The sequence below is a fragment of the Magnolia sinica genome, chromosome 7, assembly GCF_029962835.1.
Source record: "Magnolia sinica isolate HGM2019 chromosome 7, MsV1, whole genome shotgun sequence".
In the NCBI taxonomy this organism is placed as follows: Eukaryota; Viridiplantae; Streptophyta; class Magnoliopsida; order Magnoliales; family Magnoliaceae; genus Magnolia; species Magnolia sinica.
The window spans coordinates 75,898,110-75,970,198 of NC_080579.1; the positions used below are offsets into that span (position 1 = coordinate 75,898,110).

General features: G+C 40.7%; 1 protein-coding gene and 1 non-coding gene across 5 annotated transcripts; one reads left to right on the top strand and one right to left on the bottom strand.

Annotated features, from left to right (window-relative positions):
* Positions 1-27,783: 27,783 nt before the first annotated feature.
* LOC131251462 (phospholipase A2-alpha) lies at positions 27,784-32,635 on the bottom strand. 4 transcript variants are annotated; one of them, XM_058252172.1, is made up of 4 exons: positions 32,473-32,631; positions 32,349-32,391; positions 30,429-30,554; positions 27,784-28,145 (listed from the first exon to the last, which is right to left on the bottom strand). In XM_058252172.1, exons 1-4 carry the CDS (start codon positions 32,599-32,601, stop codon positions 27,970-27,972), a joined length of 474 nt encoding a protein of 157 aa, XP_058108155.1. In that variant the 5' UTR covers positions 32,602-32,631; the 3' UTR covers positions 27,784-27,969. The 4 variants fall into 4 exon arrangements, with proteins under 4 accessions (XP_058108155.1, XP_058108158.1, XP_058108156.1 ...); XM_058252175.1 differs by having other exon boundaries at positions 32,469-32,629; XM_058252173.1 differs by having other exon boundaries at positions 32,482-32,624.
* A 25,464-nt stretch (positions 32,636-58,099) lies between these two features.
* LOC131252255 (small nucleolar RNA R71) lies at positions 58,100-58,205 on the top strand. The gene has a single exon (XR_009174289.1). It is a non-coding gene; the product is annotated as a small nucleolar RNA R71 (small nucleolar RNA).
* The last annotated feature ends 13,884 nt before the right edge of the window (positions 58,206-72,089 follow it).

The following is a 72,089-nucleotide window of genomic DNA, read 5'->3' on the forward strand; positions in this document are numbered from 1 at the left end:
AGCATCATTATCCAGAGTTATGCCTACATTGTCTGTACAGTTGTACATTTAAAGGATGAGTGGTCAGCTCAGTGTGAATTTCCCTCGAGATTACAAACCACCACATTAGTGAAGCATAGTTTAACAAAAAAACGTACAAAACAATCCACGATACAATCTGATTTAAATAAATGGATGCGTGAATGCACATAACTTGGGGATACTCATCTAGTTGGCTTTTGGGTAAAACCCATGCATGTGGCCAACCACCAGTAAAAATATATGAAGTACATGCATAGTGACAAGCTCACCAAAAGTTGGCCGATTGTCGGTGTTCTGAGAGCTAGAGAAATGATACCACAACAAATGGCATATACAACAGCATCTAGAATTACCCACCCATCATCGTTCGTATGCTGTGAATGCATGATTAGCCCAACCAATATTATTCTAATTATAAATAGCCAACTTAAGAAAGCTCAAAGGTCATTATGAGGGGCTTATCACCCAGCATAGGCTGACAGCTTGGGCATAATATCCCATACCACTATCCCCGACTCATAAAACTCAAATATTAGGATGTTTAATGGTAACTTCCTCAATCAGTGGCTAATCATAATTTAACGAGTGGGACTTTCCATCGCATGGTTACACAAAAATAAACCATCAAGCCACTTAGGGTAAATATGCAATCGAAGACACATGGGGCAAATACCAAATCAAAGCCACGAAGGACAAATCATTAGTTAAGGAGTGCAATAAAAAGGGTTATCCCCAAAAGCCACATAGGCACAATAATCGGCAAGATGATAAGTCCACAACCAAATTCTATTTAATCTATTAGTCAAAATGGCCACTAGGTCGAGAGTCCATTACAATCACAATCAATCAAGTTACATCCCAGGTCTGGAAGTACATATATTAGTGGAATTTTCCACTAATGAATGTAGCAATGGAAGTTCCACAAACAATTACAAGCATGAAGAGATATTCATGTTTAATGTGTAAGTGTTCATACCAGATAAACGTAGAATATATGATTTAAGAGTCAATGACTAACACAATTGATCATGCAAGAGTGATATCAGTTATCAGTTAACATTGAAATAACAACTATCACTTAAGCTAACATGAAGGTTGAAAACTCAAGGGGAAAAGTCATCACCGCGTAAGAGAACACTTTTGGCTTCAATGTACTTAAGAATTTAGAATGACTCAAATACCTATTATTCAAGCAAGGTTAGGATTCATTAGACCTATGTCAAGCCTTGATTGCTTCTTAATGTACCATTAAAGGGCCACCTTACCTTTAACCAATTGTCTCTCAACAACTAACCCCCAATTTTAGTAATTCGGAGGTGATAAGATGTACAACCTCCTACACCAAGGTTTAGGTTGACCATTAGGTTTCTTCTTAAGTGATAAGGAGGATTCAGTTTTAAGGTTATAGTGTAGAAGTTACCTCGCTCGATTGCTTGTTATGCCTAGTGGTGATGCAATTCTAGTCACCAGTCGATGGCCTAGTCCTGAGTAAGATAATCATTCACAAGTGACTTCTTGCTTCATATATTCAATCAAAGGAACCTAACAACCAAACTAGAGCTAACTTAACTCAAAATGGGTCGAGTGTGGCTCTTTCTTCCATCTCACAATCTCCAAGGTTGAGATAAACCTAACCATGCTAGGTGCTATACCAGTGGAGCGTGCTAGGTGAATGAAGATGCATTCACACAGCTACTGACTCATTGAGTCTCTCTATGATCGAGCATGCTAGTGACGAGCCATGCTAACTTAACTCGACTCACCTCAGGCTTGATTGACTTGACATAGTCCAAGCTATTTGATCTCAGCCTAACCTTGGAAAGATCGATGGCTGTGAGTGATTCAAGAGCCAAGTTTGACCCCTGGAACTAGTCAGAACTCAGGGATGCACTCATATGAAGGATTAAGATCAAGGGAGGTGCCCTCGCACGGATTGCCAATAGGGCAATCGGAGAGAAGCCTTCATTTTCATACACCAGCTCGCGCACTCCCGCTTTCTGCTTGGCTTGTGCCATCAGACACGTGCAACCTGGTGTGGAGGCTAAAGGGGTTTGATTGGATTGACAGTCCGATCCAGATGAATAGTTTGGATCCGTTGTCTAGCTGCTAGAGGTGGGCCTTGATCACCAATGAGGGCACTCACCCGGTTCGAATAATTGCCTACAATGACTATGCACACTCACTGCTTCAAAAGTGGGGTCCATGGCAGCATACGCTATGATCTATGCTATCCATTTGCCATATTATCCCATATGGGACTTTAGTACCAAAGATTTAGCAAACCCATCTTGAACGTCTTAGTTGGTGTTCTTAGGCGATCTATCGATTGAATCTACTATTTTCCATCATGGTATTTCCCTTCATAAGTTAACCCCAGCAATCAAGTGGTCGTATGTGGGTTTAGTCGAGGTTAGATCCCTGAAATGGGTCGACTAGGTTTCACGATTTGAAGTGGAGTAGATGAACGTATACCGCAAGTTGGAGCCTACAGTAATGAATTTGATGAATCCACTCTGCTTGCCTGTTTTAACAGGACTACATGGTATCCCCCGAGTATTGAAAGGTGCGGGGTGTTACAATCTACTCCCCTAAAAAAAAAAAAAATCATCCTCCAAATTACTCGAGTTGTGTCATTAAATAGCTGAGGGTATTTCTCCTTCATTTCTGCTTCCTTCTCCCTAGTTGCCTCCTCTTCTCCATGATGTGACCAGATGACTTTGACTAGTAGGATTGTCTTTGTGTGCAAAATCTTCTCCTTGTGATCCAAAATATGTACATGTTCTTCAATATATGAAACGTCGTATGTTAGCTCAATCTATTCCCAACTGATGATATGAGATCATCCGGCTTGTACTTCTTTAACATAGAAACATGGAAAATGGGGTGTTAGCTTCCCTTTCTATCTGAATCTCATCATGCCCTTCATGGGTGACACCTCCAGTCCAGGTTGGATGCCTAAAATAGGGTCTCATGTTTAGATTTCATGGTTTTAAGTGGAATAGATGCATGTATACTGCATAGGATGGAGCCCATAGTAATGATTTTGATGAATCCACTCCGCCCATCTCTTTTAACAGGTCTACATGGTAACCTCCAGAGTACTAAAAGGTGTAGGGTGTTACAAGATGGATGGCCCACCAAATTACATACGTCAAGGTGGGTCCCACCTCCAAGTGGGGCCATGGCCAAGGAATGGGAAGCATGGATATACCCATGCCTGCACCAATGGCGGATGGATGGCCCAGATGAAACCCCCACTACGTGTGGGATGCCTGCTGGTCTCCTGGCTAACCTGTAAAGTGTACAAGAGGGTCTTACATCAATGGACCCCACAAACTCTTAAGCAGTAGAGAAAGGAAGAAGAAAGAAGAGAGAAGAAGAAAGGAAGGTAAAGAGGGCTAGTATGGATCATGCCACACATACATCAAGTGGGTCCATGGTCTGTGGTCCTCTCCAAAATCTACCCAAGGTATTTTTGGGGTGTGGCCCTCCCTCGGTAGAGTTTGGAGGGGTCCACAGACCGTGGACCCCACTTGATGTATGTGTAACATGATCCATGCTACCCTTCTTTTCCTTTATTTCTTCTTCTTTCTTCTTCCTTTATCTTTTGCTTAACAGTTTGTGGGGTCCACTGATGTGGGACCCCCTTGTAATTATGGCAGGCTGGCCAGGAGACTAGCAGGCGTCCCACACATAGTGGGGGTTTCATCCAGGCTGTCTGTCCCCCATTGGGGCAGGCGTGGGTATATCCACACTACCCATTCCTTGGCCATGGGCCCACCTGGAGGTGGGACCCACCTTGGGCAGGCGTGGGTATATATACACTACCCATTCCTTTGCAACGGCCCCAATTGGAGGTGGGACCCACCTTGACGCATGTAGTTTGGTGGGTTGTCCATCTTGACAGTGTGATCCACCTTATGTGCGGCTCGCCCGGTTTGTGTTTGTGTAATTTATGTCCAAATAGGGCAGGAGTGGTTGCATGGGCAACCCTAATTGGGGTGATTCTTGGGCCCTTGTTCCCTCTTGTGTAACCGAGCAAAGTGGGATCCACTCATGATATGTGTTAATGATTAGGTCATCCATTTGGACAGCCATAAGAGCCTGGATGTGTGAACTTTTGTGTGCCCAAAATGGGACAGCTAGAGGGCCTGTCCAGTGCAGCCCGCTCCATAGTACTTATAAGTTTATGGGCTGGTGGACTTTGATTATGCGGCCCAGCTGGATGGGACCTAACTTTGATGCATATGTTTTCATCCTTTAAATTGAGATTTCTATCTATTATCTTGCACAAATGATTTCCATGATTTACATGATCCTTATGCTTTTGCTGAAAATGTCCAAGTAGTGGGCTAGATATGTAATGACTCTCGTGTTTGGACTCCTTTACTTATGCATGAGAAGTATGGACTTATGTGGGGCCCACTGAAGTAGAGAAATATCTTAAATGATCTGGTTTGGCTGACCATTAAGGGCTGCCAAGTTAGATCAGACCCATTTCTGTAAAACTACAAGCCTGAATTTGGAATTTCTAGGCCTCCATATTGGGCCCCAGGTACAAGATATGTGGGTTTCACCACCTGGAACTTTTAACCTATACCAATGACTGGAGATATAGTTCTTTAATTGGGCCAAAGCAGACCCCACACGATTGAGAAGTGGATCTCAAAATGGGGCCAGGCATATTGTGCCGAAAATTCTGCGCAAAAAGTTAAAATGCCCACGTTTGGCCTCTTGCCAAAAATTGTATGTACACATTCAGTGGACCACACCTTTAGAGTTTTCAAGGCCATACATAACACTACCAAGGGCACCTAATGGCACACCGAAAGGTGGTCCCTTGTGATCGTGGGACATACTCAAAATCGAGCCAAAACTAATTCTGCACTATGTTTCCTGCACATTTTCTCTAAATACTGATGTTTGGGCCATCACTGTAAATACACAATGAAGCAATGATGCTCACCTTATGAGTATTAAAGCCAATACATAGAGGTACCAAATGACTCTTTATTTTGACCAAATATGGACCCCACATGTTCATGAAACTGACTCAAAAATGGCCTTGAACCACTTTGTCACCAAAAACTGTTTGACATCAAATTCATGTAGGGCCACATAAGTGGGGTCCACCACCTTTCCAAGGTATTTAATACAGCATCTAAAACCTGAAAAATGATCTCCCATGTGCTGGCGGGCCAAAACCTTAAGTGTGCCATCTAGTAGGGGGTTGTCTTCTATGGGCCTTACCCTTCATCTAATGAGGCACACCTGGCATATTTTGTAAATGTGTGTTATTTAACTTGTGAAATGTGTAGTGGATAGATCTTGTCACCCAGTTGTTGTCTTAAGTTATGAGTGGACTTGGGCCCTTCTAAACGGGGCAACCGTAAGGCCCAAGTGGACCTAACACCAAGAGAAACCATTTGGGAATGATAAGCCCACTATGGTAACCTTTCTTAAGCCCATTGGGTAGGCCCATTGCCTAGTGATCAATGTGCCTTACACACTACCTCTAATTAAGTAGACCACACTTAGCAATGCCTATTTTAGAATGCATAAATGTGAGACCCATATCCTAGCCCGTACTGTTCCGTAGGCTTCCGCGGTCCTCCCAGTCGAATTCCGGCAATCCACGATTTATTATCAGTATTTGCGCGTAACCCTAAGTTGCATCCTATATTCCAGAGTCGGCTCGACCTAAGACTTGCACTCCTACGACCGCGCCGTCGTCGCAGTTCCGGCGCCGCGCATTACACACCAAGGCAATACCCAGGCCAGGAGATGTAGGCCCGCGTTCAGTTCGAGAAAAAAATGGCATGCATTGCAAATCCCAAGAGAAATATCAAATCAATCACATCAAATGTCAAGTACCACATTACATCCCCAAGTACAACCACCCTTCCCCAAAGTCAACTCTCTCACTTACAACCAAGTACACCCATCCATCACTCACCATCCCTTTCTCCCATCACCTCTCTCTCTCTCATTCTCTCTCTCCATTTTTCAAGCAATCCCATGAGAGCAATCGTCCAAGCTCCATGGATAGAGTTTGTGTGGCCCACCTTCCTACCCTCCTCATCTCTCATCTCCACCATCCAACCTCCATCATCCTCCATCAATGTTGGAGCTTTGGAGCTAAAGGGTCCAAGGAGTCTAGAAGAAACAAGAACGGTGGGTGATCGACCATTGGATTTCATTTTTTTTGGGACCACTTGTTGTGGGACCCATCATGATGTGTGCATTATATAGGGAGGGTCCATAGTGGCAGGGTCCCTCCCCGTCTCACCGATCTCTCTCTCTCTCTCTCTCTCTCTCTCTCTCTCTCTCTCTCTCTCTCATGATGGGCATGGCCCACTAGATCCACACCATCCATATTATGTTTGGACGGTGCTGTGAAGGCCCACACCATGATGTATTTGTTTCATCCACATCGTCCAGACCATCTGAACGGTGCTGGACTAGCCCCACAGTGGGCCACCGTGATGCATGGGTTTCATCTGCACCGTCCATCTGGATGGTGCTGAGAGGATCACCGTGATGTATGGTTTGATGCACACCATCCCTAGTTGGGACAGTGGATCTCCACCATGATGTATGCGTATATCCACACCTTCCGTCCATTTCCCTGGGACATGGGGCCACCTCACCGTGTGGCTTGTGTGAGGGTGGGGCCCACCTATATGTATGTATTTTATTTCCACGCCGTCCATCAACATTTTATCAAAATCATCCTTCCAAACGTCCAGCGTCTAGACGCTGGACACGTGTATGTATGTATGTATGTATGTATGTATATATATATATAGTGTTATATGGTGGGCCCCACGTGAGACCCACTGTGATATATGTGTTTTATCTTGTTGCATCAGCAGCCGTGTGACCCACGTGTGTGTGGACCCCATGTGATGCATGCGTTTTATCAACACTACCCATCTGTTTTAACCCATGCAATCCACCTGTTTTGCAATCCCCACCATCCAGATGATTGGATGGTGGGCCAAACGGTGATGTATGTGGCGATCCTCACCGTCCAGTACTCTGGATGGTGGGACCTCCTGCCACGTGTGTGGGGGACCACCATGATATATGTGAATATCCACACCGTCCAATATTGCTGGACGGTGGATGTGCTTTGGCTGGTATACCTCACACTAGTTATATAGCTGTTGTATGTCGTCAGCAGCCTATGTGGGCCCCGTACATGATGTTTGTGTTAGATCCAAACCGTCTGTCCATTTATGGACCACCCTGATGTATTTATTTCATCCACACCGTCCAGATTATGCTGGACGATTTTGGACAATGTTTAGACGTGCTGGACAATGTTTGGACGGTGCTGTCCAATGTTGGATGGTGCAGATTTACATGGACAATGTTTGGACGTGCTGGACAATGTTTGGACGGTGTTATCTAATGTTTGGATGGTGCTGATTTACCTGGACAATGTTTGGGTAGTGCTGATCATCATTAGTGAGCCATGTGCCCCATAGAATGATATGTATAGTGATACACATATTACACTTGCAACTATTGAAATAATTTTTGATGTAATCCAAGCTCCCATTTGTGAGGCCCACCTGTTATTTATATTTACAGCCTACTTGATATGTATATAGGCCCACGTAATGCGGCCTATCCATGAGGCCCATCATGATGTATTTTTGGCCCATGTGTGATGCAGGGATGAATGTGATGAGGATAACTACTCTGAATCTACGGAGCTTCTCTGGACTCCTCACAGAGACCTCTCGAATCCACGAGGAAAAAAAGCAGAAAATATAAATAAATTCTGATAAATTCGAAATTGATTAATTGATGAATAAAAATGAGTTCACAACCCTTTAAATAAAGGTACCAAGCAATGGGAAAGAAATTAGAATCAAACTACAACTCAAACTCCTAGAATCCGCGACTTACTATAAATAGTAAACTTACAATTTATAGACGGTCGTGATGTCTACTAGTGCGCACGGTTTTCAACCAAAAATAGTAAGTGTCCTATTTGGCTTCACCAAACCATTCTCCTAATTATTCTAAGATCTTTTCACATTGGGCGCAACTCCTAAAGCCAACGGATGAAGAGTTATAATCAAACTAAAACTTACTATTTATAGTAAAATGAAATTAAAACAGGGAAACGACCGTCGATCCAGGGGTTTTTCATAATTCCAGGCTGTATAACCCGGCGTAGAGGGGTTGGTTGGCTAAAGTAGCTCATTCTACCCCAAAATCATATATTTTACGTCAGATAACACATTCCGGATTGCGAGATACGCCTGATCTAAGGTCCGACGATTCGGATCACTTCTGTCGTCGACCGGGCCTTTTCTTATCCATCTTGGCCATGAAAATGTCCACGACCCGCTTTACATCAGTCCCCTCCACTTCAAAAGAACTCATCCTCGAGTTCTCATCCTGCGTTGGTTCATGATACTCGGTCAGGTCCGCGACGTTGAAAGTCCGTGAGATCGCCATGTCATCTAAAAGATCAACAACATAAGTGTTGTCATTGATCTTTCGAATGATTGGAACGGGTCCAATCTTCTTATTTTTTAACTTGTTGTACATCCCAGTCGAAAATCTCTCTTTACGCAGATGAACCATAACGCGGTCGCCCACCTCGAACACTTTTTGTCGCCGGTGCTTGTCCACTTGTTCCTTGTACTTCTCGTTCGAGGCATGTAGCTTGGTCTACACTTCCACATGGATGCCGATGATCTTGTCTACCATATGTTTTGCTTCAATGCTCGTGCCTGGGTGCTTGGGCAGAGAGACCAAGTCAAGCGTGTGACGAGGCACTCGTCCATAAATAATCTGGAAGGGTAATTTCCCTGTCGAGTGGTTCACAATGTTGTTAAATGCAAACTCTGCTTGAGACAAGGCTAAATCTCACTGCTTCAGTTTTTCTCCTGAAATACAGCGAATGAGGTTTCCCAACGTGCGATTCACAACTTTGGTCTGCCCATCAGTCTATAGGTGGTAAGCACTGCTGAATTGAAGTCGTGAATCGAATCGAGTCCACAAAGTCCACCTAAAGTGGCTAATGAACTTCGTGTCACGATCAGAAGTAATGGTCTTGGGGACCCCCTGTAGTCGTACGACCTCCCTGAAGAATAGATTCGCCACGTGTGTTGTATCGGGGGTCTTCTTGCATGGGATAAAGTGTGTCATCTTAGAGAAACGATCTACCACCACAAACACTGAATCCATACCGCGTTGTATTCATGGGAGACCAAGCATGAAGTCCATTGATAAATCTTCCCAAGGACCGTCAGGCACAGGTAATGGGGTGTAGAGGCCCGTATTCTGAGATTGCCCCTTGGAGATCTGACAAACATGACAATGTTGTACGACTTTTTCCACATCAGGTACTAACTGCGGCCAGTAATACCGTTCTTCCACAAGAGCTCGAGTCTTGTCTCGCCCAAGGTATCCACCGAAGTCACCTCCATGTTGCTCCTGAATAATCTGCTCCCTCAAAGAAATTTGGAGGATGCACAATCGATTCCCTTTGAAGAGAAAATCGTCCTGTATATGAAGGTCACTGGGGTGACCTTCTTGGTACTTCATCTAAGAATTTTTAAAGTCCTCATCCTCAGCATACAGTTCCTTGAGACAGTCGAAGCCGACCACCTCGTTGCTCATCGTAACAAGTAGTGATGCACGACGGCTAAGTGCATCAGCTACCTTGTTCTGCTTCCCTGACTTGTGCTTCAGAACGAACGTGAATTCTTGTAAAAACGGAACCCATCTAGCATGCACACGATTCACGTTAGTCTGACTATTAATAAACTTTAATGCTTAATGGTCAGTGTATAGAATAAACTCTCTTTGAATCAGATAATGCCGCCAATGTCGCAGTGCCTGAACAACTGCGTACAACTCAAGCTCATAAGTCGACCACTTCTTTCGGGCTTCACTGAGCTTCTCGCTGTAGAAGGCTACTGGCCTGCCTTCCTGTGATAACACTACTCTAATTTCAACGTATGAAGCGTCCCACTCAACCGCAAACAATTTGTCGAAATTAAGAAGCACTAAGACTGGTGTTGTAGATAAACGATGCTTGATCACATGAAAGCTCTCGTTAGCTTCATCGGTCCACTGGAACGGTCCTTTTTTCATGCAATCTGTTATAGGCACAACTATGGTGCTAAAATCTCACACAAATCGACGATAGAAAGTCACCAACACGTGAAAACTCCTCACCTCATGAATGTTTGTCAGGATCGGTCATTCCCTAATAGGTCGTACCTTTTCATCGTCCACACGAATGCATGTAGACGTTACAACAAATCCTAGAAATAACAGGCTGTCAGTTAAAAAACTACACTTCTTCAAGTTGAGGTACAACTTGGTAATTTGTAGGACCTACAGCACCTGCCTGAGGTGATTCCTGTGATCCGCCTTTCCTGGCTATGTATTAATATGTCATCAAAATATACTACTACAAATCGACCGGTGAACGGTTTTAGAACTTGATTCATTAAATGCATAAAAGTACTTGGCGCGTTTGATAGGCCGAAGGGCATGACCAGCCACTCATACAACCCTTCCTTGGTCTTGAATGCCGTTTTCCACTCATCACTGGATCGGATACGAATCTGATGGTACCCACTCCTTAGATCTAGTTTAGAGAACACCTTGGCCCCTTCTAGCATATCGAGCATGTCGTCCAACCGTAGTATTGGGAACCGATACTTGATGGTAATTTTGTTAATTATCCGGCTGTCAACACACATGTGCCAGCTTCCATCTTTTTTTGACGTTAATAATGCTGGTACGGCACATGGGCTCATACTCTCTCTGAAGAGACCCTTATGGATCATTTCCTCCACTTGCCCCTGAAGTATCTCACACTCCTTCGGACTCATCCGATAATGAGGGCGGTTGGGCAGGCTAGCCCCAAGGATGAGGTTTATGTGATGTTAGATGTCCCTCATGGGGGGCAATCCATCAAGTAGATCCTCAGGCCAGACTTCTTTAAATTCGTTTAGCAATAGTCTTAAACTTAGAGGGATGTTTGAGGGTTCCTCTTCCTCGCCCTTCACCACTACGGCGTATACCTCGCTGGTTTCCTTGGATTCCTCCATGAAGTCTCGAATGGTCAAGAGGGAACTCCCCTCCACTTTAAAAGCTTCAGGGTGGTTCTCTGGTGCCATAGGGGCAATGATTATTTTCGACTATCCTTGACGAATATGTAGACATTATCTCGTCCTCGATGGGTCACATCATGGTTCGACTACCAAGGTCGACCGAGTAGCATATGACAAGCGCCCATATCGACCACGTCACAAAGTATTTGATCCTTATAATTTTTGTTAATTGAAAACAAGATAGTGCGTTGTTTAGTTACCTTGGTCTTATTCACCTTTTTTATCCAACCAATTGAGTACGGGAAAGGATGCTTCATCGTTGGTAGCTTCAACTTGTCCACCATTACTCTTGAGACGATGTTCTCGCTACTACCACTATCTATGATCACATCACAGACATTTCCGTTGACAATGCACCGAGTACGAAATATATTGTGTCGCTGTGGATGTAATTCCTTTCGTGGGGCATACAGTAATCGCCTCACAACTAGAAATTTACCACGATCCTCGTTCGTTACTTCATTGCCACCTGTTATTTCTTCAGTAGTTTATTCATGTTCATCAAAGTCATGGTCTTCTTCTGCGGCCTCATCTTCACTGCCCCCTTCATTTATAGTCAAGTGTGCTGCGGGACGTTGAGGACAAGTGTTTGATAAGTGGCATGGTTGGCCACAACGGTAACAATTGTTCGACCTTAGCCGAGCATAAGGATTTGGAATCCTACTCGGACCCGCTGTTGTGGGTGCTGCACGTTGAGGTCTGGATGAGCCGCTCCCCATGTCATGGTTTACGGTTGTAGGAAGTTGAGGACATTCTCCTACTAGGTCTTTTCCTCGTGCCAGCACTGGATCCTACGTGGGACCTCTCATGGGGGGTCAAGTTGAAGGATATGAACGAGCAGGAGCTCTTGTAAGTTGTGTTTCTGCCCTACCCGCCAATTGAATCACTTCATCCAAGGTCCCGACTGGGTACATCTGAACTCGATCCTGAATTGTCGGTCGCAACCTACATATAAATCGTGCCACCTTTTGTGACTCAGATTCTGATAGATCGTTTCGTGTAGCCAACCGTTGGAACTCTTCAGTATAATCTGTGATGGTTCGATTTCTTTGTCTATAATTTTGATATTGCTGGAATAATATTTACTCATAATCACTGGGGAGAAATCGTGATCGAAGAAGACGTCTCATCCGTGGCCATGATGAGATGGGTGCCTTGTTCTGGCGGGCTCATGAGAGTTGTAATTGTTCCCACCATGCAGAAGCACCAGATTTTAATTTAAACGCTATCAATTTTATCTTTTTATGACCTGGTACATCCATATAATCAAAATATCTCTCTACTTCGGCTAGCCAATCGAGAAAATCTTTTATACGTAATAAACCGTTAAAACTAGGAAGTTCAGCCTTACCTCAATAGTATCTTTCAGCATGATCTAGATGATCACCTTTATGGATTGGTCGTCGGGCAAAACCCTCATTAAGGTCCTCGTCGCTAGAACTTGAATCTCTGGTGTAGCCCTACGGTTTGCCACTGGTAATGCTTTACGAAAATCGGGGTTGCGTCGTACAACAACCATGGGTGGTGGAGCCACCATGGGTGGTGGAGCAACCAAAGGTTGTGGAACACCGCCTAGGGCTCGAGTCGGAAGTAGCGTATCCGCAAGACGGTCGAGAGTTGCCAGCAACCCTTGCTTGGTCAACTGACTCTCCCGGTAGAAAGCTTTCATTCTTTTCGAAAGATAACGAATCCCTAGATTACCGTCTACAGGATTTTGATTCATACCTTCATTATTTGTCATCGGCCCTAGAGGAATCCTCGCTTTGATATCAATTGACGCAGGAATGAACGTGATGAGGATAACTACTCCGAATCCACGGAGCTTCTCTGGACTCCTCACAGAGACTTCTCGAATCCACGAGGAAAGAAAGTAGAAAATAGAAATAAATTCTAATAAATTTGAAATTGATTAATTGATAAATAAAAACGAGTTCACAACCCTTTAAATAGGGGTACCAAGCAATGGGAAAGAAATCAAAATCAAACTACAACTCAAACTCCTAGAATCCATGACTTACTATAAATAGTAAACTTACTATTTATAGACGGTCATGATGTCTACTAGTGCGCAAGGCTTTCAACCAAAAATAGTAAGTGTCCTATTTGGCTTCACCAAACCGTTCTCCTAATTATTCTAAGCTCTTTTCACGTTGGGCGCAACTCCTATAGCCAATGGATGAAGAGTTATAATCAAACTAAAACTTACTATTTATAGTAAAAACAAAATTAAAACAAGGAAACGACCGTCTATCCAAGGGTTTTTCACAATTCCGAGTTGCGCAACCCAACATAGTGGGGTTATTTGGCTAAAGTAGCTCGTTCTACCTCAAAATCATATATTTTACGTCAGATAACTCATTCCGGATTGCCAGATACGCTCTATCTAAGGTCCGACGGTCCGGATCACTTCTGTCGTCGACTGGGCCTTTTCTGATCCATCTTGGCTATGAAACTATCCACGACCCGCTCTACATCAATGTGTAGGGCCCACCTATTTGTATCTTTTACCCATGTGATGGGGCCACCTGTTTTATATTTGAAGCCCATATGATGAGGCCCAACTTGATGTACACGAGGCCCATTGTGATGTGTATTAGGCCCGTGGGTTACGGCCCATTATGATGTACTGAGACCCATATGTCGTGGCCCATTGAGATGTATTTTCGACCTATATGTCGTGGCCCATTGTGATGTATTTCTGGCCCATTTGGTAAGGCCCAATGAGATGTATTTTTCGGCCCATGTATTAAGGCCCGACAGACATATATGGGGCCCATGTACTGCGACCCATTGTGATGTACATGAGGTCCATGAGTGAAGCCCAATGTGATACATATGCAGCTCTTGTATGAGGCCCTTATCATAGTCCGTACCGTTCCGTAGGCTTCCGCGGTCATTCCGGTCGAATTCCGGCAACCCTCGACTTGTATCCGATGTTTGTGCACGATCCAAAGCAAAGTCCTGCATATCGGAGTCGACTTGACTCGAAACTTGTACTCTAGGAAAACGTTGCGCGTTGCGAATTCCGAGATAATCTCTACGACCGGTCACATCAATCAATCAATGTACAAGTCACGTACATATCCCATCACACTCACCCCTCTCTCACCCTCAAGTCAACAACACCCATACCTATCCTATCCCATTCTTACTAAAAAGTCAAGGAACCCATACATTCTCATGCCATATCCCTTACACCACTCTTCTCTCTCTCATTTCTCATTTTCATTCTAAGCAAATCTCATGAGTCCAACATCCAAGCTCTCTATGAGAAGAGCTAGTGTAGCCCACCTTCCTACCTCCCATCTCCACCCTCCAAAATCAATCTTAACCGTTGAATCTTGATTCTTTAAAGCTCTAAAACCCGTTGGTGGAAGAAAGAAGAAAAGATCTTGAGGTGGATGATCTTTATTTTATTTTTTTATGATCTAAGGGCCCACATTTGGTGGGACCCATCTTGATGTATGCATTGTACCCATGAGGGGCCCATAGTGGTGGGGTCCCTCCATCACCATCCAAATTTTTCTCTCTCTCTCCTTTTTGTGAATGACAGCTCACCTTGGTGTATGATCCACGCTGTCCAACCAAGTGGCCCCAACCAAGGCCCACGTCGCGGCCACATTGCTGCCCATTTGGGCAGGCCCTGTTAGAGAGAAAATGCAAATATTGGCTTGATTTGTGGACCCCCACATGTTGTACGTGTGGAGGTGGGGCCACGTCGATGTGCATGGCTGGTGGGCCACGTGTACATGGACCCCACATTGATGCCGGTGTTCCATTCACACCGTCCAGTCATTGGACGTCCAGCACCAGAGGATGCTAGAGACCGCATGAAGGTAAAACACAAATATCAGCTTTATGCATAAGCTGGTGGGTCCCACACGAGTGGACCCACCTTTTATGTATGCGTTTCAGCCGTGTGGAACCCATGCAATATGTGGGTTTTATCCAGCCGTACATCCAGCAGAACTGGGACGGTGGGTCCCACTACATGGACGTCAGCAGCCGTGTGGGACCACCATATACGTGATACCCATCCGTCTGTTTTGGGCAGCCGTGGGACCCACTCCACACGTATTGCACGTGTGGAGGTGGGGCCCACATTAATGTATGTGTTCTGTATCAACAATGTACGTAGAGGGACGCTGGGTCCCAACGTCAGTCAGTGGGTCTCATCTGAGGTACGTGTTATATTCAAACATCCATCCATTTGGCTGGAGGGGCCCACCATGATATAGGTGTTTTATCTAAGCCGTCCATCGGTGCAGGGCCCACCTGCATACGTCCAGGGTCGTTAGTTGTTTTTCAAAAAATAATAATAATAAAATAATATGTAATGTAATATAATATAATATAATATATATACCATGCATGTGAGGTGGCCCCACGTGAGACCCACTAGACTATTGTCTTTTTAAAAATATGTATATGTATATTATGTGTGGGGCCACCATGATAAATGTGATCTGCACCATCCATCTAGATGGTGCTGCGTGTGCAAGCCACCATGATATATGTATTTCATCCCTCCATCTATCTGGCCAGATGCTAGGTGTACCCCCTGTATACTATAGTTATATATATATATATATATTATTTAATAATATTATATTATATTATGTGGGCCCCACGTGGGACCCACCATGATGTATGCCTTTGTCCACACCGTCCACTACCTGGGACGGTGGGACCCACCTCATCTAAACTGAGGTAGATTCAAATCTCAGATGGGCCACCACGTGGACTCCAACATGATGTATATGTTATATTCATACCGTCCATTTGTACTGGACGTGGGCCCACCCCCCATGTGTGACACATGTGGGTAGGTGGGACCCACATTGATGCATTTATTCTATATTCACTACGTCCATATGCCCTAGACGGTGGAATGGATCCCACTATAATGTATGTGCTTATGCACACCGTCCATCCATTTTAGCTTATGTGGGGCCCACTCCACATGTGTTGCACGTGTGGGATGGGACCCACCCTGATGATGTGTTGTGTATCCACTCCGTCCATGGCAGATGGGTCCCACCTTGTTTGTATGTATTCTACCTGCGCTATCCAGTGGCAATGGGGTCCACCCGATGTGTGTCATTCATATGGTCCAGTGACAGCAAGCCCACTATGATGTATTTTATCCATGCTTCCCAATAGATGTGGACCCTGCTGTGATGCATTTTATCTACATCGTCTAGATCCATGGGACCCCACATCCCGCCTTTAATGTATGTTTTGTATGCACACAGTCTAGGCCATTGGCAGGCCCATTTTGATGTTTATGAGGCCCACTATGTATGTGTGAGGCCCACTTGTTGTGTGTGAAGCCCAGTGTAATATGTGAGGCCCATTTGTTGTGTGTGAGGCCCACTTGATTTATAGGAGGCCCATTGGTGCGACCCAATTATGAGGCCCGATGCGATGTATTTATAGCCCATGTGCTGAAGCTCGTTATGATGTATATGCGACCCATGAGTGAGGCCCATTGTGATGTGTTTGAGGTCCATGTGATACGACCCATCATGATGCGTATTGGGCTCATGTGATGCGGCCCACCGTAACGTGTATTAGGACCATGTGATACAGCCCATAGTGATGAGTATACAGCCCTTATATGAGACCCATTGCGAGGTATATTAGGCCTTTGTGTGAGGCCATGGGCCCACCTTATGTTTAGTTCTATGTGGGCCACTCATTGGGAACAATGTTGGTTGAAAGTCCACATTGATGGGCAATGATGGTTGGATGTCCACATTGTGACCTTCCCTTAGGCCTTATTAGGCCCATTCTCACCGATTCCGATTCCGATTGTCGAGGCTGATTCCATTTGATGAGGTCGATTCTGATTATCGAGGCCGATTCCAATTGTCGAAGCCGATTGTATAGGCCAATTCTGATTGTCGAGGCTGAGTATCGAGGCCGATTCCAATTGTCGAGGCCGATTGTATATTCTAATTCCGATTGTCGAGGCCGATTCTGATTGTCGAGACTGATTGTATAAGCTGATTCCGATTGTCGAGGCCGATTCCGATTGTCGAGGCCGATTGTATAGGTCGATTCCGATCGTCGAAACCGAGTACCGAGGCCAATTCCGAGTGTCGATTCCGATTGTTGAGGCTGATTTCGATTGTCGAGGCTGATTTTGATTTCTGAGGCCGATTGTCGAGACCTATATGATGTATATGCAGCTCGTGTTTGAGGCCCAATGTGATGTATATCTGGTCCGTATTTGAGGCCCATTATGATGTGTATTTAACCTGTGTTTGAGGCCCAATGTGATGTATATTAGGCCCATTGTGGTGCATTTGAGGGTCAGGCGATGGAGCCCATTGTGATGTATCTTAGACCCATGTGAGAGGCCCATCGTGATGTGTATTGAGCTCTTGAGTAAGGCTCATGGTGTTGTATATTAGGCCCTTGTGCGAAGCCATGGGTCCACGATATGTTTAGCTCTATGTGGGTCATTCCTTAGGGGCAATATTGGTTAAATGTCCACATTGTCGAGGTCGATTGTCGATGCCGGTTATTGATACCGATTATGAGTATGTGACTGCATAGCATCATGATACGTGCCCATACGCATCATCTGCATGTTTGTTATGAGATGTGGTTGGCCATTGCATGTCATTGGGCAGGTTATTATGAGACTCCCTGATAGGCGGAGGTTATCTCACATGAGCGCACGGTATGCGAAGGATTGATGCATGACTAAATTGTATGGCTTATGCATCTTATATTATGTGTTGTGATTACTATACACCCTAGCGACATCAGGGCTGTAGCCTCCACAGACATTTCGTGGATGGCTAGATGGGACACCAGAAATCTGTTACTAGCATCGGGCTGCCATAGATGGCCCTGAGTGAAAATCCATAAACCCTCTTGGTACCAGAGGATACCCCAACGTCGAGACCAAGTGAATATATATGAGCGCATGAGGGCCGAATACCAAGAGGCTACATCTCCCACTGTGTCGTAGTCGGTTTGGAGGGAGTGTGGCCTTACCCGCCTGAGGGAGTAGGCATAGCTAGGATGAGTTTAACCAGCTCGTGAATGAGTCCGCTATCGACGTGCCGAGTAGATATTGGCTGACTACTGGTCAGGCGGATAGTGAGGTCTCTTCCACTTACCCAGTTGTGCGCTTGATAGGACGACAAGTTGGTGTAGAGTGTACTAGACCCCAGTAATTACTCAGAGAGGAACCATACTGATATTGGGACTTATTGAGCAGGAGTTACATATTCATTCATTCACTATCCACTCGGGCTGGTGGTGCGCAACTATTTATTATGGGTACTTTCGCAATGGTCAGGATTTCGGTTGGGGCGCACGACTAACCTGAGATCAGGAGTCTACCACATTGAGTCTGACTATCTAAATTTAGGTATGAGACTGGTTTGAATAGAAGTCCCTTGTGATGGACCTCATAGCCTGCAATACTACGTACTATCATCCCGACTTCACACTTCAACATGGTCATTCCATTCGCACCGCATATTGCATTACATCCGCGGCATATAACATTTTGAGTTACTATATTTCTGCATTTATATGACCTAGATAAGACTGATGGTATTCGTAGCTCTTCTGAATTATATATTATATTACATCCTCGATATCTGATATCTGGTTCATTATGTTTCCGCATCATATAGTCGATTTGCATTACTTTCTTAGTATATGACATTGTCTTGCTATATCTTTTCATCGCATATCCTGGATAAAGTTGATGATATTTTATAGACTTGCAGTATTTCCGCTTACTCTGATATCGTATGATTCATGCTAATAATTCTGATATTGTATGATTAAAGCATTGTATTGAATACTTGGCACTTATATATATAAGTTAAAGAGTATGACTGTTTATACCATATTTGAAAAATTAGAGGTGTAATTTGAAAAAAAAAATGTATAAGTGTGTTATTTAAGGTGTCATTTGTGTTTAAGCCAAAAGAAATGGTTATATATCAAAACCTTTTTTTTTTAAATACAACAAAGTAGGACTATCTCACCCTTGTGACTATATGTTAAAATATGCATTGATGATCAAAACTATTCAATACAAGTAATTTATTACCATCCATCTAGTGTAGCATCAGGATAGGGATAGTCCTGATGGTGGGATCATCAAAACACAGAGACGTCAGTTGGTTGACACAAGTTGGTGTTCCTTAGTCATGACTTAAATAAATAAATATATCTTCAAGAAGATTGATTGCTTACATTTCCATAATAATGAAAGATTTTATGGTACAACTAAAGCACTTTAATAAAAAGAGATTATCCGAGAGAATATTAGAGATTACCAGAGAGAAATCAAGAGAGAGAGAGAGAGAGAGAGGATATAAGGATTCACCCTCACCTTTATTTATTAACATTAATTTGTTTAGTTAGGCATTGGTTGTAAGGTTCCTATCAACATTGTCTCATTATACTGATATTTCTTCAAGCAACCTAACTATTCTACTTTAATCATTTTTTTCATCTCTCATTGATAGGGTAACTACTTCCGGTTATTTTCCTCTTAATGGTGGTACGCTACATCCTGGAAATGACTGCCTAACAAATCTTAGAGAGAGATTCCTTGTTCACATTAGAATTTTTCTTATTTAATTGAGAAATGCTCTGGTTCTCTCATGAGCACTATAAGTTACGGTGCTCCTAATTGCATTGGATCACTTAGGCAATCTAATCAGTTGATCCGAACCGTCCATTAGATGCAACACAAATTTCATGGAATACCATTTATTCATTGCATCATCTGCAATCATAAAAATATATCATTTACAAAAAAATAAAAAAAAATAAAAAAATAAAAAAGAGTCCAATTTATTTGATGGGGACCATTATAAATGGCTTATGATTCAGGGTTGCTTCTGTGCAGCAATCCTAACTGAAAGATACCTCGTTTCAACACTGAGGTCTTGGCATCGATCCCCTAGTGGGGGTGGCTAACAGTGAAGTGTGAACCGATGATGGGTGTACTAACAAGCTAACAAAAAATAAAAAATAAAAACCTAACCATCCCATGTATAGCTCAGAAAAAAGGATGGTTACGAAAATAACGGAAAATCAGGGATGCATTGGATCATCTGATGAGTGTGATTTTTGCATGGTAGCTCACAGAATGTGTAATGCACTTAATAGTCTCTCCGGATCAATTGGACTCTCAAAGTAATTGCCAGATGAAACTAGAGCGCTATGGCTAATATATAATGGCGTACATGCACGTGATCGGGACCTTTCATCTACTATGCCCCTACCGTGGATGGACTGTGTGTCACAAATAAAATGTTTGATATTAGAAGTGGACTGAAAAATAATGGACTCGGATTGCTTAGTGTAGATGTCCATAATTTGTTGGCCGAGCAAAGTTCCGTGGGCCCACCATGATGCATATGTTATATCCATACCATTCATTTGGTCGGATCATTTTAAGGCATGAGTCTAAAAGTGAGGCAGACCCAAAGCTCAAGTGGACCACACAAAAGAAAGCAAGCAATGGGGATTGAATGCCCACCATTGGAAACTTATGTGGAGCAAACCGTGATGTTTTCGTTTCTTCCATGCCGTCCATCTATTTTTCCAGGTCATTTTAGTGTATAAAATAAAAAAAATGAAGCAGATCCAAGGCTTAAGTGGACCATACAATGGGGATTGAATGCCTACCATTAAAAACTACTTGGGAGCCACAGAAGTTTTGGATCAAGCTGATATTTTTGTTTTCCCTTCATCCAGGTTTTTTTTACCTTGTGAACCGGTTGGATGGCAAATAAACATCAATCCGGCCGCAGGAAGATTTCAATGGTGGGCGTCATTTATCACCGTTGCTTCCTGTGGTGTGGTCTACTTTAATCTTGCATATGCCTCGTTTTGAAGTTTCAAAGCCTACAGTTACAGGTAATGCCTGAGAGAAAGACGCGAATTGGTACAACTGGACGCGGATTGCGTCCTACCCCGCCCTTTTCTAGGCCCGAATGGGCAGTTCTGTGGGCGGGCCCACCGTGATGTATCTGTATATCCAAGCCGTCCATCCCTTTTCTCATATCATTTTAAGGCATAAGCATAAAAATGAGGTAGATCCAACGCTCAAATGAACCGTGATGTATCTGTATATCCACGTGATCGGGACCTTTCATCTACTATGCCCCTCCAGTGGATGGACTGTGTGTCAAAAATAAAATGTTTGATATTAGAAGTAGACTGAAAACTGAGATATTTACAACTGTACGACCTATTTATTGCCTGTTTACATTTCCAAGCCCACTTCTTTTTGCCTTTACTTCACGGTTGTACCATGCATCTATGGTCAATTCCCTTTACTTCACGGTGATTTTCATAAATTTTCCCGTCAATTTGGGTGATTTCCCTTCACTGATCAATTCCATGCATTTCACAGTCAATTTCCTTCATGGTCAATTTCATGCATTTCACTCTATTTACTCCCTTACTCTCAAACACATGTCTGAACTCATCTCTGTCATTCCTATGGAGATTTAATGAAGAAAATAGGTGAAAAGAAGGAATAAGGATGGCAGAGATGACTTTGGATGTGTATTTGAGTGTAAGGGAGTGAATGGAGTGAAATTGATAATGCACCGACATTTTTGACCTGTGCAAAGTTGCATGGAATTGACTGTGAGATGAAGAGAATTGACCGTGAAATGCATGGAATTGACCATGAAGTAAAGGGAATTGACCGTGAAATGCATGGAATGACCGTGAAGTGAAGCGTATTGACTATGAAGTGCATTAAAGTGACCATGAAGGAAAGGGAATTGACCATGAAATGCATTGAATTGACCGTGAAGTAAAGAGAATTGACTGTGAAATGAAGGGAATTGACTGTGAAATGCATTGAATTAACCATGAAGTAAAGGGAATTGACCGTGAAATACATTAAATTGACCGTGAAGTAAAGGGAATTGACCGTGAAATGCATGGAATTGACCTTGAAGTGAAGGGGAATCGTCGAGATTGACCGTGAAATGCATGGAATTGACCGTGAAATGAAGGGAATTGACTGTGAAACGCATTGAATTGACTGTGAAATGCATGGAATTGACTGTGAAGTGAAGGAGAATAGCCGAGATTGACAGTGAAATGCATGGAATTGACCGTGAAATGAAAGGAATTGACCGTGAAATGCACAAAATTGACCATGAAGTAAAGGGAATTGACCGTGAAATGCATAGAATTGACCATCAAGTGAAGGGGAATCGCCAAGATTGACAGTGAAATGCATGGAATTAACTATGAAATGAAGGGAATTGACCGTGAAATGTATTGAATTGACCGTGAAGTAAAGGGAATTGACCGTGAAATGCATGGAATTGACCGTGAAATGAAGGGAATTGATCGTGAAATGCATGGATTTGACCGTGAAGTGAAGGGAATTAACCATGAAATGAATGGAATTGACCGTGAAGTGAAGGGGAATCGTCGGAATAGACCGTAAAATGCATGGAATTGATCGTAAAGTAAATGAAATGAATGAAATTGACAGCAAACTAGTTGAAATTGATCGCGGAGTGAATAAAATGGATTTTCGACCATCGACCTGATGGCATCTTGGAAAATAATTAGGTTGGTTGGCTAAAGTAGCTTCTCCTACCACAAAATCATATAGGGTACGTCAAGTAATTAATTTTACTTTATAAGAAATTCTTGTTAAATGAATAAAGAAAGAAAAGAAAAAAAGAGAGAAAAAAAATTTATATGCTTATATATACATATTTATATAAATATGTATTAGAAAAAATTGTAGGTAGAATAAAGTTCTCCATGTAAAAAAATAAAAATAAAATAAAATAAAATAAAAAATAAAAAAAATTTGTACAGACTGGTACAAACTATAGTTACGGCTACGGTTATAATCCATAGTTATAGGTAAAATACCTTTGATACATACGAATACTCTTTGATATGTATCGAAATACATATCGAATACTCTTTAATATATATGTATCGAAAATTGTAGGATTTTTTAGGCAAAGTCACTGGAAAGTTTTGGATCTTTCTCAACATATTAAAAGACCTTTGATACATATTAAAGTACATATCGAAATACCTTCGATATATATCAAAGGACATATCGAAAATGCAGGGACTACGATTATGGCTACGGTTATAATCCATAGCCATAAGAAATCCAAACTTTCATAAATTATATTTCTGAAAAAGCAAGGGCATTTCGAACTTTGGGAAGCCGTGGGGCTTATCCTTGAGAGGTAAAAGAAGTGGGCTTTGAAATGTAAATGGGCCATAAATGGGTCGTACAGCTGTAAATTTCTCCTGAAAAATAATGGACTCGGATTGCTTAGTGTAGATGTCCATAATTTGTTGGCCAAGCAAAGTTCTGTGGGCCCACCATGATGCATATGTTATATCCATACCATCCATCCATTTGGCCGGATCATTTTAAGGCATGAGTCTAAAAGTGAGGCGGACCCAAAGCTCAAGTGGACCACACAACAGAAAGCAAGCAGTGGGGATTGAATGCCTACCATTGGAAACTTATGTGGAGTAAACCGTGATGTTTTCATTTCATCCACGCCGTCCATCTATTTTTCCAGGTCATTTTAGTGTATGGAATAAAAAATGAAGCAGATCCAAGGCTTAAGTGGACCATACAGTGGAGATTGAATGCCCACCATTAAAAACTACTTGGGAGCCACAGAAGTTTTGGATCAAGCTGATATTTTTGTTTTCCCTTCATCCAGGTTTTTGTTAGCTTGTGAACCAGTTGGATGGCAAATAAACATCAATCTGGCCGTAGGAAGATTTCAATGGTGAGCGTCATTATCACAGTTGCTTCCTGTGGTGTGGATTACTAGCCTAAAGTTACACAGGTAATGCCTATTTAAAGCATATTTTATGAGAGAAAGACGCGAATTGGTACAACCGGATGCGGATTGCGTCCTACCCCGCCTCTTTTCTATGCCAGAATGGGCAGTTATGTGGGTGGGCCCACCGTGATGTACCTGTATGTCCAAGCTATCCATCCATTTTCTTATATCATTTTAAGGCATGAGCATAAAAATGAGGCAGATCCAACGTTCAAATGAACCACACCATATATGACTCTTGTATTTAATGTTTTGTGCATTTAATGCAACCAAGCTTATTATTTTGTGTGGTCCACTTGAATTTTGAATCTGCCTCATTTTTATGCTCATGCCTTGAAATGATATGAGAAAAGTGATGGACGGCTTGGATGTACAGATACATCACGGTGGGCCCGCCCACGGAACTTCCCGTTCGGGCAATAGATGGGCGGGGTAGAACGCAATCCGCATCCGGTACAACCCCGTCCGTCCACAATTACGAACGGACGGTGGATTCGATGGGTCACCTTAATGCATGCGTTTTATCCACACCGTCCATCCTTTTTTTCATATCATTTCAGTGTATGATCCCAAAACTGAAATTATCCAAGTCTCAAGTGGACAACACCACAGGAAGCAGTGGTGATAATGACAACCACCGTTGAAACCTTCCTAGGCCCACCATGACAGTTAATTGCCATCCAACCTACTCATAAGGTCACGTAGACATGGATGAAGGGAAAATATAAATATCATCTTGATACAAAACTTGTGGCCAAAAAAGTTTTTCAACAGCTATTGTTTAATCCCATTGTGTGGCCTACTTGAGCCTTCGAATTGCCTTTTTTTGGGATTTCATAAACTAAAATGATACGGAGAAATGTATGGACGGCGTGGATAAAACCCATACATCACAGTTGCTCCTTGCTCCTTACATCTGGCCATGTCATTGTGTGAGAAAGTAGATTAGGTGCAGCCCGGCCTCGCCCAACAGGGACCCTGCCAGTACCGACGTGGCTACTAGTAGGTGCTCTGTGAGCATCATCATGATGTATTTATTTTATCCACACCGTTCATTCATTTTTTCGGATCAATTTAAGGTACGAGACGAAAAATGAGGTAGATCCAAGTATAAGGTGGACTACACCATAGGAAACAGTGGTGACTGAGAGGGCCACGATAGTTTTTTAATAAATAGATATCTGTGTTTTTTACCGTCATCCATGTCTTTGGACCTTACTAAAAGGTTTGATGGCAAATAAACATTACTGCGGACCTCAGGAAGCTTTTAATGGTGGGCGTTCAATCACCACTGTTTTCATGTGGTGTCTTCCACCTGAGGTTTGGATCTACCTCATTTTGTAGCTCTTTCACTGGAATTATCTGGAAAAATGGATGGAGGGCATGGATAAAACACATATATCATAGTGGAGCCTACAAAACATTGACCAGTATCCACGTCCGCGACTGACAGGTCAGTATGCAATTCGTGTCGGTCTTTTGGCATGTTCTAGAGACATGGCCCAGTGTGCAATGTCCCCACCAAATCATGTTGTGTGGAACATTCTCATCGTCTCCGCTGTTTGGTGCGGGGCCCCACCACATGATCGTTCATCACGTTTCTGACCGCCAGTGTACAATGTCTACTATTGTTCGACGGGCATTTCATACGAAACCATTCTGAAAATATCTTCTCATGTGTGTATACGGTATCGCAGCGGGAGCAGATTAGATGCAGCCCCGGTCTGGCCCAAACACGGTGCCACCCTGGTCGTGGGGGCCAGCTATATGTATGTATTGTATATCCACGCCGTCCATGCGTTTTTCCAGATCATTTTAGGGGACAAGCCCAGCTATCAATCAGATCCAAATATCATCTGGACTACACAATAGGAAACAGTGATGATTGAACGTTCACCATTAAAAACTTCTTGGGGCCTACCTTAATGCCCAACGTAATTTTTATTTTCTTTTGATAAGGTTAACAGATCTGCATGAAGGGAAAAATACATATATCAGTTTGATCCAAAGCTTTTTTGACCCACAAGAAGTTTCTAATTGTCAATCACCAGTGTTTCCTTTGGTGTGGTCAACCTGATATTTTTATCTGCTTCACTTATGTACTCATCCTCTAAAATGAGATGTAAAAACGGATGGACGGCGTGGATATAAATATATACATCAAGGTGAGCCCCACGGTCATGGCCGCACCGTGTTGTGTGTGGCCGGGACAAAGAGAAACGATTAGGTACTGCATGAAGTACCAGAAGCTTTCCGTCCGTCCTCCTTTTTCTTCCAACGTTTTACACGTGTAGGAAATCCGGACCATGTAAAATATCGGGCACATCATGATGTTTATTCACATTGGAATCCTTTCCCATCCATTAGAAACTAGGCAATACCCTTATGTTAGAATTTGAAGTTTTGACCTTCCTGTAATCGATCTTCATGAAAGAGATGACACTTGGCACGGATCTAACATCCTGTAAAACAAACACATGTCCGGGAAAGAAAGGGCAGCACCATGAGCTTTTGGTACTATCAGGAGTACCTGATCACTTCTGTATTGATTGATATGACCATTGACTGAACACTTGCGTGCATGGGGGCGTCCTCATCCATCTTAGATTTAGCGACTATGCCGAATGCGAGATCTAAGCCGTCCATCCGGTGGGTTCCTCCGAGGAGCTGCCCTCTTCAAAAAGAATCATGCTCGTCTATCATATGGTATGGGCCACAGTTTATGAAACAAATGGACGGATAAAATAATAAGGCCCAACTTTACCAAAACGTGCGTTTATTTCTGACATTGTCACCCAACTGACGGGTGAATGAGATTTTTTTTTTTTTTTTGTTTGTTTGTTTGATGGACGTCTTTGATCTCACGCCAGTGTGCCACGCTGGCACATGCACCCGCCTGGACTTTTCTGCCTTGTACAGCCATTGCTCGGTGATCCAAAATGAAAACTCTTTTATAAATTTCTCCCTGACCATCTATTTTTGGGCCATTTTTGGAATCATCGCATTTTTCAATCCGTATGTTTTTTTCAGACATGCTGCATCCATTGTCTAGTCCATTGGATCAACGGTTTGGATCTCCAAGACTGGTATCTCATCTGTGAAATCCACCGTACGTGATGAAGTGTACGTTTGGTGTAAAGTTACAAAAGGCTGTTTTTTGTTTGGCTATACATGCAGAAGATCCAAACCGTTAGGCACGCTAAGGGTCCTTAAAATCACACTCGTAGGAATAACCATCCAATTGGACATAATAAATTACAATTGGACCGTTAAAACATGTCAAATTTCAATATTTAATAGGCAAGAGTCCTGTCAAGGGTCAGTTAGGATCATCAGACCATTGATTCTAGAGAACCTGGCCCTTGCATGGCAGGACCTACTAAATGAACAGTTCAGATCGGCCTAATATCGAAAGATTGAAACATTGGATGGAGCGAATGATCACACAATGCCTGGTAATTACCATACTTTCAAGCTGTGTAGGGCCCGTGACGTTATGTGGAACCCAATCCAAACCGCCCATAGTGTGAGCCTCCTCATAGGCACCGCATATCCCAAGGACCAACCCCATCAGAAGCCCACGCGGGACACACCACAGGGAGAAATGCATAAATCTTATACAATTCACTTCTTGTGGCTCACAAATTTCGGAATATTTTGAGTTTCAATGTCCTTTATTCCTGGTGGGACAATATATATATATATATATATATATATACACACACACACAACACTATGGACCCCACACACAACTGGAATAATTCCTTCATTGGCTGGAACTCCATTTATTTATTGAGGTGAAAAGGAGGATAATACATCCTCCTAAATCATGACTAAACCAACATACAAGTGTATCATTATGGGGCCTTAAAACTGCCACATCCAGATCCCTTCTTCTTCTTCTTCTTCTTCTTCTTCTCTCTCTCTCTCTCTCTTCAAGGCTTGTGGAGAAATCTACCAGCAAGGAGAGCTGCTTCTATGACCACAGAGATGACATCAACCACCTCACCGATGATGCATTGGTTTCCTTTGAAACCAGGCCTTCCTGAGTCTTTGAAATCTGATATGCAGTTTAGAAATGCTTGGTTGCACTCTATGCTAAGGTAGTCATCTGCACCCACACCCAAAAATAGCACACGTATATTGGCTTACTAAACTAAAATGAGCATGCACGTGCAAAATCCAGTCAATTCATCAAGTGGGCCCCACCCTGAGATTTGAGTGTTACGCACGAGAGACCATATTGTAAATATTTATTAAATTGAGGATGATTGGTATATATATAAAAGGTAGGAGATTTATAGAAAATCATATTAATAGATATACATGACGCTGATGGTGAGCAGACATCAGACAATGTTGGATTATACACAAACAAACAGATGGTTTTAGAGCAGATCTGGAGTTTTGGGATGATTTTCAACTGTTGCAGATCTCGGTGGTATGGCAGATGATGATTGCTGTGTTGATGACGGGTGGGAGGAGACGACAGTCATCGGACTAGCAGTGATTTCTAGCTTTGTAAAGAAGATGGTTTTGACAACGGAGCAGAGATGTAGTTACGAGGACAGTCAGAGAGACACAAAAGAGACTGAAAGATTTATATATATCTGAAATCTTAATAAATATAAGTGACTCCACCCAAGTGACAGTATATAACATATACAGCTGTACATATATATTCTATACTTGAACATTCACATGCTTACAATAAATGTATAAAATAGTCCTTATCTAACGTGCATATGTGGGGCAACCTGATTTTCTGACATGTGCTTGTCCAAAGAGAGCCTCATTAAATGGGTGGGCCTGATCTTGCGTGGGTGGCACGTGTTGGCACGTGAAGAAAATTCTAACTCAACTTCACATTTTAATAACCGAGTGATGATGGCCCATGGTTAGCTGCACTATCACGCAAGATGCACCATGTTACAAAGGTCCACTCTCCGTGCTACGGTCAGATAATCGGGACTTTTCATCTCGTGGCCGGAAGATCTTGGCTCACTGGTCAAGCACCTTCAATTGTACATTTAAAGCTATAAATGATGGAGTACACATTCAACAACCCCAAAAATGTTCATAGTCGTGGGCAGTGAAAGGGAAGTCCATGGACTACAGCAATAAGCTAGAAACGGCAGTTCGATATTTGATTTTTTATTTTTTTAAATCATGGATCATTCACCATGTGGCCCACCAAATGGACCATCTGGATCATATGATTGCTATGCAAGTGAAACCTATTTGGTACGATGAACCTCAATCACAATTGATTTTTTTAAAAAAAAAAGATTATGGGCCCGTTTGGGGTAGCGGAGTAATTGTTACCCGGGTCACTAGTTAGTGGGTGTTACCATGACGGTGGGACCCATCTTGATGAATGTGTTATATATCCATGCCGTCCATTCGATTTTTTGGACTATTTTAGTTTGTCGTCCAAAAAATTCAGCAGATCCAAATCTAAAGTAGACCACACCACAGGAAACAGTTGTGATTGAATGGACCCATCATTGGTTCACATAATGTTTATTTGCCATCCAACCGGTTGATAAGGTCAAACAGAACTATATGAAGGGAAAATACAAAGATCAGCTTGATGCAAAACTTTTATAGCCCACAATAAGTTTTTAATAGTCAATCATCACATTTTCCCGTGGTGTGGTCCACCTAAGAATTGGATCTTCTTAATATTTTAGATCAAGTCTAAAATAAGATGAAAAAACGGATGGACAGCGTAGATAGACAACATATTCATCAAGGTGGGACCCACACGGTCAGGGTAACACCCACTTATGCACTACCCCGGGTAACACCTAATTCGCTCCCTCCGTTTGGATGCCACTGATAATAAAGATAAACGATATTTCTCCTGGGTGTCGGCGCCCGTCTGAAGCATACCAACGGATGGATTTACGATTAAGACCGTGGCCCACTAACGTATCCCATAAGCCTGAAATTTCAGCTGTAAGGCTCTTCCATAATGCGGAGTTCGATGGAATGATAGGATTTTCAAACACTTGGCACGTATGAACACATATGTGAGAGACGGTCAATCCCCACCAACTTCTTTTTGATAGGATTTTCAAACACATGACACGTATGAACACATATGTGAGAGACGGTCAATCCCCACCAACCTCTTTTTTTTTAAAGAAAATCTAACTACATCAGCTCCCCAACAAACGCTTGTCTCCACATAATAATTGAGAAATGAAAATTGGGTGGCATCCAAACGCACTCCATTGCTAATCGCAACAAAAGTTCGCTATTGGGCACATCAGACCGGCCTACTTAAGTCCGCTATCAAATCATATCATATGATTCACCCATAGATGGTTATGAGATGAATTAGTCTGTTATTATGTATTTTGAACCATTTTTTTATTAATGAACTTACTGTTCTTGGCTTGAACGCATGCATCATGGGTCAGGCAACAAGCGTCGAGTCCGTCGCAAGGCTTTTCACCCGGGCAGCCGCTGTATAGAAGTCCACAGTACTTCCCATACCTCAGAAATGGAGGCACTATTCAATATTTTCAAAAGTAAATTAAATAAATAATAATAATAACAATAATTAAAAGGACCCACTAAAATTCCTAACACAAATGATCATGTGGGGTTTGAGCAAATATCAGAAGGACTGTGTAAGCAGACCGAGTAAATTATGTATGGCCGACCATCCATTTTATCCAATAATTTTATTATTTTAACTCTAAAATAAGTATTTCTAAAGCTCAAATAAACCGTATCACACGAAACAATAGGAATTAAACGTTTGTTATTGAAAATTTCATGGGGCTACAGAAGTTTTGGATTAATGTTATAACGGTATTTTATAAGATAAGCTTCAAAATAAGCATATCCAAAGCTCAAGTAAACCACACCATGAGAAATATTGAGAATTAATTGTCTGCTGTTGAAAAACTCTTGGGGCCTATAGAAGTTCTGTATGTTTGATTTTATAAAGAGATTGGAAGGCAAATAAACATTGTTGTGGGTGCGCACGAAGGTTTCAACGGTGGACATCATTATTTCCATTGTTTCCTTTGGTGTGATCTACTTGAGCTTTGGACATGCTTCAATTTTGGTCTTGACCCTAAAACGAGCTGGAAAAATGGATGGACAGTGTGGATAAACTACATACATTCATGGTGGGCCTAACAGAGTTTATTAAGTATGATAACAGAGTTACTCAGTGGTAAGTACAAAACCCGATTTCTCAATTATCGTATTTTCAAAATATCACGATACTATAACGAAATATTCATAAAACGATATCGGTGTGAGATATTTTCAAATTATCGACTGTTTTGAATTTGTCGCGATTAAATAGCGAAATGATCGTGATTTCAATGTAGAATTTATTTAAGAGATGTATAATACATTTATACTTAAATGGTTATAACAGTGAAGTGTGAGCTGACAGTGGGTGTACTTAACAAGCTAACAGAAAAAAAAAAAGTTTATAATTTTAAAAAATATTTATTAATTTATAATAAATACTTTTCCCCAACAGTATTTTGAGAAAAATATCAAAATCCGAAAAATCTCTCGGGAAATTCCCATGCCGAGAAATTGATGAGAACAAGATTTGTAACTATGATGGGTGGGAATCCCAACGTATCTCGAAATGGGATTTGGATTTAAAACCGCATTTTCAAATCTACAAAATCCCCTTTAAGATTTGGTTTTGGATTCCCGCCTATTATAATTAGACGGTGATAGACGTTTGCACAGATTCAACAAGTGGCACGTGTGCGATCCCACCGTTCATCGGGTGGACCCTATGATGGATAGTCCATAGCCGTGCAAGATTTTCGTTGAATGCCTGTCAAAGCACCATAACGGCCGTTATAAGGCCTTTAAAGCCGGTGAAAATATGAGAGGAATATCCAAATATGCCATAAAATTCCAACCGTTGTAATAACGCCATTTTAACGGCGATCGCAAGACACGGCTGTAGACGCCCAGGATGTAATGGGACCCATTTGAAACCGTTACAAACACCATATACAAGGCTAGTCGCAGAACACGTGCCAACTTGGCCCAGATGTGCGAGATCTGGACCATCTATTTAGTTGGGCCACCATCAACATCCCCACCCCAAATCTCAAAGAGGACCATTGACGAGGTGGGCCATACCGCACCTTGGGTATGAACCATCAGTCACCCTTTTTTAACTTTAATCCATTCTTATACACATGTGGCCCACCAGATTAACGGACTAGCCTGATTTTTGGGTCATTGGATGTTCATGATGAGACCCACCTCATGAACGGCTCAGATCTAAAGAAAAAAAAAAAAGTTGGGACGGTACCTGAACAGAACTCGGATTCGCATTTCCTACTGCATTCCTTACTCTGTGACAAAGAAAAGCGAGAGTTTTAAGAAAGAAAATAAAATAAAAGTAAAAAGAAAATGATATGTTTCTCAGTACTCGCCACAGATACATCTGAATCAGAGCTTTGAATGCCGACGTTGAGGGCATAAATGGAAATACTGAAAACTTGGAGGGCAAAAAAGGAATACAAGAAAAGGATGGCTAACTTCAAGGGCTGGTTTCTGGCCATCGGTGAAGCTCTAAAATTTCCAAGCTTGGTTTTCAATGAAGCTCTGATTTATAAGAGAGAGCCAGAATAGATACTCTGGCGGAGCGTGATAATCCATACTCGTGCATAGCCACAGTACACATCTCATGCATCTACTCGAGCAAAACCATCAAAATAGTGGGCCCAATTCAGACCGGTTAAAAACCACCGAACCTATGATTCTACAGGTAGGTTGGTGAACATTTGAAAGAGAAATTTTAAACGTTGGAAATTCTGCTAAAATGCAATTAATAGCTGTTGATGGTAAACATATATTCCATCTACATGGGTTACACTATTTGGATGGTTTGGATTTAGGATTTGTAGGCTACATATAGGATTTATGAGTGCGTGAGTATGAACTTCCATACTCTAGCAACGTGTCGAATAATTCTTATTCAGCAAGCAAGGGCGATAGGTGTGGAAAGAGTTGGATTATTTTTGTCTTGGTTCGACTCGTGAATGGACTTTGTCTTTTAGCCCAGTTTTCTGATGAACTGCATCTCGGACGTTGATCTTTCGAGACAAACAGCTATGGATAACTCGTAGCTTAGGCAGGGGTGAACTGATCGAGTCATGGTCGGAAAATATCTATGGGAGTGGAGGATTTCAGTGAGCCCACATGCGTGTGGAGCCCTGCCCATACACACGCATGCACACGTGCCAATATGTTACATGTGTGTGAGATATAATCTTTTCATCAAGTGGGCCACATTGCATAGTTAGTAACCCCATTTATCCCTCAAAACAAATGGGGTTAATTTTATTTTTTAGTAGGTCCGTATTTCATTTGACTTCACAAAGGGAGTCATTTCATACTCCAGCTGCGTATGACGCTTGCTACGCAGGCACTTTGTAAATGGCACACGTGGCATGAATTAACTCAAATTAGACTAGCGATATTGTGTAACAAACCGTTTGATTGCTTGCACAATCCTAACCTCTAATTGGTGGATACATGTGTAACGCACGTGTTTTTAGGATCAAGTATATGACCCGTCCCGAGTGTTAACATATAAGAGAGTTAAATTTCATATATATATATATATATTATTTTTTATTCTAGAGTTAGCAATTTAATGTAGAATGGACAAATCAACGTAAAGGAAAATTTGCATTTACATTTAGAATATACAAGCGGCTGTCCATAATAACTTATACAAACCAATGTTTCAATACTTACAATTGCAAAATGAGATCACATCGCATGTGAAACAAAATACATTATAACAATTCTTAAGCTGTAAAATCACGTAGCAACTCTTAGCAATACAATCATGCATCCTTAACGATTGCACCCTGCTCCTCATTAATATGAATATGAATATCAATTGCGGTCACCTGTGTTACCTGTACGGTTATATATTCGATGAATGAGTGGTCAGCTCAGTGCAAATTCCCCTCAATATTACACACTACCGCATTAGGTAAACATAATTATAAAAACATAACAAGGCATACAAAACAATAAATGATACAGTCTTATTAGATGCATGGATGCGTGAATGCATCATCAACCTGGGGATGCTCATCTGTTCGGCAGTTGGGTTCGTCACCCATGCAAAGGCTGGCCATTAGCGAAGCACATCACGTGTATACATCACATATTGCATAATAACTGCCTATCGTACATCACATATGTAAATCGATGTTGATGGTCTGACAGCTAGCGAAACGATATCCCAATAACTCGGAGGCACGTGCTATAGCATTCAGAAATATCCACCCGTCATCGTAAATATGTCATGTATGCATGATTAGTCAAATCATTATTAGCTCATTTACAACCAGCCAGTTTAATAAAGCTCAAAGGTCACTATGGGGGTTTCATAATCCAGCGTAAGCCGACAGCTCAAGCGTAAGTCTCATACCACTATCCGCAGCTCATGAGGCTTACCACCTTATGATGTTTAATGGAAACTTGTCGACTAGTAGCCAATCATAGTTCAGTATATGGGGCTAACCATCACATGGCTGCATAAAATAAAACGTTAAACCCATATAGGGAAAGTACTAAAACAAAGCCACATAGGGCGATTATTAAGACTAAGCCTCATAAGGCAAATATCAAAACTAAGCCACATAGGTCAAATATCAAGACTAAGCCATTTATGGCAAATATCAAAACCATGTAATAAAAGACCATCCTTAAAAATCACTTAGACACAACAACCTTTGGATGGTAGGCCAATATCAATATTCGATTTAAACCACCATTCAATAACCAATAAGTTGAAGGTCCATTACAATCACAATCAATCGAGTTACATCCCAAGCATGGGTGTACATTTATAAGTGAGAGTTTTCCACTGATGTACATGTTTAAGTTCCATAAGCAATCCACGAAATAAGAAAGTATGCAGGATAAATATTAAGCATGTAATCTAGCAATTCAATTTCAATAATTAACACACGTAATTATAAGATTAAAATATTAAATATCAACCGAAATTAAAATAAAAAACTATCACTTAAACTAATGAAAAAATGGAAAGCTCAAGGGGAAGAAATCATCACCTCACGATCGGATTGCCACTAGTGTTACTAGGGAATGCATGTGCCCTTAAAGTCGAATTCTACCACAAATAAATTACTTATACCATTAGATCCAAGTTCTATGCACTACCTAGGTTTAAGGTCATTGCCTAGGGCTCGAATTATTTATTTTTAGGGTTTTAATGTAAAATTAGGATTTTCATCCTGGGGTTTTTAGTCCTAGACTTAGATCTTTGGTTTGATTATGGGATTTGAACTCTAATTTGTATGGTCATTAATGATATTATTAATGAAAATAATAAATTAATAAAATAAATTAGTTATTAAATTTAGGAATACTACTATGGCTAATATTATATTAAATTATCTTATAACAACTCATAATGAATAATAATACTAATAGTGACTCATAATAGTAATAACAACAGTAAAAGGAACTAATAATAATATCATAGAGAATAAACCCATGAACAATAGAACCTAACCCGGTGAAAGAAGTGAATCAACTCGAATAGTCAGATTCGAGTTTTATGCACTATCTATGGTTAGGATCATAACTTATGGTTTAGATTACTTAGGTTTAGGGTTCTATCCTAGAGTTTAGGTCTAGGCTAGATTTTTAGTGTTAGAACCCTAGTTGGTGTGCAATTAAATTTAATGTTAATTTAGTAATTATAAAATATTTATTAACATTAGTGTTATAATTAATATTAGCTAATGTAGTAAAAATAATTACCAGGATGGTAATGAATAGTGTGATCTATTATCAATGATAATATAAATAAATGATAGATAAATACTAATATCTAACATCTAATGGTTGAAATTTGTTTATAATAACTAGTTTTAGCATACATAACCTGCCAATGGCTAAACAAAATTAGTAATCACAGTGACTATAGTAACACTAATTATAATAATAAATCGACGATTTAGTATGGGAGAGAAAGCTGACTTACATTAGTTGACTCAGTTCGACCCATAAGCTTAAGTTGCTCTCAATTCGAACAAAATAAAACCAAAATGTGATAATAGGCTACATCCTCAATTAAGAAATTTATTAACCAACCGAACTACTAACTAGAATTTTAATGCAAGGTTGAGAGAAAGACACACCTAGTTGATTCGAGTTGAATCAACTCAGTTTAAACCGAGTTAACTCAGCGTCAATATGATGACACCCTCATTCTCACTCATCTCCTCTCCTTCCTATTTTTCTTTTCTTTCTTTCTTTCTTTCCTAGGATAACCTAGATCAGACCGGGCCTAACCTGGCCCAACTGGACTCAGCCTCAACCGAGTTGACTCGGTAGTAATTACGACTCAACCTCCCCTCTCCTTTCTCTTTTTCCCTCTTCTTTCTTTCTCTTTTCTTTCTTCTCCTCTTCTTGCTGCTGGAGGCATCCAGCAATGGCCGACAACCCGGCCTGACTCAGCCCTGGTCGAGCTGAGTCGACTCAGCGACTGCACGAAAGTAGGCAGTGAGTCAGACTTGACTCGGTTCAAGCTGGTGCAACACGCACCAACTAGCTCCTCCTCTTTTTCCTTTCGCCAACACATCTGGCAGATGTGGAACAGGTCCAACTCGATTGACTCAGCTCGAACTCGACCCACATCCCATTCCCGACCTGGCAGCGAGTCGGAACCTTGCCTCGACTTGACAGGTGTGGAGCTGCAAGAGGCAATAAGCAACTCTCTCTCTCACTCTCTATCTCTCTCTCAGATTCCTTTCTCCTTCTTCTATCTGCTTCCACTTCTTCATCCTCTTCCGGTATTTCTTTGTTGTAGAGTCCAGCCATCTCTGGACTTAGACAACTCGACCGGCCGCACCAAAACGTGCTAGCAGTGGCGAGGAAGAAGACTGCTGTTAATGGCGGATTGCAAAACCATGGGTTTTTCTCCTTTTCGACATTGTTGGCTAATGTGGAGGGGCACAATAGAGCTTGTCGAAGCAAGATTTCAAAGCTTGTCCATAGATTTTTCAGTGGGTTTGAGCTTTGAAGCGGCTGGTCATTTTTCTTTCTCTTCGAGTTGCTATGAGGAAGGAAAAGTCCTAGCTCGAGGATGCCTTTCTTATGTGGATTTCTAGGCGTTGGATTGAGAAAGGATGGCTGGATAAGACCTAAGGCTTCCAGCCTCTCTCTCTCTCTCTCTCTCTCTCTCTCTCTCTCTCTCTCTCTCTTCATTGGAGATATCTGACCATTCGGTTGGATAGCTGGCAATAGTGTACGCTCCTTTCAACAGTCAGGATTGACCCTCCACGGATGGCTAAGATGTAGGGAGGGAGAGCTCTTCTTGCACCAAGAATCGTGTTCACACACACGTGATTTTAGGTGTGGGATTAGGTGGGGTTTGCTCAGCGAGATCGTCCGTACCAGATGGACGGTTCAGATCATAGACATAGGCCCTGGTTTGTGGGCCACAATTGAAAACACGGACGTATGTCCATTTGAAGTGAAACCAAGCGGGAGAGAGAAATCCTCCATTTTGAGATGGTATTTGGTCAGCGTGCTTTGACCGGCCTCTCCGGATCCGTGCATAACGAGTGCATGTGTATCCCATGCACATGCAAAATGATTGTGGGGCCCACAGAGATGTTTGGATGAAATCCACTCCGTCCATTTGGTTTTTAGGATTTTATTATGCCTGTAGGTCAAGGATGGGTCCAATCTACAACTCAGATGGTTCATAATATCGGTTTTATGCACCTAAATGATGAAACCCGACGATCTTTGAAGGTTTAATAGTCAAATCCTTTCCTAATATAGTTTTACTTAACTATTTGGGGCTTTGAGAGCTGATTACATGGAATCTAATAGTGAATTTTGAATTGAACGACCAATCTGTTACATTGATGTGGGGATTGTATGTTTGGACATCATGGATTAATGGGCGGCCGATTCCATCCGATAGGGTGTCACACTCAATGAGTTTTAATTCTTCTTATTGACCCTCATTAATCTGACAGTTGGATTACATCTGAAGGTGGTCACCGGCAGTTACAAAGGTTTATAGTTCAATTTAGAGAGAATTTGTCAATTAACATGATTCATTGATCCTATATTTCAATTGAACGCATGATAGTGAGTTTGAATGGTTGGATTGCTTCAACAAAGATAGTTAGTGGTCCACCAAGATGTCTACCTAAAATGTAGCCCATCTATCAATTCCAATAGCTTGAGATAGGCCACCAATTTGACTATGAGGCAGATCCATAGCCCGAGTGGGACTCATATGATGACTTGGCATTCCATATATTGATACCTGACGGTTCAATGGTCAAGCCATGTCCATACTTGATTTCTAATGTCCTAAAATGTTTCCAGGCTAATCTAGATACACGTACACAGATAGCTCCAAGGTATCATGACTATATCGTTTACTAAGTATCTAAGCTTTCTTAGATAAGGTGGTCAGATAACTTAGTCATTGTAAACAATGATGGATTGTGTATTTGTAAATCAGCTTAACTGTGTATCTAAGGTACAACGATTAACCCATGGTTTCCTAAGGAGCCCTATTAGTGTGATCGAACGATGTGCCAAGTACAAGACGTCGTTGCCCTAATTATTCGGGCTTCACAACTCAAGACGTATGGTTAGGTTTATGCTAAAATAAAGGTGAACGTACAATGAACTAGGTTTATAGTACTAATTTAGATCTTCACGATAACACCCGAGTACAGAAAGGTACGACGTGTTACAGCAACCTTACCATAAATAATCAAGGGTCAATCTAAGGTGGACTTTAGACCCTACGGATGCGTTGTGGATTGTCTTAGCTCAACTTCAGATGGTTAAAAGCCATCAGAGTCCAGGGCAGATTAAACTAAACTCTTAAAGGCCTTATTGTCATAGTCAAAATTAAATGGTTAAGATGGATAGATTGAGGGTGACTATTCAAGTAAGCTAGGTTAGCGTTCATACCAAGTTAGGTTATACGGTAACACCCGAGTACCGAAAGGTACGGGGTGTTACAACATGTGTCTTGAAATAAGACCATTGATTTTTATTTTATTTTTTCCCTATTGCAATGACGGACTAGTGTATTATATTGTTAAAGTCGGATAATTAAATAAGAATAGTTTTTTGTTGGATACTTACAACTTGTATGCATAATGTATGCCGTTCAATTTAATTTTCTTGGATGCCATGTGTTTGGGCAGGATTTAGGTAAACTTAGATGAACGATGTAGATGAGGCCGCATGGTATAAACAATATTTCTATGTTATTGGCAAGATATACGGAGGGCAGTTTATGACTGAGTAAATCTCTGAAGAGGTGTGCCGAACACGTGATTTGAAGATAAGGATTCACGATCGTTAGGACTACATTGGCACTAGAGAATGTGTGAAAAGTTACTGATGAGATAAAAACACATTCGGCAAAGGTCAAACATGATCAAAAGAAAGTAACTACTACTTCATAGCCGTCGGCATCAGAGATTGGAACATGTATAACGGTTATTCTCATGATTATATTTAGAACCCTATAAATAATCAGAAGAATGCACACAAAAAAGGATCCACAACACAATAACCCAATCAAACTACAAACACATAGCATTTTATCTAGTCCTTTAGGGCTCTTATCCTTACCTTCTAAGAGTAGGTCAATCGCTTAGCTGTACCTATAATTCCCTTCTGTCTGAGTTTGCGTGCCAAACTTAAAAGGAAAACCTTAATTCTAAGAATCGTCCACCTATGCTTGTATGCTAGGTCGATAAATAGCATGTAATTTTTAGCATTAATCAATCATCGTTCATCAACGCGCCACTCCACGGAACACTTTGTTTCTCTCAGCTTGATCGGTAATTCAAATTTTAGTGGTAAGTTCTCCACTTTTCACATTCATTTTTAACTTATTTTTACTTGATTATACAGTTGTTGCACCTTTGGAAGTCCTGGTTTCTCAAGGCAAAAAGTTTTCATTGAAAAAACATCCCCAACATCCATAAATTTCCTATTGTCACACTCAGTAGTTGGCTCAATAGATGGCATGTCGTGTTTCCGACTAAGCATCACTGTATCTCAACGCTAGGGGTCAGTAATTATGATTCAAACCAGACCTAATCAGTTTTGGCATGTTCGCAATTCTCACACATTTATCATGTGGTAGAATTCCAATCCAACACTATATTAGCAATTTTGAGGATAAATTTTAAGATCTTACTTTTTATTCATAATTATTTATTTTATACATTCCTTTTTCTCTTGTAAATATAGCGTAAAGGATGAACATCTTAGAATTATATGTTTTTGTTGATTTAATGATAAACCTAGTGTTTTCACATCCTACAACTGGTATTAGAGCATAAGTGGATTGCGTTGATGTCACCAAGTCCTATGAGCCCACCATAATATATGTGTTATATCTACACTGTCCATTCATCTTGTGAGAACATTTTAAAGCATGAGCCCAAAAATGAGGTAAATCCAAAGCTCAAGTGGATCACATCATAGAAAGCAGTGGAGACAATTATTCCTACTTTTGAAAGCTTCCTGGGGCCACCATGTTTGTTTGCCATCCAATATGTTCACAAGGTCACATTGACCTGAATTAATGGAAACAATAAATATCAAATTGATCCAAAGCTTTATACTATAGACATTAAATCCCCACTACATTTTATGGTGTGGTCCACTTGAGCATTAGATCTATCTCAATTTTAGGCTCAAGCCATAAAACAATCTCTCCAAGTAGGCGGATGGTTTGGACATAACATACATTATGTTGGAGCCCACAGAACCTGGTGATGTGAACACACCATGCATTCCACTTCCTATCACAACTATGGTAAAGAAGTTAATTGGTATGAAAAAGAACATTTTACGAGAATTTGGCACATGTACTTGGGGCCTGTTTAGCCGGACCGATCCCACGGTATTAGGAGGGATGGGATCGCAAGTGTGTTTGGGTAGGGTTATATCCCACGGTGCGCTTATATCCCATGGGACCATTTGTGGGATTTCGTCTTCAGGCGAGGGATTACGAAATCTCTCTTGGATTCTCTGCATCTCTCCTTCCATCCTTGAGCCTATCTCATGGATTTATCTCCTATCCAGTCATACAGAATGACGGGATGGACGCGTTTAGGTGGTCATGAAGGCGGTGAAGATGGTGGGAGCAGAAATTTTTAGCGCGAATGAGGTATGTCTACAAATACCCGGGCCATGGTGCTTGTCTTCCTCCATGTAAGTTTGAAGTGGGTCAGTTCGGCCTGAGGTACGCCTTTCCTTCTGTTTAAAGAGGATCTTCCTTATATACTTCTATTCTCTGTCTCAGTTGTCTGATGCTTTCCTGAAAGGGTTGATTTCTTCCTGCATGTTCATTCGACCATGGATTGAAGCTTCCCATTTAGGGGTTTTGCTACCTGCATGTTGTGATCCCATGTTTTGGAACTACCAATCGAATTTGCTATTTTTATTTGAGGGATTTCACTGTTGATGCTAACCTAATGGAGGTTCCGCAACCTGCATGTTAGTCCGACTACCAATTTCTGCTAGAACTTGGGGCATTTGCCTCCTACATGTTATGATCTCCCGTTATGGAAATTAAAAAGTGTTCTGGACTTTTATTTTAAGGGATTTCACTATTGATTCTTTCCTAATGGTGATTTTGCTCCCTGCATGTTCATTCGACCATGGATTGAAGCTTCCCATTTGAAGATTTTGCTACCTGCATGCTATGATCCCTTGTTTTGTAACTTACTAGGGAATATACTATTTTTATTTGAGGGATTTCACTGTTGATGCTATCCTAATGGTGGTTTCGCAACCTGCATGTTGGTCCAACTACCAATTTTTGCTAGAAATTAGAGCTTTTGCCTCCTACATGTTGTGATCCCCTGTTATGGAAATAAAAATGTGTTATGGACTTTTATTTTGAGGGATTTCACTGTTGATTCTTTCCTAATGGTGGTTTCAGAATCTGGGCAATTATATTTTTGATATGGGGCCCTGCTTGTTTTGATTATTGGGCTTTTTGATGTATCTTCATAATGATTTTGAAGCTTCTAATGTCAATGTAGCAATCCGTTAGGCCATTAAGTGCTTACAGCTTGAAATAGGGCCCAGCTTGTTAGAAATCAGATACTATTTCTTAGTTCACTTTACTTGTAGAAAGTTATAGGACAGTTTTATCTCTCTTGTTTTTCCAATCGAAATCCCTCACTTAAGGTAAGCTTGCCTGGCTTTGTCTTTAGTTAACCCTCTATGATGGTTCTTTTATTGATTGTACTGATGTAAAGGTCTCCACCATGTGATGTTACCAACTGACTTGAATGTGTAGGTCGGTGTATACAAAGAGCCCCATTTGGATAAAGGGATCAGAGAATAACCCAAGCTGTTGAAAAATCAGGTGGCCTAATCATGTTATTAGTAAGTTATTTGATGGCATATACATTGCTCCCTTTTATGCTTCCCACATTAGATACAGATTATGGTTTTTCCAACAATCTCTCTCTCTCTCTCTCCCTATTTTTTAATCTGCACGTAAATGTGGTCCTATTGCTTTGAATCATGCTTGAGTGACATTCATTTGAATCATGCTTGAGTGCTGCCAACTGATTTGAATCTATCTGTTTATATTATGAGAATGGATATGAATCTTAGCAACTTTGTTTTTCTTCTTAGAAATCATGAACTCTGTCCTTGTACATACAGCAACACATATAGGAGATCCACGGTTCATCTCTTGTATATACAACAACACATATCGGAAATTATGAAAACACTTCAATACTTTCTCTTGAAATCCAAAAATGAACGAATAGATCATATGTACTATTTAAACCATACATGATGGGAAATTAAGGGAAAATCTGAATTAGATTGGTCATGCTATACATTTCCTACATGTAGGCCACAGGAACTGGCCTAGTCCAAATCCACTTTTTTAGACATCTACTAATATAGATATTTCCACTACTGATGCAATCATAGTAGGGCCTGAATTCCTGGGATTTCATTCCACCCAATTGTTTTATTGAAATTCTATGTTAGACAAGTCCAGTGCAATTCGAAACAAGAGAGCATATGAAGAACGTTTAATTGTGCTCAAGATGAGTTCAATTGAAGGACAAAATGATGACTTGGTGGCAGATAGTTGTTGCTAATCCTTTCAAGAAACACAATGCATCGGAATGAAGTAAAAGATTGCATGGTCCTTTGAAAATGCTCAACACCAGAAGCTTCATTCTTTATATACTCCTACCTTTGAAGAATGTGAATTTCGATTCTCTGTACCTAATAAAACACATGATATTGCCATTAAGATGCGTAGAAAAATTTATAACATCTTCCACTCCAAGGAGGACTTTAGCAATCAGATTAGATAATTTGAGAACAATGGAATCTAATCCATCTTTCTTCACCTGTAAATAGGTGTGTACATGAGTTGATCCGGGTCAAACTGGGCTCAACCTAACCCGGCCCGGTCACCAGCCACACCCAGCCTGAACCCGGCCCGGTCAGGCCCGGTCACCAAGCCAACATGTCCAATCCGAACCCGGCCCGATCAGTAATTGGGCGAGTTTGTGCCAAGTTCGAACCTTCGAGTTCGAGACAGTTTCGAACCTTACAGCAAATTCATGGGAAGGGCTTTGGCAGGTAATCTGTGTCCCATTACAAGCCCTCGATCAACGATTTAGATAGTTGAACTATAGACTCCATAAAAAATCTAACTAGTCAAGACATTATAATTCCTTTTTGTATTTGGATGAATCTAAGCCATTCAAGTTATACGTCTATGAGGTGGATGAGTCACTGTCACTTCAAAGATGGGCGGTGAACTATCCCAGAAGTCAAGAGAGAGATTGAGAGATAGAGAGATTGAGAGAGAGAGAGGATATATTATAATTTTACTATATTTAAATACATTTGACAAAGCATAAAATAAAACATTTTATACAAATTAAATAAAGTCATACACTACTGACTACTATCGAGGAGATTCATCTGCTGAGCCCGAGCTGCTATCTAAATCTTCATATACGTACTCATTCACCTCTCCCTCTTCAGAAGGTGGAGATAGCTTTTTATCATCCTCCTCTTGTATAGTTTGAATTAGATTTTTTAAACTATTTTTATGAGAAGATTTATACGTAGTTCCCAAAGTCTTGTAAAACACACCCAGAATGAAGAGAAACTTAGCTGAATTTTTACTATTCTTCTTTTTACCCGTGTAGCTTGAACCTGCTTCGACATCATGTGGTCTTGGAGGACATCTCTAATGTGTAGAAGCCTCTTCCATACTACACTTTAAGGTGAGTTGGAATTGTTCTTCTTCCAATGCTAATAATTTAGCTTCCTTATCTGTCTCAGAAAGTTTAGATTGGGGAGTGGAAGCTTTTTCGTTTGAATCAAGAACTGCTTGGAAAAGAAATTGGATTTCTTTTGAGGCTTTAGGATACGATTTTGCATCTCCACCTCGACAGGATAAGTGTAATCTAAGCCAATTAGTTTTGTTAACAAACTTGGCTCCACACAAATTACACAAGATCTTTAACTTTTCAGACTTTGGAGAATGGACTAAGGAACTATAGTCCCAAACGTCAATCTATAGTTCGCTTGAAGGAATATCTGCATATTGTGTTGGAAAAGTATTTTAGGCTCTTTGGCAATAATGAAATACCGACATAAAATAAAAGTAATTTATGGATTAAAAAAGAGCCATTAATGCATTGCGCAGTTTGCATAACATCCATCAACATAACAGATAAATAAAAATAAAATTTAAAAGAGTACCCATTAAAGCATTTGCAAATTCAAATAAACTAATAAGATCATAACATCCATCCTAAACATCCATCATATTGCTATTGTTTCATGTGTTGCGGCTTCATTCATATTCTCACCCTCTTCCTCATTAAGATCATAACCTCCTAGACTCGGACGTAACCAGTCTTATGTATAAATTAATGCTTTTATTGTATCTGGTGTAAGGGAACTTCTAGTCTTGCTCACGACTCTACTCCCTATGCTAAAAGCAGATTCTGATGCCACGGTTAAAATAGGAACTGACAAAATATCTCGTGCCATCGTCAATAGTGTAAGGTATTTTCCTTCACTAACTCTCAATTTTCACCACTCCAAAACATCGAATTCTAAATCCCGCCGTAGTACGACTGACTCTTTGAGATATATGTCTAACTCTGATTCTTTGTGTCTGTCTTTATATTTTTTTTTGCTAAGAAAGACATGTAATCATCATCAAAGCTTGAAGCAACATGCGATCTAACTTCAAAAGCACTTGGTGTGAATACTGTAGTTGTGTATGCCTTGTACAATGCTTCGATTGCGTCACGAACCTTCGAGGTTTCAGATATTGCATTTTCATTAGGATAAATCCTTATGAAGATGTACTTAACATAACTCATCTTTTACCGAAGATCAAGAACAACAGCTAAGGACATTATCAAATGATAATCATCCCAGTACTTATCGAACTTCATTTGCAAACCACCTGTCATGATTTAGAGAAAAAATGGACCGTCATCAGCAGCTTTCTTCAGGGCATCCTTGATCTTCTACACAGCTGGAAAAAATATATTTGTTGTAAGAAACTTATTGCCAGAAAATATTTTCGTACAGTCATAAAAAATCTTCAAATTTTTGTGAACTTCTTTTGGTTTGCTCCAATCATCTTCAGTAGGCAACCAAGCATATGTTCTATCACACGCTGCATATTCTGGATATGTATGTTCCAATTCCAAGGCTAAAGCTAATATCTCAAAAGTCGAATTCCAACATGTGCATACATTTAGCTTCAACATTTTTGGAGACTTCAAATTCAACCATTGGACGATGTCATTCCATATACTCAATCTTAACGGCGAGCCTCTTATGTACTTCATACTCTCTCTTACATTCTCTATAGTTTGGTCAATTGATTTCAACCCTTCCTGTACAATTAAGTTGAGAATGTGTGCACAATATCGAACATGAAATAGTTTTTCCTCAAAAAATAAATTGTCGGTTACCTTGAACTGGTTACATAAGAATGATATTACACTGTCATTTGTCGAAGCATTATCTAAAGTTAATGAACTGATTTTTTTTTTCATTGTCCCAATCTCGTAGACAGTTGTAAATGCAATCTGAAATAACCAAACCGGAATGTAGAGGTGGAAGGTGGTGAAAGTTTAATATTCTCTTACAGAGTTTTCAATTTTCATTAACATAGTGTGCAGTCAATAAAATATAACCCTTTCTTTGATTTTGCGCCATCCACATATCAGACGTCAAACTTACCCTTGAAACCGAATCTAAAATAGCTTTCAGCTTCATTTTCTTACTAGCATACATCTTCATGCACTCCCTCTTCACAGTAACATGAGAGACCTTCTCAAACTGAGGATTAAGGAATTTACTGTATCCCATAAATATTTCACTCTCTACCATCTTAAATGGCTGCTCATCAATGATAACAACAAATCACTCCTTCAGCTTTCCTTTTTCAAACTTATGAGTGGTAAGTGTACCTTCAGAAGCAGATCTTTCGGACTTTGTAAACAATAACAATTGTTGACATAAAGGTGGAAGTCTAGGTCTCCTTGCACAACTTTGTCTATGTTTGTTTAAATGAGACCTCGACCCCCGACACTTTTGGTATATAGACTTTTGCAGTGCAGACATCTAATTTTGATGACATTGTTAACTACTACTTCTTCAAAATCATCTCAGATAGCTGACCATTTCTTTCATTTATTTATAGCTGAAGACCCCTCTCTATCAACAATAAATGGTGATGTGGCCGAGGCACCGGCACCAGGGGTAATTGGGACTTCATCCTCACTAGTCATCTCTAAAGATATGAAACAATTTCATTTATCTTTAGACCTTAGTAAAGAATTTTCTAAAAGGATAAATCAATTACCCATTCAATATTGAATAGATAGTAATGCTTTCATTATTCAATTTAAATGTCACGCCAAACTTTCGGCAGCTTCTCCTCTTATATCTCCAGAATATATTAATCTTGGATTTGATTTACACGTCAACTATCCACACAAAGTGTGGATATTTGATGAGAAAGGAAATGCAAGAAATATATCCAGAGAGAATTAGGAGATACGAACCGAAACAAGCATGTGCATTTAAATTAAAATAAATGAAAATATTAATATCTATCCAACATTGAACTGTCCAAAAATGGACAATTTGAGAATTTCTATGCATCCATGAACACACTCAATTTATATCTGGTAACATAAAAATTCTCAAATGGGCAACTGATTATCCTATACTACAACAACAACATAAAAAATAATTAAATTAGTTACTCATTCAATGTTAAATAAATAGTAATGCTTTCATTATTCAATTTAAATGCCACATCAAAATTTTGACAGCATCTCCCCTTATCTCTCCAGAATATATTAATTTTGTATTTGATTCACATGTCAACTATCCACATAAAGTGTGGACATTTGGTGAGGAAGTAAATGTAAGAAATATATCCAGAGAGAATTAGGAGAGATGAACTGAAACAAGCTGTGCATTTAAATTAGAATAAATGAAAACATTACTATCTATCTAGCATTAAACTGTCCAAAAAGGGACAATTTGAGAATTTCTATGCATCCATGAATACACTTAATCTATGTCTAGTAATATAGAAATCTTCAAATGGGCAACTGATTATCTTATATTATAACAAAAATAAAAAATAAAAATATATCTAATAGGCAATTGGTATAAGCATAGATTAAGACTAAAACAAAAAATATTGTGTCTCTTTTAGAGTTAACAGACAGATCTAGTAGTTCCACGCTAGGACCCTTGAGCCAACGTGAAAGCGGGCTCGAAAGGAGGTACTACTCAAAGAGCACGGCTAGAGGTGTTACCTCTTCTACCAAACAGGCTGTTATTCTAAAGAAATAAATTCTATAATTGGCAATTGATAGTCCTATACTTAAACAATTCTATAATCAATCATAATTGACCTTCAATATCTAGCTAACTAATAATAAAATGTGTTTAAACTAACTTTTTAGATTTTATTTTGATAAATTAACCTAATAATATCTACTATATACTAGTAATATACAAGCAATATTGGGGCACCATACCATAAGCTGCAAGAATATCATGTCCCCCCTAAAAAATAAATCCTCCAAGGATAACACACACACACACACACACACACACACACACACACACACACACACATATATATAATAAGTTGCTTATTGTCATTCTCAATCGCAAGTATCATTCATCATCAAACTAACTATTAATAGCATTTACAAAAATATAAATGACTACTTAATATGCACATATTTATTTAGTCAAACTGAAATCAATTATCAAATATTGCAATGAAAGATATAAATAAATCACAAATCAAATAACAATTCCAAGATATAAATAAAAGCTTTAAACTTACTCTTTCTACTTGGATGGCATATAAACTAGCAATGGATTAAAATTCATCTCTCACATTTGCTTTAAAGAGAGCTAGGCCTTGACCATAGGGCTAGACTAGGACTAGGGCCAATTGGTGGATAACACGGTGAGAATAAGTGTCATGGTCAACAAATGGGCATTTTTTTTTAAAAATGACAATCACTGTTTTTTCTTATAATTGTTTGGATGTTAATGCTTGAAATTTTTTTTTATGGAAAGTCAATGCAGTATAATGCAGTTATCAATCTCACCACATCTTTTTAGCCTTATAATTAATATAGTATGTTCTAGATCTCCTCATTAGGACTAAACTTGCATTGAAGGATAGGAACTTCTATTCTAGAATATTTTTGGGGCATGGTAAATCCTTCTTTTTTTCTTTTTTCTTTTTTCTTTTTTTTCTATGTTGCAGTTAGAGAGTTTAAACATGCATCAAGTTGATGGTCCACCAATTGGATGGTCCCAATCATTGGGCGTCCACCAATTAGACTATAGAGATGGTTCATGCATCAAGTTAAGGTGTATGAGGAATCCATCATATTGAAATAGAACTTCTTAGCATAGCACAAGATGAACAACTCTATGATCCTCGGCCTGAGGATATGAACACCTGTGCTTGGATTTTCACTTTTCTATAACTGGCCCTTTTTATTCTGTGATCCACACCACTGTCTTGATGCAAACCACCATCGATGGACCATACACCAAAAATCTCCCTGATATGAAGATCCTGCAACCGATCTTTCTCCATTCTACAGTTGATGTCCTAACGGTTTAATTTTGGGCCACAAAATGAAAGGTTGAGATTTTCTTATTTAAGAGATTTTTAGGTCATAATCAATCCACAGTAAGACCCAACAAGCCAATGCACTGGATTATTAAACATTGGCCCTCCATGTGTATGAACTGGAAAAATCCAAGTATCCTGTCTCCTCAGGCAGTAGTACCTAGGGACTGAAATATGCCATTAAAATGCTAGAAATTCTTAACATAAACTACCATAGTCATCTCGTTTTTTTACTCTAATCTTCCTGTTTGTTGTCCCCTCCACTGAAAACCATGTCCCTAAAGTATCATCAACGTGCCATGTAGATGATAGACATATGCGTGGTAGTAATTTTGTTTACAAGTGCGACTCTTGAAAGAATTCATAAAGGCATTTCACCCCTTTTAGAAAGTAAGAATTTTTATTTATTTATAAGCTTGTTTACTTACGTTTCATTTTATTTTCCATGTATTTATTCCTATCCAAACACACCTCAACCGTTATTCACCTTCATCTACTCTTAATTCCTCTCCCAAACAGCTCCTTAATGTTCACTCCCCAAGTATAGGGTTGTGATGTAGTAATAAACTCGGTAAGACCGAGGTCGAATCCACAGGGACTGAAACCTGTACGTTATCTGAAACCAAGTAGAACTAGAACTAGACTAAGATGTGATCTAAACCAAATAGAACTTAAGGAATAATTGTGGAAGAATTATCTAAGACTTTAAGGAATTCAGAGAAAGGGAACTAGGGATTCAGAGGATCCACTTGTAGAGATCAGGGAGATCGTATGCCAGGATCACAAATTATGGAAATTTACTGTACTGCCATTGATATAGGTTTCAAGAGATGAAGAATGGATGAATTAGAATGGATTCCATCACCAAACCATGCCCATGAGACAAAGCAAACAACAGAATTAATCTAATTACCAATCAATCAACATGATTATGAAGGTTAGGAAGGGGTACTGTCATCCTACCATGCCCATGGGACAATGATGAACAACAGGGGTTCCTGACTTCATAAACATACAAAGGAAAGGAATATTCAAAGCCATTGCAAGCCCATTGTAATTTCAGTCACAACATGCCATTAAAGAAAACAAAAAAATATTCCCATAAAATCAACCCAATACCAAATCTATTCAGTTTAAAATAGAATTAAAGGCGAAAAATCTTCCCATCACGCTACAAGCTTCTCCCCTTAGCCCCAGCTAAGAGGTTTAGCCCAACATTATTGCCCTGAACTCAAAGCAAATACAAAGGAAAAGAAAACGAAAAAGAAAAGAAAAGAGAAGAACTTAACTTAGTCCCTCCCTCTCACGTTCCTAACAACCGGTCGGCTTCCTCCCGTCCTTCCTTTTCTCCTACAGCTCCCTGACGTGGGTCCCTGCCTCTTGTGCACAGCAGCTGCCGTGACAGTTCCTCCCTCACACGCTGCCTCCTTCAAAACCCAGCTCCTCCTTGTTTCCACGTCTCCTTCAATCGTCCAAACTAAGCCCAGATCGCCCCTCCCTCTCTCTATTTTCTTGCTTATATAAGAATAGGAGAGTCGGTGCTGGGGCTGTCGAAACGTGCGTCAGACCTTTCGAAGCAAGGACTTGCGTATCTCTGTCTAGCGCAGCGAAAAAGAAAAACGCAAGAGCATCTACGTTTGGTCTGAATTTGATCTGCTAACTGCCCAACTCTTTCGAAACTAGCTTCTTGGTTGGGGTCAGGACCTCCTTTCTATACTTTTGGACGGTCCAGATCATGCATCCGACCACCACCATGGACGCCCAATGGCCCACAACGGCCCGATTTCACGGACGCGTAACCGACGCAAGCAGCTGCGCTGTGATGCTCGGTGGGCCCCATATTACGGTCGACAGAGAAATCCACTCCGTCCATTAGCTGCCTAGTGGAATCTTGGCCTGGGAAATCAAGTTTTTGATCTGATATTGTTGCGACCCAAAGAATTAAATCAGCTGCATCTGCTTTGAGCGTTTTAAAACAATCTCCTTATGACCTCTGTAGTGGACACATACGTATGTATGGTTGCCCACGGTCAACGTGGATTTGACCTTTTCGATATCTTCTGCATGATGGACGGATTGGATTATTCGTCTGGGTGATGAAAGTGGGCCGCTGATGGAGCAGCGGACGGACCGTGCGAGAAAGGAAAACAGAGCTTCCGTCTCTGTTTAGGAAACCGACTAGTGCGGTTTGTCTGGTGCAGTGCACTGCAAGTGCACTTGCTGCAGTGTTCGTGCAGCACTCGTGTGGCCCCTCAATGATGGTTATGCAAAATCCAATCCGTCCATCCCCTTTATCATCTCATTTAAACAGTTGATACCAAAATTGAGGCATATCCAGATATTGTGCGGGCCCCAAATCAGAGTTTTATGGTTTTATCTATCCGTCGGGCCACTTCCACAATGATCCAATGGGTGAGATTTGACTTGTACGGTTAGTTTAAGGTCCTCAGGCCGTGTATGAAGTTTTGGACTGAACAGATGGTGGAAACCCTGTGATCTTGCGTTCTGACTGACTTCCAGGCCACTTGAACTTCAGTTTCTCGATTTTCTTGGATCCCTGGCGTGCAAATCAGTCGATCTTGATCTCCTGGGGTCCATCCCATGCTTTGGTGTCATCCGATCGGTAAATCCATGCTTTTTAGTGTCCTTTCCCAGTCCAAGCTCATGAAGACGCCCTGCATCACAAATACAATTAAATTAGGCTATTTAAACGGTGTCATGCTTGTAAATCCATATAATAAATGGGTCTGATATGCAATATTTGACCCTCAACACAACCCCCAACCAGCATTTTGCTAGTCCCGAGCAAAGTATGCGAAAAATAAGTTGAGAATTACAGGAGAATTTCTATGAACTCGAGTGATTTTGGAAAACAATCTAGATATTCAGAATTCAATAATTCATGAATGTTGGGCCTTACTCTCTCCTAGACTCAAACACACGGTAAACTTCATTCAAAGTATTAGTCCCTTAATTAGAAATAATCCTAAACATTGAGTTCCACAGATGTAAAGTGTAATCCCAACTTTCAACATTAATATTCAATTCTTTATTTCAGGATATCGTTGGTAATCAACAAGAGAATTCATAATAACCAAAGCTTGCCTCAAAGATCATCTTTTCATTCCTTCATTTTTTTTTTTTTTTTTTTTTTTTTACACTAAAAACAAAGAAGGGGAATGAAGTCCACACTTATAGGGAGCAAACCTATAGTGAAGATTCTTTGCCTAACCTTTTTCAACGGTATCTCTTCCTTTTAATTGATCTTGACGGGCAATTGTTCAAGTTGGTTCCTTCTATGCTTACTGATCCCCAAATTAACCCTTCAGTTTTAAACTGAAATCTTGATGTGTAAGCGAGATGTGACATGTGAAATCATGACTCAATCAATGTTTACAACTTCTAATCATGGATTAATAATTAAACTTAACTGTGGAGTCTAACGAGCAACTGAATCCAAGAGCAGTAAATCACCAACATTCCATATCCTGTGATTCTAAATCAAAGATGGTTGTCAAATCACTTTGAGTTCACCAAAAAGTCCAGAAAAAATTTAAAAAATTTTTCACACTTTTTGCTCAAGATGAAAGAACACTGATTAGGTAACCTAATCTCCCACCCCCAACTAAAAATCTACATTGTCCTCAATGTAAAAGAAATAAACATGTAATGCATATGAGACAACGGAAATATAAGAGGAGTGATGGAAAGATAGTACCTGGATGAAAAGAATCAAGAGGTTTCCAAAGATATCTACGTAAGATCGGGTCAGCACAAGAGAGAAACCAACAGAAGTAAAATAAAAATAACAAAAAGGAAATCCTACCTACACCACTTTCGCAGGTACTCTCGATTGCATTCAGCGTATGCAACAAGCCTTTAAACCCCTAGGTTACCCCTAGTGGACGAGTTGTAGTCTCGTGAGGGTTTACAGTAATGTTACCCACAAACATTGAACTAACTAATGATAAAAATGAAATGAAATGAAGAGCTGGGTTGCCTCCCAGGAGCGCTAAGTTTACGTCTTCAGCCAGACCAAAGCAATTATCATAATCCTATGAAAGCGATAAACCTACCTATACCTCCATCAGACTAGGAGATCAGTCCTGGTAAACAGGATCGGTCAGAGGCATGGACATGTCCTCTGAATCAAATTTCTCGACAAATGGCTTTAAACGATGTCCATTTACTTTAAACTCCTTGCCATTGTCAGGATCTCTTATCTCGACGGCCCCATGAGGATAAGCAGTGACAACAATGTAAGGGCCGGTCCAACGAGATCGAAGCTTACCCGGAAAAAGATGTAATCGAGAATTATACAAAAGGACTTTCTGGCCTGGCGTGAACGATTTTCGTAGAATATGTTGATCATGAAATGCCTTCATCTTGTCCTTATAAATTCTCAAGTTCTCGTACGCATCGTTCCGGATTTCTTCAAGTTCATTTAATTGAAGTTTACGTAACGAGCCAGCGTTGTCCAGATTGAAATTCAAATTTTTGATCGCCCAATACGCTTTATGTTCCAACTCCACAAGCAAGTGACAAGCTTTCCCATAGACAAGTCTAAAGGGAGACATTCCAATAGGAGTTTTAAAGGCAGTACGGTATGCCCATAAGGCATCGATCAATCGGATTGACCAATCCTTACGATCAGGGTTAACCGTTTTCTCCAAAATGTGTTTAATCTCCCTATTAGAAATCTCAGCTTGTCCACTTGTCTGTGGATGGTATGGGGTGCTCACCTTATGAGAGATACCGTATTTCTTCATTAAGCTCTCGAAGGGTCTATTACAAAAGTGTGAGCCCCCATCACTAATAATGGCTTGAGGCGTTTCGAATCGAGAAAGGATGTTCTCTTTTAGGAATTTAATGACCGTGCGATGGTCATTCTTTCGACATGGAATCGCTTCAACCCATTTAGTGACATAATCCACGGCGAGCAAAATATACGATTTCCAAACGATTGGGGAATGGTCCCATGAAATCGATGCCCCAAAGAATCAAATGCTTCAATGATAAGGATGGGATTCAAAGGCATCATATTTCGACGGATAATGCTCCCAATTTTTCGACAACGCTCACAAGCTTTGCAAAACTCATGAGTGTCCCTAAACATAGTGGGCGAAAAGCCACACTGCAGAATCTTGGCCGTGGTCTTTTTAGCGAAAAGTGACCACCACAGCCTGAGAGTGACAGAAGGAGATCGCTCTGATGCTCATCGTCCGGTACACATCTCCTTAGAATTTGGTCCGGGCAATATTTAAATAAATAAGGATCATCCCCGAAAAAGTTGCGCACCTCGGTGAAAAATTTCTTCTTATCTTCGCAGTCCACTGTGTCGGTATGGCACCTGTAGCAAGATAATTAGCAATATCAGCGAACCAAGGTGAATGGGAGACTCTGAACAGTTGTTCATCAGGGAAGATATCATTGATATGGGTTGCCTCAAGGGAATCTGAGGTATTAAGGCGAGAAAGGTGATCGGCCACTACGTTCTCTACTCCCTTTTTATCTTTAATTTCCAAATCAAATTCTTGGAGTAGAAGGATCCATCGTATCGGGCGGGGCATAGAATCATTCTTAGAGAGAAGATACTTAAGTGCCGCATGATCTGTGTAGATAATGATCTTGGATCCGATCAGTAGGACCTAAATTTGTCCAAGGCGAACACTACGGCTAAGAGTTCCTTTTCCGTAGTCGAGTAGTTCACTTGGGCAGATTTAGAGTCTACTTGCGTAGTGAATGACGTAGGGCTTCTTGTCTTTTCTCCGCCTAAGACCGCCCCAAGAGCATAATCGAAGCGTCGCACATAAGCTCAAAAGGAAGATTCCAATCGGGTGGTCGCATGATAGGTGCGTGGTTAACGTGCCTTTAAGCTTGGTGAAAGCTTCCTGGCATTGCTCGATCCACTCGTACGGAACATCCTTTTGAAGAAGATTACATAATGGACGAGAGAGAGACTAAAGTCCTTTATGAATCCCTAAAAACCTGCGTGTCCTAAGAAGGATCGCACGTCTCGATGTTCTTGGGTGGAGGTAGGTTAGAGATAAGATCGATTTTTGCCTTATCTACCTCGATTCCTTTGGACGAGATGATATGCCCAAGGACAATTCCCTTCTGAACCATGAAATGGCACTTCTCCCAATTAAGTACCAGGTTCTTTTCTTCACATCTTTTCAGCACACATTTAAGACTTTCCAAGCACTTGCTGAAAGATGGACCATAAACAGAGAAGTCGTCCATGAAGACCTCTAGATATTGCCCCACCATGTCAGAAAAAATACTAAGCAACATCGCTGACAGGTGGCAGGGGCATTACATAGTCCGAATGGCATCCTTCGATAGGCAAAGGTGCCGTAAGGACATGTAAATGTGGTCTTTTCCTGGTCTTCAGGGGCTATCTCTATCTGGTTGTAGCCCGAATACCCGTCAAGAAAACTATAATAGGAATGACCAGCTAACCTTTCCAGGATCTGATCAATGAATGGTAAGGGAAAGTGGTCTTTCCTCGTGACGGTATTCAACTTCCTGTAGTCAATGCACATTCTCCAACCAGTAGTGACTCTAGTTGGCACGAGTTCATTATTAGCATTGGCTACGATGGTGATTCTGGACTTCTTAGGGACCACTTGAGTTGGACTCACCCATTGACTATCAGATATAGGGTATATAATACCCACATCCAATAGTTTAAGAACCTCGGCTTTAACCACTTCCTTCATATTTGGATTTAGTCTACGTTGTGGTTGCCGAGCGGTTTTTGCATTATCCTCAAGATATATGCGGTGAGTACAAATCGAGGGATCGATTCCCTTGAGGTCCGCTATCGTCCATCCTAGGGCTCCTTTATGCTCAATGAGAGTAGATATAAGCATACTCTCCTGTTCTTTCTCCAGGTGGGCAGAGATCACCACCGGATATGTCTCATCTTGACCCAAATATGCATATTTCAAATCAGAGGGCAAAGGTTTTAGGTCAAGCTTCGGCGGCTTGAGGTTAGACGGCAGAGGCACTACATCAGTTTGTGGTAATTCTTCAAATTGTGGCCTCCATCGGTTAACTTCAAGTACCGGTGCAGTATCAAGCAAGGCGCAAGTCTCCCTAATCATGTCATCATCAAAATCATGGGAGTGGGCCAGGCACGTCTCTAGATGGTCGGAGGATAAGGTCAGAGGTGTCGTATCTTCCACGAAAGAGTCAATCATGTTAATGTCGTGGAAATCGTCATCATCCTCTGAGTTGCTGCCATTATTGAAAAAAATGTTTGACTCCAATGTCAAATTTCCAAAAGACATAGTCATGATACCATTCCTGCAATTGATAATTGCATTTGATGTGGCAAGGAATGGGCGACCAAGAATGACAGGAATCTGAGTGCTCATGTTATTGATGGGTTCAGTGTCCAGGATGATAAAGTCTACAGGGTAGTAAAATCTATCAACTTGGACCAACACATCCTCAATTATCCCTCTTGGTACACGAACAGAGCGATCAGCAAGTTGTAGTGTGGTTAGGGTGGGTTTTAATTCACCCAAACCTAACTGTTTGTATACCGAGTAGGGAATCAAATTGACGCTCGCTCCTAAGTCAAGAAGTGCGTGATCAATTCGATGGTTCCCGATTACACATGATATGGTTGGGCTACCGGGATCCTTGAATTTCTGCGGCACGTCTTGCTTCAGGATGGCACTCACTTTCTCAGTCAAGAAGATTTTCTTTTGAATAATTTTCCGTCGCTTGGTCGTGCACAAGTCTTTTAGGAATTTGGCATATGAAGGTATCTGTTTAACGACATCAAGTAGAGGAATGTTAACTTTCACCTGTTTCAACACCTCTAAGATATCCTGAGAGTTAGAGAGAGGTTTTGGTGAAACCAACCGTTGGGGGAATGGAGCAACTGGCTTCTCTAGAAGTTCCGGTTCCACTTTTTGTGGGACATCACTGGATCCATCCTTGTTGTCCTCTTTTGGTTCTTGAGGCTTTTCGGGCCTAACCGGAAGAGTTTTATCGATGATCTTCCCACTCCTAAGAGTGGTGATGGATTTAGCATGTCCCATCTGATTTGAAGAGCTGGGATCATTATTCTCGTACTGCGGTTTAGGATTGGGGATAGGTTGTGCAGGAAGCATCCCCTTTTCTATAACCGTCATACGAGAATCTATCTTTTGCATGAAATCGGTGATTCCCCGCATTGCCTGAGCCAGCTCTTGTATGGGATTTTGAACCGGTTCCTCTTGAGGTTTCACTTGATTTGGATTTTGATTGAAGAAACCTGGAGGAGTCGCCGTTTGTCCATTCCTCCAACTAAAGTTTGGATGATTTTTCCAGCCAGGATTGTATGTGTTGGAGTTAGGTCCAGTAAAAGGTCTTTGATAGTTATTTACGGCATTGGCTTGTTCATTCAACACTCCTCGAAAGGCAGGTATTGTAGGACAGTTTTCAGTTGTGTGAATGTTGCAATCACAGATGCCGCAAACAATTTCATTGACCTTATCCTTCTTTCCTTCCATGGCCTCAACTTTCCTTATGAGCGTAGTCACTTTACACTTGAGATCATCCTCTTCTTTCAAGAGGTATAATCCACCTTTCTCCTTTAATTGAGTCGGCCTAGACGTGGTGTTCGACTTTGGGTAATAGTCCCAAGATTGTGTTTTTCAAAACTATCGAGGTAGTCCCATACCTCGTCGACATCTTTATTAATGAATTCTCCATTACACATTGTCTCGACCATTTGGCGCATGGAAGATGTCAGTCCATCATAGAAAAAATTTGTAATGCGCCACGTTTCAAATCCGTGTTGTGGGCATGAACTGACCAAATCCTTGAACCTTTCTCAACATTGAAAGAATGTTTCATCTTCCTTTTGGGCAAAGTTCATGATCGCTTTCCGAGGGTAATCGTTTTATGATGTGGGAAGAATTTTTTATGAATTCCCTCGCATGTCGTTCCATGTGCCAATGGATCTAGGACGCAGTGAATGTAACCACATCTTAGCTTTCTCTTTTAAGGAAAAAGGAAAGAGTTTCAGCCTAATTGTATCCTCAGATACATTAGGAAAACATAATGTAGTTATTATCTCATCGAATTCTTTCAAATGTAAATATAGACTTTCAGATTCAAGTCCATGGAATTTGGGAAGGAGTTGGATAACTCCTGGCTTGATGTCCATTTGTCCTGTGTTTTCAGGAAAAATCATGCATGAGGGCGTACTCACTCCCGCCGGTTGTAGAAAATCTCGTAAAGTACGAGGCGGGGGTGCTTGTTGCACCTCATTCTCATCATGGTTATCCTCCACCCTGGGTGGAAGTAGAGGAGGTTGGTCTTCAGCCATAACCTAGTTAACTCAGGGGATTTCGAGCGGTGTCTAATCCTGCGATGGATAGTCAACCCCTCAACCACTCCTCCTTCAGTCAAGAGACGTCGAGTGTCGTCACGGGCCCACTTGGGCATGAAACACTCGCAGCCCTCAATTCACAGCCTAATCCTAAGGAAGGAAAAAAGAAAATCTAAAACGAAAGAGAGGGAGAATTGGAAAGGAATTACCAAATTGAGGCTCCTAAGTTAAGGACCTGCAAAATAAAACAAAAATAAGTTAGATTCTATAAAGGAGAGAAACGATACTTTAAAAGAAAAATAACAGTAAATTAATTTCTAAAAGAAAGTATTCTTTAAAGAAAAACGGAAATTTCTAAAGTAAACTAGGAAAGCCTAAACTAAAAAGTAAATTACTACAAGAAAATTGAAAAATAGAGAGTAGGGAAGGAGTGTACCAAAATAGAGATTTCTATCTTAAAGGCCTACAAAATAGGAAGGTTAGTTTCTAAACAAAAATCCTAAAAATAAATTAAGAAACAGAATTAGATTCAAAAAGTGTTAGAATTAGAAAGTTAATAAAACCAAAATAGAAAGTCAATTTCTAAATAACCTAAATTCTAAAAATAAACTATTTCCTACGGAACAGAGGATACTAGAATTAGAAAGTTTCTAAAATCTAAACCCTAATTCTATAAAAAGAAAAAGTAGAGAATTTAGGAAAGAATTACCAATTTAGAGATTTTATGTCAGGATCCTACAAAACAGGAAACAAGTTAGTTCTAAAAATCAAATAGAAATAAAAATCTAAAACTAAAGTTAATAAAATCCTAATCTTATCCTAATTCTAAAACTAATTAATTTCAGAAAATCGTAACTATCAGTCCCCGGCAACGGCGCCAAAAACTTGTTCACTCCCCAAGTATAGGGTTGTGATGTAGTAATAAACTCGGTAAGACCGAGGTCGAATCCACAGGGACTGAAACCTGTACGTTATCTGAAACCAAGTAGAACTAGAACTAGACTAAGATGTGATCTAAACCAAATAGAACTTAAGGAATAATTGTGGAAGAATTATCTAAGACTTTAAGGAATTCAGAGAAAGGGAACTAGGGATTCAGAGGATCCACTTGTAGAGATCAGGGAGATCGTATGCCAGGATCACAAATTATGGAAATTTACTGTACTGCCATTGATATAGGTTTCAAGAGATGAAGAATGGATGAATTAGAATGGATTCCATCACCAAACCATGCCCATGAGACAAAGCAAACAACAGAATTAATCTAATTACCAATCAATCAACATGATTATGAAGGTTAGGAAGGGGTACTGTCATCCTACCATGCCCATGGGACAATGATGAACAACAGGGGTTCCTGACTTCATAAACATACAAAGGAAAGGAATATTCAAAGCCATTGCAAGCCCATTGTAATTTCAGTCACAACATGCCATTAAAGAAAACAAAAAAATATTCCCATAAAATCAACCCAATACCAAATCTATTCAGTTTAAAATAGAATTAAAGGCGAAAAATCTTCCCATCACGCTACAAGCTTCTCCCCTTAGCCCCAGCTAAGAGGTTTAGCCCAACATTATTGCCCTGAACTCAAAGCAAATACAAAGGAAAAGAAAACGAAAAAGAAAAGAAAAGAGAAGAACTTAACTTAGTCCCTCCCTCTCACGTTCCTAACAACCGGTCGGCTTCCTCCCGTCCTTCCTTTTCTCCTACAGCTCCCTGACGTGGGTCCCTGCCTCTTGTGCACAGCAGCTGCCGTGACAGTTCCTCCCTCACACGCTGCCTCCTTCAAAACCCAGCTCCTCCTTGTTTCCACGTCTCCTTCAATCGTCCACTCAGCCCAGATCGCCCCCTTCCTTCTCTCTATTTTCTTGCTTATATAAGAATAGGAGAGTCGGTGCTGGGGCTGTCGAAACGTGTGTCAGACCTTTCGCAGCAAGGACTTGCGTATCTCTATCTAGCGCAGCGAAAAAGAAAAACGCAAGAGCATCTACGTTTGGTCTGAATTTGATCTGCTAACTGCCCAACTCTTTCGAAACTGGCTTCTTGGTTGGGGTCAGGACCTCCTTTTTATACTTTTGGATGGTCCAGATCATGCATCCGACCACCACCATGGACGCCCAATGGCCCACAACGGCCGGATTTCACGGACGCGTAACCGACGCAAGCAGCTGCGCTGTGATGCTCGGTGGGCCCCATATTACGGTCGACAGAGAAATCCACTCCGTCCATTAGCTGCCTAGTGGAATCTTGGCCTGGGAAATCAAGTTTTTGATCTGATATTGTTGCGACCCAAAGAATTAAATCAGCTGCATCTGCTTTGAACGTTTTAAAACAATCTCCTTATGACCTCTGTAGTGGACACATACGTATGTATGGTTGCCCACGGTCAACGTGGATTTGACCTTTTCGATATCTTCTGCATGATGGACGGATTGGATCTTTCGTCTGGGTGATGAAAGTGGGCCACTGATGGAGCAGCGGACGGACCGTGCGCGAAAGGAAAACAGAGCTTCCGTCTCTGTTTAGGAAACCGACTAGTGCGGTTTGTCTGGTGCAGTGCACTGCAAGTGCACTTGCTGCAGTGTTCGTGCAGCACTCGTGTGGCCCCTCAATGATGGTTATGCAAAATCCAATCCGTCCATCCCCTTTATCATCTCATTTAAACGGTTGATACCAAAATTGAGGCATATCCAGATATTGTGCGGGCCCCAAATCAGAGTTTTATGGTTTTATCTATCCGTCGGGCCACTTCCACAATGATCCAATGGGTGAGATTTGACTTGTACGGTTAGTTTAAGGTCCTCAGGCCGTGTATGAAGTTTTGGACTGAACAGATGGTGGAAACCCTGTGATCTTGCGTTCTGACTGACTTCCAGGCCACTTGAACTTCAGTTTCTCGATTTTCTTGGATCCCTGGCGTGCAAATCAGTCGATCTTGATCTCCTGGGGTCCATCCCATGCTTTGGTGTCATCCGATCGGTAAATCCATGCTTTTTAGTGTCCTTTCCCAGTCCAAGCTCATGAAGACGCCCTGCATCACAAATACAATTAAATTAGGCTATTTAAACGGTGTCATGCTTGTAAATCCATATAATAAATGGGTCTGATATGCAATATTTGACCCTCAACACTTAACTAATTTAATATTGGGAATGTAGCTTGGTAACAATGGATTACACAATCTAGTTAATTTTTACTAAAGCTATAGTATAGCATCTATACTATTTCTAAGTACCCATGTAGCAGAAGTTGCCATGGCATCATATAACTAATCATTTTTGGACCACAAGCACCCAATTGCCTACCACACTTCTTTTTTATGTGCATGAAATACCTAAGCTATATTGGGAGCACATGTTTATATATAAATTCATTGCATTAACTAACAATAATCAATTGAACTAGGCATACAAGGGTTTTAACACAAGGTCATAGGTCCAAGTAACTATTGAGGCAAAAATCTTTCTTGGCCTGAATACATGTGTAAAAAAAAAAAAAACAGTATATAAAAGATGGCCATAAGTCTTGGATTACCCGAATGAAAACAATGTAAAACTATTCCTAATACCCATCGAGATGAAAATCCATAGTGGTGTGAGTGCAGTAAAAAAGAAGAAACAAAAAACAAAAACTAGCATACAAAAGATGTTGGTAAGACTTGGATTAGCCACACAAATAAAAGCAATACAAAACTATTCTTAAAACTTCTACTCACATAGGAGTGGCCCGCTTGATATTAGGATCTAAGGCTGGATTTTTGTATTTTTACTTCATCTTAGTGAATGCTAATTAGGCAAAAATGTCCGTAGGATCATGGCCATTGGTCACTGTTAACTTGCCTCAAAATAGGAAAATTTTTATCCATTTAAGAGAGAGAGAGAGAGAAATCATACTGTGGTCGGACAACTTTCGCCTGCTGGTCGGAAGAGAGAGAGAGAGAGAGAGAGAGAGAGAGAGAGAGAGAGAGATTAGAGAGGTGAGAGCGTCGAGTGGGGCGTCAGACTATGGTCGGATAGCGTCCGCCCGCTGGTCGAACGAGAGAGAGAGAGAGAGAGAGGTGAGAGCGTCGAGGGGGCACCGGACTTTGGTCGAACAGCGTCCGCCCACTGGTCGGATGAGAGAGAGAGAGAGATTAGAGATGAGAGAGAGAGATTAGAGAGATTTGGTGGGGTCGAGCCGTCGGGTAGGGAGAGAGGGAGCAGGGTTTGGTGGGGTCGGGCACTGTTGCTCGGGTCGAGCGATCTCAAAAGGCGAAAGGGGAAAGGCACGGGTAGGGTTAGGTTATGAAATACACACACACACACACACACTCGACTAGGTCGGGTCGGGTTGAGTCAGGCCGAACTGGGACCTATCTGAACTCGGCCCAAACTCAGTTTCGGGCTAAATAAAATGGCCCATCCCGACCCGAACTCAGTTCTAGGTCGAGTTGAGTAAAGCTTTTTTGGGCCAAGTCGAGCGAGCTAACTGGGCTAGCCCGGTTCTTGTACAGCCCTACCTGTAAATTAGTGATAGAGGCAACTCAGTTTCATCCATCTTGGCTATTGAAGTTAAGCAGGCCACAGAGTCCAGTTGTATTATCTAAGACTCATGGTTGGATGAATCATAAAAGTAGGTACTAATAAAATAAAATCACCTGTGAACCTACCCCTTCTTATTCATACAATTGAGAACAAGGAGAAGTTCTCAATACTATATTCAATTGTACTAACAAGATTAAGAAGAAATGTGGTTTGTGTCCATATTTAAAACTTACAGGAATTTCATAGGTCAAAAGAGACCGAACCAAGTAATTCACAAAATAAAAGGCACTCCAGACATTAAAATTGTAATAGTTGCTAACCTATTCAACCCAATATGTTAACCTCAATCACAAGCAATAATAAAAATAAAACATATGTAGAAAATCTACAACATCAAAATCAGTTAGAGAGAGAGAGAGAGAGAGAGAGAGAGAGAGAGATTAATCCAAACTAGTGTACCCAAACTGATGACGATGTTGCTCTCTTAAGGCTAGAGGAAGCTTGCAGCTACACAGTTATAGCTAGGAGTCATAAAAAGATGTAAACTTTATGATTATGTTATTATAAATAGATATGTCTTACTTTATTAGAGATTAAAGCTGAAAACAAGGAGATTTTCCATATGCCAATTTCATTTTCAACATAATGAGATGAGTAGGAGTAGGTCCACCTGATGAATCGCTCAGATCTTGCACACATGCCCCATTGAAATGAGTGGAGACCGTTGAGAAAGATATGATATCTACCAGGAATCATTCCAATCTGATGTAGCAAACTGGAATTTTAATTGAACTTAATTGAAGAGGTATGAATATGCACCGCTTTAAACATTAAATCCTTCAATTAGATGCTACAAATGTGCTATATAGCAATGAACCATTTCGATTAGCTACCACTGATTTTATCTCCTATTGACTATTAGAGTTACTCTTGGGCTACATTGAGCTCATACTTGATTCCATACTTCCTAGTCTTCCACATATCAATCTCAGCAACCTCATTTGTGCAAACTGTTTGGTGGAAGTCCATGTTATTTCTCATGTAAGCTTCATACACAGAAAGTTAAAAATGGTACCCATGTCATGTATGAAGTCAAATAAAACCAAATAATGCACCTAAACTAGGAAAATTTGGATAGCTTAGGCTAATTATTTGTTTCCATGTATGGATGGTGGTTTGTAATTTTGAACTGTGTGTATCATTCATCACACTTTGTCAGAGTATCCCATACTCAAAAGGTCTGTGACGTTTCTGTGATTATCCTATCATTAACCTGATTACATGTTTGTCTTCTATTCTCTACCCTCATTGGATAATGAGCAGGAAACAGAATTGCAGCTGTAGGGTGATTCTCTTATGACATAGGGTGTTTTATATATCATGACCCAACTTTGTTTGTTAGTCGTTTAGATAGTTCTGTTATATATACATGTCTTTGTAAACGGTTTATTCCTAATTTTCTGTTTTAGTTCCATAAGTACGGGTTACGGGATCTAGTACTTTGATTTTCAGAAATTAATCGCATACAGCCTAGTTTCAACTGAGATCCAGGTATGTACTGCATGAAGTGATCTGCTTTTCATTAGTAGATTTAACATATGTTAGGCCATTGCATGATTGTCTATTCCATACATTTGGAATGATAATTTTAGGGTACCTGACAAAGAACTAGGAAAATCCAGAGCCTATTGTGGCCCACGCTATTTTCAAACATGAAATGCCATGGGTTGTCAGCTATGCTAGCTCTCTTTTCTATTGCTAATACATGACACTCTTTTCACTTGGGCATTACCTTTGTAACATTTACTTGATCCCCCAACTTTTTCTTATTATAGTTTGATTGGTTGTAATCAGAAGCATGTCATTCTTATGAGGTTTGTTAATTCTGCATGTGGACACTTGTAAATTTGAAACGCATGTGAGATTTGAGCCTTTCACATTGTTGGAAATAATACTTGGATCCTTGGACTAAAAAATAGGCAATCTCTCTCCAAGTGAGCCACAACTTATAAAGTAAATTGAGCACGGTGTGGACAGTGTTTATTTGAGATCCATCTTGTTCATAAGTTAACACAGACACAAAAGAAGGGAAAACACAAATATTAGCTTGATCGAAAACTTTTGTGGCCCTTAGAAGATTTTCTTTGGTGGAGGTCCACTGGAGCTTTGGATCTAAAAGACATTATAGGAAAATTTGGAACCCTTTGAAAATATAATAAAGATCCAATCAGTTTAATTGTTGTCATTTCATTGACATAGAAATTCATCTAGGAAACACCATGTGGGCCCAGCGTGATGTAAGTGTTTTATCTAATTGAAATCCCTCAGGTATAGGTGCACAGTTGGATCTGGAATGGATAATGATGAGGAAGAAGAGATGGAACGAACTGTTGTCATGCAAGCGATGGCAACTTGCATAGCAGCTGTAGGGGAATATTGTCGCATATACTTGTTCAGACAACTGGGGCGACACAGAGATGATGAGCGGGCGAGGTTCATTAACTCTATCATTCGGGCAACAGATGTGGATTGTTTAGCTCAATTTAGGATGAGTCGAGATACTTTCTTTGAGCTGTGTACTACACTTCGCGAGAAGACACATTTGCACGACACTCGTAATGTGAGTCTAGAAGAACAGATGATTATGTTCCTCCACATTGTGGGCCATAATGTTCACAATCGGGTCATATGGCACAAATTTATTCAATTCCGCAAAACCGTTAGCCGTCACTTTAACCGTGTATTAGATGCGATTGTATCATTATACCCAGAGTTTGTTAAACGGCCAGGATCAGAAACACCCTCCGAGATTCAAAGAAATATCAGTTGGGTTCCATACTTTTAAGTATCATTTTCATTGATAGCCAATGTATTTCTATGTTGTTATTCTCGTACCCCTAATAACAAGTCCGACCCTAAAAGAAATTTGATGAAATGCATCTAGGATTGTGTTAGTACAATTGACGGGACACACATACCTACTCATGTCCAAGCAATGGATCATGAGAGCTTCCACAGTCGGAAAGGATTCCTCTTACAAAATGTACTCGTGACATGTCTATTTGACATGAATTTTCTATACGTATTGTCCAGTTGGGAGGGTCCAGCTTCAGATGTGAGGGTGTTATACAACGCTCTGACTCAAACAGATGATCCATTATATATCCCACATGGTACTGGTTAGATTTTCAAAGATTACCCATCCATTTAACACTTGTGAAATATTTGAGTGTCCATTTAATGGAACATTGATTCAACTGTGTAGAGAAATATTATGTTGTCGACACTGGATATGCGCATTCACCTAGTTTTATGGCTTCATACTGGGGCGTGCGATACCACTTACATGAGTATTGAACTGGGAGAGCGCCTTCGAACATGAAGGAGCTGTTTAATTACCGACATACACAATTACGCAATGCAATCGAGCGTTATTTTGATGTAATGAAAAACAGATTTCCCATATTAAAGACGACCATTCAGTATGACTTACACACACAAGTGAAAATTGTTGTAGCGTGTTGTGTGTTACACAATTTCATACGAACCGGACATGAGTCTCGTCACGATTCACATGACGCTGATATATCTTTTCCTTTAGAGGAGAGTAACCAAACACTGCATGAGGTGTCAACGAATGACGAGAGACAATGGTTGTTACGTGTTACTCAGTAAGAAAAGGATGCTTGGATTCGAGTGCAGGATGATATTGCTTCTCGAATGTGGGTAGATGCGCACCAGAACAGTAGGAGTAGATAGTCAATTTACTTTTATTTATGATTTGTAATTTTACATGTTGATTGGACAATACTTAGGTGCTCATAATATCAAATACTTAACTATGGAATTTTGCATAATTTGCAAATGTATGAACTATATTTCTGATCAACAATGTTCTATTTGATAGATGTAATTAATATGTACTTGACACGTGCTACATGCATAGGTGACATGGCACACCTAAGGTCTAATGATGTTCGACACCGACGCCGTCACCGATTAGGACACCTATGATGCCACTCGAAGTTTGCCATGTGGGAAGACCGTCAAATTCCTCGCTAAGCCTCTATCTCGAGCAGTTAAAATCAAATGGAGTGCAGAAATAGATAAAGTTCTTTTTGACATGTTAATAGAACAGGTTGCTTTGGGATGTAAGGCGGATAATGGTTCCAAGAGAGAAGCCTACCAAGCAACGACAGAAGAGGTCGCGAAGCATACGAACATACCCGTCAACTAGCAGAATGTGCAGAACTGGCTAAGGTATTACAAGCATGAATATATTGCAGTGAAGGACATGCTGGCAGCTAGTGGATTTGGATGGGATAAAGAGTGCATTGTGGTTACGACCCCTGATGAGATCTGGGAGGAATACCTTAGGGTATGATTTATATAAGTATATCTTCCAAAACACCTTCGCAAACCCATCTATCAAATATGTTTTTTTCTAACTTATAAATTTATTTTACGACTGCAGTCTCACCCACATGTTGAAAGACTCCACGGGAAAAGAATTGATAGAATGGATGACCTTACAGTTATCGTCGAATCCGATCAGGCAACGGGACGATATGTGCAAGGAAGTACGAATATGGCCACATCATCCTCTCGAATTCAGCAAGATCTCAATGAGACTTGGAGAGACGCTGAAGATGATCTTGACGATACCATTGACCTCTCAGAGGACCACCTAGGGGACTCGTCAGGTGGATCCCGTGGCACTCCTACTCGAATTTCTGATTCTGATTGTAGCCGAGGTGGGACCACATCAAAGAAATGTATGCGGCCTCTTCATCCTCGCAATGTACTCGGCATCTCTCTTAATACCGTTGCAGAGGCTATGTGTGATTTTGACCTAGGCAAAGAGGTCAATCATATTAGTAAGGTACTTAATGTTCTTGAATAGGTGCAAGGGTTGACCAACTCAGAGTTTATCAAAGTGGGTCAGCTGTTGAGTAGGGACAAGAAGTTGGCATCGTTCTTTGTCAGTATCCAACCCGAGAGGTACGTCAAGTGGTTGAAGAGAACACTCCGCGAGAACTTTGGTGATGCAAGAGTTGGGTCGGTCTGACATGCTGTTACCTGTTTCTTTTGATCTGTTATTTTGTAAGAATATAATAATTTTTTTATTCGCTAGTGACTGTTTTTTTATTAATTTTTTGGATTGATACAATTGGTATACAATATATACCAATTTGAATGGTGTGAGCATACTTTACTTTTGTGCTTTAATATATTTTATGTATGTGCTTCCACGTGCTTATTGTTGTGCACATTAAGACAGATAGAACCACACACATCGTATGGAAGAAGGGTATGTACTATCAATTAATTGAAATTCAGATCCTCTAATTGTATTTTTATTTGTCATGGGACAATTTTCCGTAATTAGTAAACACAATCCTATTCTGCTGCACCAATCCCATGCCAATAATGCACATGTCAATGTAGATGGCAAAAGAAAAGTACTATGTTGTTCTCGTGGACCGTCGACTGGGCATTTATCTAATGTGGGACGATGCTAGGCTGGAGGTTGAGGGATTCAGCGAAGGAAGACACCGGGCATTCAAGAATTGGAGGGAAGCGGTTTCCTGCTAAGAGAGTTACTTCGGTGGGACTAGTGCACAGTCGTGGCCTGCCCTAAAATCTCATGTGGTTCATGTCACCGCATATTCAGATGAGGTTGACATCCATTATTCGTCAACTTCGTCGATCCATCAGACGACCCGTGCCATGGTTTTTAAGGCCACGACGACTAATGATTATGCCCCATATTTTGGGGAGAGTTTCTGTGCACTTTTGATTGTCATTGTCGTTCTTTTCTTCGCGCAACTTATCATTATTAAATTCTAGTTGTAGAGGTTATGTAAGTGAATGAATATTATTATTATTTTCTTTTTTGTATGGTTTTGCTATCTTGACCTATATTAGAGGTCGTATGGTTTTTGTCTTTGATTGTATGGTTTTTTTTTTTTTTTTTAAATCTTTGATTGAATCAGTTCAAGTCAAGGGAGTCAAGACTTTGCTATCAGACTGTTGCAAAGAATGTTAGTGGACATAATGTGTTAAGTCTCCTTGCTGCAGCCTTATAAAAATCCAACAATGGCATTTTTTTTTCCTTCTGCGTGTCCATCAACTCCCCATTATTTTGAATGCAACACAAAATGCTATCTTGACTTGGTTTATGTTTTCTCATTCCATATCTTGGTTTGCAGGTGCAGATCTATGATGAATTCTGTCCCATTTTTTTTAATCTTTGATTGTATGGTTTTTATCTTTGATTGTATGGTTTTGCTATCACCGTTGAAATGCTTTTGAGGCCCACAGTATTGTTGAGTACGTGTAGGTGCCCCAGGTGGAGGGAAAAAATAGAAATGAGCTTCATCCAGCGTTGAAGTCTTCTTATATCCTAGCTGAATCATGGGACATGATCATGATGGGGCCTACAGCGCACCGCCTAACGGCAGTGGCAGGAAGCAGTGGGTGTATACATGTATAAGTGCAAATCCTGGGATGTCATGCGAAATCTCAAACGCGTGGATGTATTTTGAACTGAACCAAACGGGCCAAGCGTCTGTGATCCCGGGATATGGCCCACGTCCCACAGGATAGAGGTGACGTCCCAAACAGACCATTCGATCGTGTCCCGGGTTTGGTCCATCTCATGGGATTCTTAGCAATCCACTGATGGTGTCATAATTACCTTAAAATTGATCCCATCCCTCCTAGTAACATGGGATTCGCCTAGCCAAACAAGCCCTTAATGGCTATGGTACTGGACCACTGTCATGTACAATATTCGATGCGGATGGTCTAACTTTGGCTCACGCACACATAAGCATACTCATATTCATCGTCTCCGTTTGGATGTTTTTTTACAGTAGAAGATAGACAAGGTTGCTTAGGGCTGTTTTGGCACAATGGATTTCGGGAGACAAGGTTGCTTAGGGCTCGTTTGGCACCATGGATTTGGGGTGGGCTCTTTTGGCACCATGGATTTCGGTAGACAAGGTTGCTTAGGGCTCGCTTGGCACCATGGATTTGGGGGGGTGGGGGGGGGCTAGATTACATTTAAAATCCTTCCAAGAGTTGCATGTGTAACATATGTGAACATTGTCCATGTAAATCAATGATTAAAAATTGTTAGTTGGACACTGAGATGTAATCTTGTGCTTGTAGCCCATCTGACAGTTGGAATTTTATTATTTTCAGGCAAAGTATATATTTCAACTGACTTATTATAATCATGTGTCAAACATTACATATTTACATTAATTAGAGATATTGAAGTTGATTTAGTAATTAAATTCAAACCTATAAATATACCATGCATGACTACTTTTAGACTAGAGATGATTCTGAATCAAGGTGGCAAACACAACAGGAAGGTTTCAAATCCAAGGGGTTATGAATCAAAGGGTTCCAAATCCATGCTCCCAATTAGGGCCTTATTAAAAGGGGACTGGGCTGGAACGCAAGAAGATGATTGAACGGTTGATCTGCCATTGCCAAGTCTAATTGAGGCTGTATTTGGTTATAATGATGAATCTTTATAAGGATCCAATGGACGGTTGATATGATGAACGCTCATTGCTCTCAGTTCTACAAACAAATGCCAGTTAATCAAAGATTAGGACTGTCCAATTAATCTGATTATGGGGAATTGATATATCTAAATTGGGTCCCACTCTTCGGATGACGTGATTTAAATTTCAAATATTTCATGCAGACAATTTCTGAGTGCATGTGTATGATACCACGCACTCCAGAGGAGTATCGAACAACTCCCACCATTCTGAGAAAATGACCACGGTAGACAAAACCTTTTACCCAGCGGTTTTAATGAAGGAATACAAACTTAAGTTACCAACTTAGACTAGCACGTGCGGACAGCGACTTCGGGGACGAAACTACCCCTCCTTTTCACTGCGAAGACCAGCACTGACGCTCCTCCAACTGAGAGTTGTACAAGGGCTTAAAAGAGATCAAAGTTACATGGCCCCACAACTATGTATTTATTATATCCACAACGTTCATCCATATTTGGAGATCATTTCGGAGCATTATCAAAAATAAAAATCATATCCAAAGATCAACTGGGCCACACTGCAGAGCAGCGGAAAATTGATTTTCATCGTTGAAACTTTTAGAGGGCCCACCATAACATTTATTTTCCATCCAATCTATTCATAAGGTCATGAAGACCTGGATGAAAAGGAAAAACAAATTTCATAATGGTCCAAAACTCGTGTGGCCCCTAAAAGGGTTTGAACGGTAGCCGTTCAAGCAGAATGGTAATGGCACAAGCAGGGAGGTACGGCTATAGCTACGGTTATAATCCATAGCCATAATAGTAGCTCGGCGATCAATCATGAATCCTTCGATTCTACCGCAAGTCGCTATCCTTATTGGCGATTAATCGTGGATATCGTGAGTCCACCCCCGATCTATGGTAACGGTTTATAACCGTAGCTATAACCGTATCCCTATGCACTTTCTTTTTTCTTATTTTATTTTATTTTTATTTTTTACATGGAGAATTTTATTCTACCTACATTTTTTTCTAACACATTTATATAAATATATAAATATAAGCATATAAAAAAAATTTCTCTTTTTTTCATTTCTTTCTTTATTCATATAACAAGAATATTTTCTAAACCAAAATTAGTTACTTGACGAACCATATATAATTTTAGGGCTGAAAGTTGGGTGGGCTCAACCCGACCAACCTGTGACCAACCCGACATTGGGTTGGGCTTGATCAAGACGTATCGGGTTTGGTCTTGGGTTTGGGCCATACAAACAGCAACTCGATAAAACTTGGGTTGGTGAGGTCTCGAGAATTGCCAGGAAATGCATGGAAATGACCATGAAATGAGGGAAATGATTGTGAAATGATGGGAAATGACCATAAAATGC

What these genes read in the sequence shown, in the direction of transcription:
- LOC131251462 (XM_058252172.1), bottom strand. Translation starts at nt 32,601, where the DNA reads ATGGCCAGAAACCAGCCCTTGAAGTTAGCCATCCTTTTCTTGTATTCC. An exon ending in CTGATTCAGATGTATCTGTG is followed by an intron (nt 32,392 to 32,472) that starts GCGAGTACTGAG and finishes TCTTTGTCACAG; the next exon opens with AGTAAGGAATGCAGTAGGAA. An exon ending in ATGCGTTCAAGCCAAGAACA is followed by an intron (nt 28,146 to 30,428) that starts GTAAGTTCATTA and finishes GTGTGGGTGCAG; the next exon opens with ATGACTACCTTAGCATAGAG.